This window comes from Coptis chinensis, chromosome 2 (genome assembly GCF_015680905.1).
Source record: "Coptis chinensis isolate HL-2020 chromosome 2, ASM1568090v1, whole genome shotgun sequence".
Classification (NCBI taxonomy): Eukaryota; Viridiplantae; Streptophyta; class Magnoliopsida; order Ranunculales; family Ranunculaceae; genus Coptis; species Coptis chinensis.
In genome coordinates this window covers 5529277-5600547 of record NC_141457.1, presented here as the reverse complement: position 1 = coordinate 5600547, position 71271 = coordinate 5529277, and the positions used below count along the sequence as shown (strand labels likewise).

Here is a 71271-nt window from a genome sequence, read left to right as displayed (position 1 = left end):
ACTTAAATGAATAAAAAACTTAAAGTAATAACTTACATGAAAATATTTTCTTCCAGTTGGAGGTAATATGTGTACTCCATCACCCATTGACACAGTTACTCTTGGTGCAAGTGGAACAGCTAATCTTGAAGCAGTCTACACAGTCATGCACAATGAATAAGCCAATGCACTCAAACTAATTTATTGAAAAAACTAAACTAAAACACTCACATTGATGTCAGCTTCTCTTTCAATAGTATTAGTGTTTACACCAAGTGGAACAATAATTGGCTCATTGCTTCCTCTTCCTTTTCCTCTTTCACCCCTAGCCCTTGTACCTTTACCCCTTGTACCTCTACCCCTTGTACTTGGTTGCTGATTAGTTGCACTCTCATCTGTTAAAGTACTTGGCCCTTCATTACTTGGAGATGGTTCATTTGAATTCAAGGGTGTCAATCTTGAAGCAGTCTACATATAATACACTATGAATAAGATAATGCACAAAATATAATAAATGAAAAATACATTAAATATATTAGAAGACTCACATTAATGTAAGTTTCTCCTTCAGGACTAGTGTATACTCCAAAGCCTATAGGGATTGGTTCCCTTCTTCCTCTCCCTCTTTGACCTCTACCCCTTGTACCTCTGCCTTTTGTACACCTACCTTCACTACTGGCATTCTCAGCTATTACATTAGTTGGCCCTTCATTAGTTGCATCCTCAGCTGGGACATTATTCACTTCTCCTTTCTTCTTCCTCACCTAATATTATATTAACATATTTAAATACAATCAAAACCACTTGTAAAAATAACTTATAAAAGTAAAAGACAAATGCATACTCACTTGTTTCTTTCTAAGTGGTGGGTCTGTAGACTTGCATGACCTTATGTTGCGTTCCTCACTATTGCATCTAGAACAATGCATTTTCCTACCCTTCCTGCATAGTTGGTGAGAAGCCTTGTCTTCTGTCACTCTTCCAGTTCCCACTTGTGTCACTCTTCCAGTTCCCACTGCTACTCCTTCCTTCCTTCTATTCTTCTTGGGTCTGCCAGGCATCCTCCTTGCTATGGGAGGCAAAATAGCAGGCATTTTTGTCCTATGCCACATGTTTTGACCATTCAAAGGCTGTAACACATGACTATATATCTTCTTGTACTCTGCCACACTATACCAACTAGATACATGCTGCAATGGATCAATGTTGAGATAATACATAACTGAAATGGCATGTGGACATGGGATGCCATTCATTTCCCACATTCTACAGCTGCATCTCATAGCAGTTGCATCCACAGTAAAGGCCTCATATTTGTTCTTCCTGGCCTCAAATGAGTTGCTTCCATTGTAATGTGCAGCCCAAAACCTATGATCTTCTTTATTTTTTTCTAACTTTTGCATTATAATAGACAAAAGCGTCTTCCGATTAGCCATTCTTTGCAATCTTCTTTTGCATTCTAGCCATTACTTGCAATCTGATATCCTCAAGCATTTCTATGATGTTCTTTTCCCTTGCTTCCACTATTGTTGAGTTAAATGTCTTGCATATGTTGTTGTCAACAGAATCCGAACAAGGAAACATGCTAAAAAAAGCTCTTGACCAATTGTCTTGGGTTTTGCTTCACCATGCGGTGGTGATATGCATCCTCGAATACTTTTTCATTTCATCCATGTTTTGTTCAAACTCTTGAGGAGTCCCACATTTGCTAGCCTTCCAAAACATAAACTTATACTGTAAACCAGGAAATGTCTTCTTGAAATTGGCATATACATGTCTGGCACAATTTCTGTGCTCAGCAAAAGGCAAATAGTCTTTTATCACTTGTACAAGACCCTTTTGCTGGTCACTAATAATAGTCAACCCAAGACCCTGACCCTCATTATAACCCAAGTCTTGCATCAGCAAATCCAAAAACCACATCCAACTATCTGAGTTTTCCACTTCTACAACTGCCCATGCTATTGGGAACATTTGATTGTTTGCATCTCTACCAATGGTCGCGGTGGCTCCCCTTGCGCATACCCGCTTCAAGAAACATCCATCAACTCCAATAATTGGTCTGCAACCACTCTTCCATGCATTTATAAGTGCAGCAACCCTATATACATGCGGCGACACCTGCAGGGTTCATTAGGTGTAGGATGAAATAATTCTATCTCAATAGTACTCCGGGGATTACTCCTTCTTAGTTCAAATTGGTAGTCCCACAACTTTGCATATACACCAGCCAACCTATTTCCACTTGCATCTAGAACTTTGCGCTTAGCTCTGCTACACTGACACAATGTCACATCAAGCTTAAACTTGTGCATAATATGCTCTTTCAAATCCTTCAATTTCATTTTAGGATACTTCAGTATCTTCTCTCCATATATCCTAGCAATCCATTTACAGTTAGTAATCTGGACATCAAATATCCTTGAACACTTATGTTCTTCTATATAAGACTTTATCTGGAAGCTTCTCTTGCTTGTCATCCAACTAGCATATAGTCTAAATGGGCAATCCTCATCACATAATGCAAGGATTCTTTTCTGGTTGTTTAACTTCAACCAAAGTTGGTACCCATGAGCAACTGCAAAATCCTTCAAACAATCCTTGAGCTGATTAGGGGATGCAAACACCATCCCTAGTCTTGGTTGCACATGAAATACATCAGTCTTGGGATCAAAACTAGGGTACCTAAACTTCTTGGTTTTTCTAATACCATCATCCACATCAGTATCTGGACTTTCATAATCACTTGAATCTATATAGTCACTATCAACATCCCCATGGTCAACTTCATCATCACTAATAAACACATTGTTGCCTTCATCAACATAAAGCCCATCCATCCAGCACCAATACTAGCGTTCATTGCTTCAACATCATCATCACCTTCAGCATTCATTGCTTGCTCAGCTCCAGTACCATTCACTTCAGGTTCATGATCACCATCATCCCAAATTGATTTCATTCTTTCAAGTCTTTTTCATTTTTTCCTTTCTTCTATCATTTTCCTAACTTCAATAAGCTCCTCATCATTATCAGACAATTCAGGCAAATCCTCAAACCTAAAATCTTCCTCATCTGACTCATTATCATCTGAAATACAAACCTTATCACTCTGTAACTGAGTTTGTATCTCAATGTCTTCTCCATTCTCCTAACTCAACTACTTCAATATCATGCACAACATTTTGTTCACTTGAATCCACCTCAACATCATGTTCAATGTATACCTCAATTCTATTCCCAACCCTAGCTTCTTGCAGCATTTTCATAATACTAGTATCATCAAAAATTAACATATAACCCTTACTGCTGGCTTGACCATAGTGCATTTTACTCACATTATAATACCCCAACTCCTCCACCATTGATTTTAAATCAAAATATCCAAACCTATCTGGATCAATATTGTCCAAGCACTCTATCCTACCACCAAGGTAATGAAGGTCTGGACTAGTAACAAATGAACCCCCATGATGGAGATTAATTACAACTGTTTCCACTGCAGTAATTTAGCAACAATATATCAATAATATAACAACAATCATAGTATAATATTCATGTATAATAGCCGACAACAATATGACAAAAAACAATATAAAAAATATTAACTTAAGAATAAAAAAGCATTAACTTACTTTAATCTGGACTAGATTCCTGTGGATTAGTGTTTTATATAGGTTAGGGTTTGTGTGAATTAGGCAATTTAATCTTAAAGACAACAAATTTTGGTCAATTAGGGTTTCTGATGAAATCTCCAATTTTTGGGCGCTAATCAAAAGAAAGGGAAAAATTGGAGAGGGAAAATGCGGGAAATGACATTCAACTTGTTGGCTATTCAAACTTTTGTGGCAAATGTCAACACACGTTTTTTATAATAAATAAAATGACATGTCTCCACGTAAGATTATAAAACCTCCAAATTTGGCCACGTCAACAGATTTTGGCCAGAATATTTGCCCAGGTCGCAACCTGAATTTTTTTTTATAGTACAATGTAGTTTAGTGCCTAGAAAATTGTATAGTATCCAAAGTGCAAAAACATGTATAGTACGTTGTATACTATGCCAATTAAGTGAAAAAATTGTCTATATTGTCCAACTTTGAACTTCAGGGCTTTGACTATTTCCTCTCAATTTTCATTTTCATTGGTAATATTTTATTTTATAGAAAAAAAACTTACTGTTTTTGCTGTTTCATTATATATATTTTCTGATGCAAACAATATTTCAATGGTTGAAATTTTAATAACCATCATTTTTTTTTATATCATCATTGGTTCTGCATTATTATTATTATTATTATTATCATTGTCATTGTTATTGTTAGAGTTCTTAGGGGCATCTCCCGAATTTCTTAGGAAGTTTCTATTATGTACACCCTGCTATTTCCTTATATACATTAGAGTGATATGAGGAGGAAACTAACCGAGGCAGTATCATCTTTTTGTCTCTTTTCTCTCCAATCTTTCTTCTCCATTAACATTAATATAAATTTACTATTATTATTATCGTGAAACTAATTGTCACTGTTATTGTTATTATTATTATTATTATTATTATTATTTTGTTTCTGTTATATTATATGCAATTGCTAGCTAACTGAGCTTGCCACCTACATTGCAACTTGAGTGCAGTTAAAGAGACTGCTAAACACAATGGAAGAAAGTTATTTAGGACTGAAACACAGTGAAGGTGATGCTAATTTCAAGAAGCAGCGAGAGTTGGAGGATCTGACGAAAGAACTAAAAGAGAAAGCAAATGAAGTGGACTATAGGGAAGACCTGTATCGGGATCTTATGGTTGTAGAGCGTAAGAAAAACGATGAGCTGCAGGAAGCACACAAAGCATTGATTGATGTAAGAATTTATTTGGTATTTGCAAAGCAGTCTTGGACTTTTTTGTGGGGTTGTGGGTGTGGGGTTTCAAATTTAATTTCTTGCGAAATAAAGATGAACGAAAGTAACTTTTTAATGTGAAGGGTTTTGAACACTTCATGAGTCATAACCGCGCAACAATTGGGATTAAGCGAATGGGAGAGCTAGATGAGAAACCATTTCGAGATGTTTGTTTGCAGAAGCTGCCAAAGGCAGAATTGGATGTCAATTCTGTTCAGTTATGCTCCTTGTGGCAGGAGCAGATAAAAAACTCAGAGTGGCATCCGTTCAAAATTAGAAGTGCTGATGGAAATCTTCATGTATGTTTTTTCTCCTCAAGTATTTTCTTTTTCACTTTTCTTGCCCATCTCTGTTACACCTTGCTTTTATGTTCTCCTATTTGATAAAAACTGATAGAATAAACATTTTGTTGAGATTATTCTACCTTATTTCTAGGTGCGTCCCACCTACATTCTGCCCCCGCACCTCCTCTTGATATACATAAAAGTCTGCCCTCTCTACAAATTCGAGCTTTTAGAGTAATGGTGATCTGACACTGTCCTTCTATGTAACAATCCTGGATATTTGTTTATTGAGAATATAATACTGACAGGTGCAGGAAATCAATGAAAATGATGAAAAACTAATAAATCTGAAGCATGAATGGGGCGAGAAAGTCTATGATGCTGTAACTAGGGCATTGTTGGAGGTGAATGAGTACAACGCAAGTGGGAGATATGCAGTTTCTGAGCTTTGGAACTTCAAGGAAGAAAGGAAAGCCAGCTTGAGGGAGGCTATTGAATACATCCTCAAGCAATTGAAAACTCACAAGCGCCGGAGATCATAACCTGAGGTAAGCAATCATTTCTCGCACTGCAAGCCTTTTACTATCTGATGATAGCATGAGTTAGAGCAGTTCACCACTATAAAATATCTTTAAGGTTTGGTTTAGTTTGTACATCTAAAAGACAAAGATTTCAGGTTTCTCATCAGTCCTGAATAATATTTCTATTTTAAATAAACCTTCAAGTCAGCGAGAGCACCTTTGTTCTTGTTTGGTACTTTATGGAAATTTGTTGTGAATATATGATCAGCGGAAACAACGTTACCATTGATAAAACGGATCAATCCAACACAATGATCGATCCTTCTCGATAGACAAGACTTCAACACCCTCCAAGCAATATCCCAACACTTCTCGATATCAAATAACAAACATATAAAGTAAAACAATTAATGTAAAAGAAAACAAAACCACAAGACGAGATATATATCGTGGTTCGAATTTTACTTTCACGTCCACATTTACGCGAGTTCCAAGCTTTTACTAGATGTCCCGAGTAACAGATTACAAGTCTCTTCAATTCACTCACAAAGAATGAATACTCAACTCACAAAGAATTGCTCTCTTATAATCTCTTTCTTTCTTGGTTTTGGAAAAGTTAGGTTTCTACGAAAAACCTATTTTTATACTATTTCGAAAAAGCTTCAAAACGATGAATTTGGGTGAAATTGGTTGGGCGTGGGTCGCCCATCGTGAAGCGTAGTGCGCCCAAAACACTAGAGGGTCGCGCCCATCGGAGGCGCAGGTGCGTTCTTGACATGAAAGAGAAAAAACACCCTTTTTCTCTACATTCTCCACCTCGGTGAGGTTTTAACACATAAAACCAAGCCGAACACGTCCAGCAATAACACATCCTGTAGGAACACATCCAAAGCCAAGGAAGACTTCGCGATCAGCGCCAAGGACTATGCCCACCCGCGGGCTCTTTTTCAAACATGTAGGATTTGGAGCAAGTCCAAACGGTGTTGGAACTTAACTCCGGTGACAACTTTAAATCGATATCGGCCAGAGATTGTTATGGGTATCCACTTTCTCAAGTGCTACATCACCATCCTCAACGACATCCCATATAAAGTGATAACGGACATCAATATGCTTGGTCCGAAGAGCATGATGAACTTGGTTCTTCGCCAAATGAATAGCACTTTGACTATCCGCAATACAAAGCAACACCGTTACGCTTTCCATACCCGTATCATCTAGAAGACCTCGAAGTCATAGTGCCTCTTTCATTGCCTCGCCCGCCATATATACTACGCTTCGGTAGAGATAGAGCAAGCAGAGCACAGCATAGACCTCCAACTAACCGGTGCATCATGCATCATAAACACATAACCGATGAGTCGATCGTCGTCTATCTAGATCACTGCATAATCGGAATCCACAAACCCACTAACATAACAAGTGCCTCCACCATAAGCTAATCCACACATCCAAGGTACCGCTTCAAGTACCTTAGTACCCATTTCATTGCCTCCCAATCTTTGCTTCCGAGTTTGCCATATACCGCTTAACAACACTAATCGCACGTGAAATGTCCGGGCGCAGTGTACACCATAGTATACATCAAACTACCCACTCGCGCACTTGCATAAGGAACATTAGCCATATGTTTTTGTTCCTCCACCGAACTAGGAGAGAACTTAGCTGAAAGCCTAAAATGCCCAGCTAAAGGTGTAGAAACCGACTTTGCATTCTCCATACCAAATCGTGAAATTACTTTCTGAATGTATTTATTCTGAGATACAACTATCCGTCGCTTCTTCCTATCTCTGTCAATCTCCATGCCCAGTATCTTCTTGGCTCCACCTAAGTCTTTCATCTCAAACTCAGAGCTAAGTTAAGATTTCAACTTGTCTATCTCCACCATGCTTTTGGAAGCAATAAGCATGGGGAGATAGATGGAGTCATTACCACGAAGCCTTCTAAAGTAGACACAGCAGTCATACTTACTTCGGGTGTACTCATGTTGCATCATGAATGTGTCAAAGCGCTTGTACCATTGCACAGGCGATTGCTTTAACCCATACGGTGGACGATTCAATTTGCATACATAATCTTCTTTCACCGACAGCGACAAGCCGCCCGGGTTGTCTTATATATATCTCTTCTTCCAAGTCCCCATGCAAGAAAGCGGTTTTCACATCAAGTTGCTCTAACTCCAGTTGAAGTGAGCAACTAAACTTCAATAACACACGAATGGATTATGTTTGACCACCGGGGAAAATACCTCATTGTAGTCGACTCCTTTCCTTACGTGAAAAACCGCTTTGCTACCACTCTTTGCCTTGTACCCGATCTTTGTCGGTTCGGGAAGGAGCTCTTTCTTTCCGAACACCCATTTCTTGTCGATAGTCCTTTTGCCGCTTTGGCAATAAAACTAGGTCCCATGTTTGATTTTTATCAAGAGATTCCATCTCTGCTTGCATAAATTACCAACCAATCTCGTAATGAATGAGCACCTCTAACGGCTTCCTTGAAGCTATCGGCTCATCATCTTCGATATTCGGTCATATGCCACTAAATCCACGACCATAGTGTTTCACCGGCTTCCGTGCCCATACTTGTGCACTTCTTTAACTTGTCTCGTGGCTGGGGTCGGCCACTACAAGTTCGCGGATGCTCTTGCTCTTCTTTACATTCTTTGTGTGGTTCCATGATTTGGTACCTTATCATGATATAACCGGTCATCTGGCGCGTCGAATAACTCAAGCTCGATGGCTTGAACTTCTATGGGCTTCGCCCATTACGCCCGGCTACTTCGAACTGCGAAGATAACCGCGGAAGTCTCATCAAATGTAACATCTCTGGCGACCCGGGGAACTTGTGGTCTTCTAGACACCACAATCTATATCCCTTTACCCCATTTGCGAAACTAAGAATATGACCTTCTTAGCTCTAGGATCTAGCTTGCCGTCGCTTCACATGGTAGTAAGTCGTCGATCGAACACTTTCGCAAAATATACTATAATCGGTGGGTTACTGACCACACCTCATAAGGTGTCCTGCAATCTATAAATTTGTGATGCGGTGACCTATTATGCGGGTAACAACGCCATGGACAACGTGATCGCCCAATACTCTTTTTTTCTGGGCGGCATTAGACAATAAACATCTTGCTCTTTCAAACAAAGTTCTATTCATCCTCTTTGCCATTCCATTCTGGCGTGGTGCCCCCTAGCGTCGATTAATGCGGCAATCCACTCCATTCAAGCGCCGCGGAACTCTTGGAAGGTCCATAGGTATACTCGATTACCATTGTCGGGCCCGTAATGTCTTTACCTTTCTATCTATCGCGATTCTCGACCCTTGCGCTTTCCACTTCTTAAATGTCTCAAACACTTCATCTTTCGATTTCATCATATACACCCACACATACGAGTATGATCATCAATGAATGAGACATAATAGCGATTACCTCCTTGGAAGCCACCACGGAGGGTCCCCAAACATCCGTATGCACATAGTCAAGGATGCCTGTTGTCGTATGCTTGCTTGACTTGAACTTGACTCTGCTTTGCTTCTTCCAGGCCTTGATGCTCCGCGGAACCCCATACTTGGCTTCTTCAAGTTCTTCAATACTTGGCTTCTTCAAGTTCTTCAAGAACCCTCGCTTGCCTGAACTTCGGACAAACCGCTTTTCACTCGTATGCCCTAAACGTATGCCATATCTTAGTGCACTCGGAATCATTACTACATGCACCCACTGCTACATCGCTATCACCGTACTACCTATCATAGTATACAAGGTTCCATATTTTTTACCCTTCATAACAACTAAAGAGCCATTAACAATATTTAGGACTCCACCTTCACCCACAAACTTGTGGCCTTTGGAGTCCAAGGTACTAAGAGAAATAAGACTTTTCTTTAGCTCAGGAACGTGTCTCACATCGGTTAAAGTCCTCACTACACCATCATACATCTTGACCCGTATAGTTCAAATTCCTACCGTCTTACAAGCAACGTCATTACCCATTAAAATAGAACCACCATCAATGCTCTCATAAGAAATAAACCACTTTCTATTCGAGCACATATGATAGGAACATCCAGAATCAAGAATCCACCTTTCGGTCATATAGTCTTGTGTGGACACACGAGACCTGAACTCAATCTCTTGAGCACGAAGCATAATTTGCTTCAATTTTTGCCTTACCTTTCTTCGACTATCTCTCTTGTTCTCTTTCTTGGGGTGAGGGACAATTACTTGCGTAATGTCCCTTTTCATTTACAATTGTAGCCTTTGTACATGTTTTAAAGGCTTCTTTGACTTGGACCTAGAATTCTCATTACTTGAATAATTACGTTCATCACGAATTTCCTCTTGCCACTAGCTCGACTGCGTCAATGCTATTCTCTACACGTGTCTTCTTCATCAACTCATAAGAAAGAAGTGCACTCTGAACTTCGTCAAGATTGGCGACTTCTCGTTCATGAATGTAGTCATTAGATGCTCATAGCTTTACGGCAAGGAGAATATTAAACATGCCGCTTGATCCTCATCATTCATCTTCATACCAACATTCAAATAATCCGCTAGACATCGACGGAACTTCACTAACGTGCTCTTTGCATCGTTGAACCATCGACCATCATGTACCGATAAAGGCGTTTCTTAAAGGTACATCTTGTTCGTCATGCTCTTGGTTATATACATAGACTCTAGTTTGAGCCAAATACCGGCGATATTTTCTCCCATCACACTATACATGACCTCATTAGCAAGACATAACCGGATTGATGAACAAGCTCAAGATCGAACTCTTCCCAATCATCATTACTTTCATACTTTAGCCTTTAGATTTAATCCCTTTTTAAAGCGCGTGCAAACCTTTTGGATGAGGATGTCCTTTACTTGGACTTGGCAAATCCCAAAGTTATTCTCCCCATTGAACTTCTACTTCAAACCTTGCGTTTGACATCTTGGGAGCCATCTTTCAAGTTACACACAATAACCCAAAAAATTTCACCTCGAATTTAATCGAACACCTTGTCTACACAAATTTCGAAAGCACTAAACTCAAAATCCTAGGTCGTTATACCTACGCCTCGATACCAATTGTTGTGAATATATGATGCGGAAACAACGTTACCCCATTGACAAAGCGGATCAATCCAACCACAAGGATCGATCCTTCCGATAGACAAGACTTCAACACCTCCAAGCAATATCCCAACACTTCCGATATCAAATAACAAGCATATAAAGTAAAACAATTAATGTAAAAGAAGAAAAAACCACAAGATGAGATATATCGTGGTTCGGCAATTTGCCTACGTCCACACTGCGAGTTTCAAGCTTTACTAGATGTCCGGAGTAACAGATTACAAGTCTCTCAATTCACTCACAAAGAATGAATACTCAACTCATAAAGAATTGCTCTCTTATAATCTCTTTCTTTCTTGGTTTTGGAAAAGTTAGGTTTCTACAGAAAAAACCTATTTTTATACTATTTCAGAAAAGCTTCCGAAACAGTGAATTTCGGGCTGAAATTGGTTGGAGCGCGGGTCGCACACATCGTAGGCGCGGGTGCGCCCAAAACACTGGAGGGTCGCGCCCATCGGAGGCGCAGGTGCGCTCTTGACATGAAAGAGAAAAAACGCCCTTTTTCTCTACAGAAGCCGTACCCAAGAAACACAGGCCAGCACCAAAGAGGTCCTTGCGGAGACGATTTTTTGTTTTTTTCGCCTTACGGAAGTCTAGATTTAGGACAAAACTAAATCACAAGTCTTCTCTCTTTTGATGCTACCACGTCGTCTTGTTTACTACTGATAAGTGATAACACATCAATTCCAGGGCCATCCGGTTCTGGATGTGTTATTTGTGATGGATTATACAAGCATCTAAACTTTCTTAGGACGAACTACAACTACCCATGCTAAACTATGGGCCTTATTACTTTGAGGGCACCTAAATTGTTCATCAATCATGATTGAAAAAATTTCAGCTGATTTTGAAATCTTACTCTTCTGGCTATTTACTCATTTATGACTCCATGGTAGTTTTTATCTCTGGTACAGTACAGCAATGCGAAACACAAAACTGAATGCCTTCCATCCTTGCTTTTGTGACTATAAGGAAGAACCTGGAGAATGTAATGCCGCTGATGATGGACTAGCTAATCTTGGCAGATCTGAAGTTACATCGTTTGATCTCTTGTACTCTCTTTTGTTGAAGTTCTGATTATTCGTATTCTGAACTCTGATGGGACGGGTTGTTATTATACGAAAGTCAGTACTCAGTAGTCCTTACGCTTGTAATGAAGGGTGTTGTAGTAATCAAGAAAAAGCAGAATGATTAATTTTACGAGATAGATAATAGCAAAGTGATGAAATCCATAGAGGATAATTTAGTTGATCAAAGTTAACTACCACAATAATAAGCCCTTCTTTTATCAACTACGGTTGCTTGACAAACAAGAAATTATAAACTTAGTAATACTTCAATGATCAATGCATTTGTTCAATGACATTGTCCAAGATATCCTTAAGAATGTTATATTGGATCCCCAATCCCAGTTCGTGTAAAACAACCAAAAACAAGAAGCCCATCATTTGACTTGTCTGGATTCAACAGTTTACATCAATCCAGCAATGCAATGCTGCCACATAGATGATATTCCCTTCTGAGTTCTGCCCAAAAAACAGCAAGTGGTGCAATGCGTGTGGGAGTAGTAAACTACTACTATGTTTAGTGTGTTTCTGCTTCTGCTCAATTTTATTGCAGTGCAACCGTTCTTCTATTTAGTCTAAAAGCTGCATTTGAACACCTTTGATAATTGACAAGAGCTGCGTTAGCTCAATTTTGAAAGTTATTGTTAATTGTCCTTACTTGATTTGTGATTAGAACATGTGTTTATCTTATCTTGATATGTCAGTGTTCGACATACGCTATATGCTGAAACAAAGCATGATTTTGGGTAGAAAAGTTGCTTATAGACTGATGTTTACCAATTTTTGACATAAAAAGTAGAAAAATGATCGCTACATGTTTGATCCCGGAAAATGATTTCCATACACACATTGTTTTCAAGAATATAGACCCCTTGTAGTCAGTTTGATTAATAGGACAAATTTTTTTCTGTGAAAGAACTTGAACCTTTTTAAAAAGTAAAATTCAGGTAAATGATTCTAATAATCAGTCGAACACACTCTTAATTTTTTTTTAATGATGCAAAGCGCGCCATTGGTCTTGCGTTTGCAGTGATTTGTGAAATTATAATAAATCACAAATGTATCTACTTCTTCAGATCTGATCAACATTCATAATCTCTGACTATTTGTATGTATTATCTTTGTCCAGATTTCATATTACATCTGACAACATGGAGGAGGGATTACAGAGCACGAGAACTTTTATGAGTATTGTAAGGAAATCAGGTGTGATGAGCTGTTTAGTGCATTTAGTAGAGCAGTGGACAAAAACAATGAGCTGCACCAAATGGATGTCAAACACCAGATGTTTGAAGGCAGGGAAAACAAATGTAATGACTTTGTTAAAGCTCTTCATAGCGAAATGGACGACAATGACAAGCTACATCACCAAATGGGTGTCAAAAATCAGTTGCTTGCAGAAGCGGAAAACAAATGTAGTGAGCTTACTACAGCTCTGAAGAAAGCTATGGACGAGAATGATAAGCTGCATCGGCAAGCTGATGTCAAAAATCAGATGTTGGGAGAAAAGGAAACCAAGTGCAAATAGGTTTCTACGGATCTTACTAAAGCAATGAAGGAGATTGATAAGCTAAATCAACATGTCTAAGGTATGCCCTGTTATTATCCAGAGGAAGGTATGTATTCTTTATGAAGTAGTTCGAAGACCATCTCCATTTGGTATTGGTTTACTATTATGAGGTTGTAGACATTTCAATTAAGTGTAAATTAAGTTTTGCAGTGAAGCTGTTTAGTACTCAGCCATGCTTCTATATTCATTGCGGATGAACTGGTATTCCATATTTGTCAGAAGATTATAGTGTTGCAAGGTTGACTTCATTGATAATATTGGGGTTTTACTTTTCAGGAACTCAACTGCGAAAAAAAAAGTTTATCGCCCCCTCGTTCTTCTTGTTTTTTTTGGACATTACATTAGTTGTTAATAACTTCTTTGTTAAACTGAGAGCTAAATGGCACAATTTGCTTCTATTTTAAGGAATTCAACTCAACAAGCTACTACATCTCCATGCCTATGGACAGAGATGGCATATTTGTTATGGTCTTTCACTTCTTGGCTCGATTCCTTGGTGCTGGACACTCAAATGCTACTACCATTACTGCTTCAACCAGATAATTTAGTCCTATAAAGGGTTTTAGATTTCACTGGTCCTGTCATGTAGATCACCTGCCAAGACATTGGAGGTTGTTCCAGGAGGCCTGGAGATCGATCGAGTTCATACATGAGCAGTTGTGGGAAGCGATTTAACAGAAATAAGGCAACTAAGTGTATATGATAAAGAAAAATGTAAATCCAAACCCCTGGCGCGTGAAGAGGAGTTCCACTGTAACGTTTCTGCAATAGTTCTACCGATTCACTAAGATGATCCTATTTACCTTCTACACTCAAACTTGTCTTAAAAGCAACTACAAAAATTATAAGGGTAATTATAATGGAGGAAGTTAAGAAACCTTCCAAATTTTTATATAGTCTGTTAGTTTAAAAACTGTAATACCCAAAAGAAAACAACAATAGCAACACAACTGTGAAGGAAGGGTGTTTAAGCTACAAAGCACTTCGTAGTTCAGTTGCTACGTTTTTCTCCTGGGCTATAACAGATGACCTCCTTGGCACAGAAGTACATAACTTATGTCACATTTCTTTTGTTGTTAAACTATTGTCAATGTAATACACACATGGCCACATTGACTCAAAGTATGAGAAAAGAGAGGGAAAAAGTGCTCTTACAAGATATTGGTCTAGCATATATAGACCTGGGATGAAAGATCCTGCAGAATTTACATCTCGTCTTCTTCTACGTGCGCAAACTCTGGGAGTACCTACAGAGCCTAGGCATCCTTGGTGGACCGTGGGGGAGACGGATTCTTGAAAGTTGGTGAAGTAAAAACCATTCTGGATTCAAGGTTTGAACAACACAATTCAGACAAACAGTGACTTGTGAGCATATTAGCAAACACCATTGCACCACGTTTATGAACCTCTCCTTTTTCGCAGCTGATTTTCACAAATGTGGAAACAAAATGAAAAACTTTTGGACATATCAAAGAGACATTGAGAGGAAACAGGGAATTTAGAAATCCAACTGATTTGATTGGGTCAGGACACTAAAATTTTGCACTTAACACATTATTCTGTTGTGTGATCAGTCAATCATATGACGACCTAAATCCCTAATAATTTAGACTAAGATTATATGCCAATGCAAATTAAGATCTTTAATGTGCATCCGCCTAGAGAGAATTCCTACTATGCCAAATTATACAGTTATATACTACTTAAACATTCTCTGGTTAGAAAAAATTCATAGTATGCCAAGGCGTAAAATTCAATGGATACATATGCATGATTCTGTCATTACATGGCGTTACACTAAGTGGCTTTTTAAAGTTGTGCAAAAGAGTGGCTTATTCAGCCAGTGTCGTTACTACCCAAGTGATCATAGAAACGAGTTTCTGTACAATTTGTTAACAACTAATCTGATAAGAAGAAGCTAGGAACCATGTCTAATTAGTTCACAATGCAAGTAAACTGAAATGATAACAAGAAGTGAATATAGACTATTGAAAGAACGACACGTAAATTGATAATAAGAAGCCAATAGAATCATATACTAATAGGGTCACCATGTCTCATTAGTTCAGAGGACAACTGAGATGTCTTACCAGTCAAAACGAACACAACATCAACCAGAGACGGAGTCTAATCTAGAGGGTGCGAGATTATGTGTAAACCCCACCTCACCAAAAAAATAATAATACAGTTTATTTTTATTATTTTTATTTTATTTTTTGTTAGAAAGTCTAAACAATAAAGATTAACAAAATTATGCATTTATTTCAATTCACAAAACTAGACTGCGTTGACTAATAAGAATTTAATATGGACTGATGAAGTTACTACTTAAGTACTTAAGTCATTAATTGATACTACTACGTCTATATATATCTATATAATCTAGTCTACAAGTCCAACAATTCAACAAATTGTAGCATCGAAAAAAAAAAAAACAAACAAACAAACAATTCAACAAATTGTTAACTTCCTATAATGCTATAAGTCTATCTATATAACTCTACTATCATATAGAGAAAACTATAAAAGATTAACATTGAAAGTAAAAAATTACCTTGTTTTTTGTTTTTTTAAAGTGGAAATTTTATTGATAATAATAACAAATTTTACAAATAAAAGTTAACGAGTATTATTACATTTGTTGTGAGGAAATAAAAACTGGAAATCCATACCAACACCAACTGATGTTTGATTAAAGAGTGGAGATTTTATACAAACTACAATTCCTAAAATCACTTTCCATAGCAAAAAACAAATGGAGAACAAAATACGCTGGAAAATATGAATTTTAAAGAGCCCTGAGTGGTAGAATCCATTGTGTTAGCATATGGAGTTTTTGGGATAAGAGAAATCGCACCAAATAAGTATGTGTCAGATTTGCCGATTTCATAGCAACTTTGAAAGAAGCATGTTCAAGCTTCAACTCTCCTGTGACTTCAGCTGCTCCTGTTTTTACTTTCGGCGAAATAGAAGCCTTAGCACCATAGTGTCTTCCATCGATGCACACAACACTCTTTTCCCTTGTTAGCAATTCGCCGAATTATTCTCGAATAATTCGCGAATCGAATTTTTGAAGGGCAAAACGTATAATACTTCCGAATGTTTAAAAGATTCACAATAATTTGCAATTTTTTGCCTTGAAACGAATAATACGGATTTTGCCGAATTTTTTAGTTTTCAAAAATTCGGCTAAAAAAAGAAAAAGAAATGAATGAAAATTCGGTTGCGTTTTTGTTATTTTTTATGTACTTTATTTCCTCACTCTTACTTTAAGTCCCTCACTCGTACATTTTTAGTGATAAATTAATCCAAAAACTTTGCCTTTATACTTTTTGGGCAATATTTAAATTGTCATGTCATGGTGTGTATGTGTATTTTGAAATTTGGACGTTAATTTCAATCCAAAAATAAATAAATGAAAGTACCTATGTGGACCATTCAATTGGTTTCAATATTTTTGTAGCTAAATTGTTTAGATATATTTGTTATGTTGTAAAGAATGACAACTATTATTAATATTTACTAACATAATATCATGAATTTTTTACTTCCGAATTTTTGCAACCAAACGTTTAAAACGTGTATTAATTAAACACCGCATAATTGCCGTATTGCGATTTTTTGAGCGAATATTTGACCATACCGTTTTTTTGAATCACCAAATAATTCTCGAATTATTCCTGTACCGAATTTTTGCCATATCCCGAATTGCTAACAAGGCTCTCTTCTAGTAGTTCGGATGATTGATGTCCACCATCAATTTTCTGTTAGAACTTTTCTCTTTAAGGTGTACCTACATATTTCATACACATTACACAATTGTTAATTGTCAAACTACGTCCGAGTGACATTGGGAAGAATCACTAAACTGTGATCTTAAAGTAACATGACCGAGTCATTTATATGTCTCAAATCACAAGTGTCAGGTCATGACACGTGTATAAAGTGAGTATGGGCTTAACTATATGTGCAGATACTTTTTGGGCTTAAGCGTATTTCTATTATCATGATAGGCTATAATAGAAATACACCCATAATATATAAGTTGAGGTCCTCACCCCAAACATTAACGTTATTCTCATAGTTTTTCATCTGAGAGAACACAAGAAGGGTTTTGGAGTAGAAGACAACAACGTTCCGCTGCTTATAGGACTTACTTGATCAATGCTATGGCTTCAGGTATGTCCTATTACAATTTGGTTTTCTTTATTGATTGACATGCGATTCTGGGCTTTGGAAAAATCCTTACAATTGGTATCAGTCCTAGAGACATATTAGTCATTAAGAAAATGCAATGTTTAATTTATTTTCTTGTTTTGTTAAAATTGAGTGAAAATCGATTTTTTATAAAGTAACGCGGGTTTCAAAGTTTTTTCGTTTTTATCGAATCATCAAATCTAGCTGTTCCAGTAAAAAGGTTTCATACGGTCGCAAGTTCATTATCCAAGAATCATATTCATAAGGTGGATGATGGATTTCGATCAATATGCTTTGATTCATTGCCGATAACCCATTAAAAATTCGATTTTTTCTCGACTTTAAATCCATGTAAATTTGTTATCTATCTTTTGGATTGTGCTGAAATTTGGTGGGTAGGGTCGTACTACACTCTAAATTATATCTCTACGGTTGGATTTGTGTTTGCATCATCATCTGGTTGTAAGCGTTCAGGGGTGGCAGTAAGGTTGCCGAAGGAAAAAGGGTTTGTTTTCTATAACAGACTCGAGTTGTTCTTGAGTCAACTCGCCATCCAAAAAAACTGAGTTTTAATTACGATTCAATAGTTTAGAGAGAAAACAGATCTAAAGGCCTGCACCTAAAAGCCCAACACTAAACAAAAGCCCAAAATCCAACTCGACCCATAAACTAGATTGGGCTTCGTTTTGGCCCATGTATGCCAAGTCTGACTTTGCAAACAAAGTTTGACTTTAGTCTTGACCGGTCCGACTCATCTTGACCGGGACCTAGTTTGACCCGGTTTTGGGCCTATTTGGTATTTTTATTGGCCCAATTAACTAGATATATAACTCGATTTAAGTCCGTTTTGGGCAGTTAAATAGTCAAATCGAAGATTTTTTCGGGCCCAATAAAGTAGATTAAAGTAGATAGACTTAAATTTCAGTTTGATCATGTTTGGATTTATAAACTTTGCTATTGGAATTTTCTTTTCTACTATTAATTATCATGTTATTTAATAGAATTGAATAATAGCATGTTCCAAACATTTGAAAATTAGCAATCTAAACCATAAAACTTGGGTAAGTTCAACGTGATATGCTGCCTAAGTGGCCTCTTTCATGGAAAATTTATTTGGGTTTAATTGTAAAGTTTATTGGATTGTATATAGTTGCGTCTTAATCCATGCAAGTAATAATCGGCCCAATTTTGGCCAGATTAGTGACGGCATAAGATAATTAATATATGTAAAATAATTTTAGGAGTTACTTATGCATTCAATAGTCGACCCCTAAGAAAGACTTATTGTTTGGCCAAGCCTAACTTTGTTTTACATATGTCGATTAGCCTTATGTGTTAAGAGAGAACCACTTACACGTTAAACGCTTGTCCAAAGACTTAAATTATAATGGTGTGTTAGGTTTCTCATTAAGGCCCACTACTAAAGATTTATAATTATTTTCTATCTTGTCATTTGTTTATTTGATTATTATTTTTCATTTAGACTAATGAATGCATAATAATATTACAGTTTATTATTTTCTATGCATTAAAGTATATGGCATATGTGTATTAATGTGAGTTATCTTTTGTGTCATGTTCAGTGAATACATCTTCTATATCTGCCAATTTAACTAGTATTCTAGTTCTTACTGGTTCCAACTTTACAAAATGGAAAGAGCGTGTTCTAATCGTTATTTCTTGGATGTATGGATTTGGATAATGCATTACATGTTGAATTGATGAGCCTGCTAAACTTAAGGCTGATAGTGGAGTTGAGGAAAAGGCTAACTACGAAAAGTGGGAGCCCTCCATTCGCCTTAGTCTTAGTATAATGAAGCACTCTATTTCTGAAATTTTTCGTGGTGCAATGCCTAAGGAAGAAAATGCCAAGAAATTCCTAAGCCAAGTTGCCGACCGATTTGTTGCATCGGAAAAGGTGGAGGCAAGTATGCTCCTTAGCAAACTTGTCACCATGCGGTATACTGGCAAAGGAAATGTTAGGGAGTACATTATGGAAATATCTAATCTTGTTGGCAAAATGAGGGCACTAAAGCTGGAGTTCTCTGATGATCTCCTTGTGCACCTCATTCTTATTTCTCTTCCTGCACAATTTGGTCCCTTGAAGATCAATTATAATACTCAAAGGGAGAAATAGACTCTTAATGAGCTCATTGCTTAGTGTGTGCAAGAAGAGGAAAGGTTGAAACAAGAGAAGACTAAAAGTGCTCACTTGGCAATTTCCTCTAATGGCAAATCAAGCACTAAGAAAAGGAAATGGAATAATAAGAGTAAAGGAACTGTAGATAATGCGACACCACAGGTGAATGCACAAGATAAACAGGTTCAGGCTACTTTCTACTATTTTTGCAAGAAACCTGCAGGTCACATTAAGAAAGAATGTCCAAAGTATACAAAGTGGAAAGCAAAGTAAGCATGTAATGAATTTAGTTTTGTTTGTTCTGAATTAAATCTTGCCGAAGTACCATCTAATTCATGGTAGATAGATACGGGAGTAACTATTCACATTAGTGTTTCCATGCAGGGTTGTGTAAGGAGCCGAAAGCCAATTGATACCGAAAGGTTCATTTACATGGGTGATGGCAATAAGGCATGTGTTGAGGCCATTGGAGTCTTTAGATTAAACTTAGAGTTTGGTTTTTATTTGGATTTAGATGAGACTATTTATGTATCGTCTTTTAGACGAAATTTAATTTATATTTCCTGTTTGGACAAATCCGGTTATACTTGTTCAAATGGAAAAAAGGAATATTTAGTCTCTTCCAAATCTTATCGGTACAGGCTCTTTGATTGATAATCTATACAAGTTAGACTTGGATGCTTCTCACTTAAGGTTAAATAAAACTTTGCATGTTAATAACTATGGTACTAAGTGTAGATTAATTAATGAGAGCTCATCTACATTGTGGCACAAGCGTTTGGGTCATATCTCTAAACAGAGAATTGAAAGGCTTGTGTCAAATGGAGTTCTTAGTGCCCTTGTTTTTTCAGACTTTAAAGTTTGTATTGAATGTATAAAGGGTAAACAAATAAATATAAGGAAGTTTGGTGCCTACAGGAGTTCAAGTATTGTTTCGACCCCCACCTACGTGGTAAACGTCCATTAGTAGGGGTCTCTATTTTATTCATTTAATCAACAGGGCTAAAGCCCAATTCGCAATATCATGGATCAATGTACAAGCCCATTAACTCATATGTCTAAAGCTGAACCTTAGCCACATGGCTTGCCACTAATGTAGATCGATTTATGTCCAGATTCATTTCTTATCAAAGAGATAATTATCAGTTGAGAGTTATATTCTATCACAATTACTCAAGCAACAAGATTACTTTAGCTACAAGGACTCTCTACTCTACCTATATAAATACCACATTATTTTTCATAAGGAACTACGTGGAAACTTGATCCCTAGAGAATAGATCTTGGATACGTAGGCAGCCATTATTTGGTTCAGTTTCATCTCCCCCAACATCAAATTCTTCTGTTTCTTAGTGCGTTCTTTACCATTGCTCTCGTTGTGTTGAAGCGGTTTTTGCCAAACATAATTGGCGCCGTCTGTGGGGACTTTAGAATTCATTATCACGTGAAACAATCAAGATGGTAAGCACAAGAAGCAGACCAAATAGTCGACATATTCCTCCTGCTAATAATACTCGCAACCCGCGAAATTCAAATCGGCCAATGCAAGAACCGTTGAACAATCAAGTTGATCCTAGTGGTAGGATCAATTCTCAACATCCGACTGTAGAAGTGCAACCGCCACCGCCTCCGCCATCGCAAAAGGCCGTACAACCGCCAGCACCAACCCTAACAGCCTTGCAACAAGAAAACCGACAAGTCAGTAATCCTCCATGCGGTCCGCCGTCTGTCCATGTCGATCCTTCAATTGACATGGATATGGACGTGGACATTACTCTCACGCCAACTAACGGAAAGGGTGATAGTAACAGCCAATTCACCCCTAATACGGTTGAGCGGGAGTTACGACGAGTCAAAAATTTAAATAGGAACTTGAGAAGGAAGCTGGCAAAGAGGCAAAGGCCGGTGGACGATGCTGCAAATTCAACAACATCAAGGTGACCACGAAGGGACGCAGCCATTCCAAAGTATGGGACCGTCTTGAAGAACCACTTCATCGTCCTCGAAGAACGTGTTATTTCTCAAACACAATCAACCAAATTACACGCTCAAGAGTAATGACCCTATTACCCGTACTTATGGGGAGAATCGGATTGGCGGGGATAACTACTACCCTAGACATGTCCGATCTCAAAGGGAAGATTTACCTCGAGAAGCAATTTCGGGGAAGACCGCCATCCGAGATATGTTCGACACACGACCGGGGAAGGCGGGCATCCCGCATAAGAGGAACAAAACATGGAGAAGTGGTATAATTATTCCGACCACCCGGCCAAGGGTGACTACCGCCTAGACAGGGCTGGTTCTGAGGATAGACAAAGACAATCACCGGTCGAGTCGATCGTGGGTACCGCCAAAGATCTCTAACTCCAATAAGAGATAATGGAAGGTATCCTTCTCCACATGGGCACGACCGGGGGCATCCAGTTGTTCGAGCCAATACTATAACTCTAACAGAACAACAGTTGAAAGAGTTGATTGCAAAAGAACTTAACGATAGAGAGTCAAGGGATGTAAGGATGAAAAACTTGACAGTCAATGATGGCGTACTTGATAAGTTTTCGATTGACATTCAAGAAGCTTACCACCATCCCGACTTCAAACAACCCGATTTTGAACTTTATGATGAGTCGGAAGGAGATCCTGGCTTGCATGTTCTATCGTTCAAAAATAAGTTGGTGTTATGGGGTTGAGATGACCCGCTCATATGTAAGCTCTTTCCATCAACTTTAAAGGGAGATGCATTACGCTGGTTTAGTGAGTTGCCTTCAAGATCAATTCACCAATTCAATGAACTAGAAAATCAGTTTGTTAATCGTTTCCGCCACAATTGCAAGACGCCAAAGGATGTCGACTCACTTTTGAACATCAAGCAACAACGTGACGAAAAGTTACGTACTTTTGTTACTAGGTTTCGAAAGGTAGCAGCAGATGTTCCAGAAGTTTCTGATGGGATGCTTCTTTTCGCCTTTAAAGAAGCATTATATTATGAAAGAGACAGAAGTTCGAACTTTATTGTAAGGGATCTTTACCACTCTCTAATTAAAGATGTCCCTAAAACTTCGATCACGATCGTATGTTAGGGTTGAACAACACATCCGTGATCGAGGAGAACCTATCGGCGAAAAGCGCAAAGGGACAAAGATATTCGAGTAAAGATTTTTCCGACAAAGAAGAATTTTAAGCGAAAACAAGGACGGTCGGATCAACAACATAACGATGGAAAGAATGACAATCAGAAGCAAGTCAATTTCAATCGTGATGGAAAAACTCTACCTGAGCTAAAACTGACCCCGCTCAATGCCAAGTACTCTATTATATATGAGAAGTTGAAAAGTGGGAATCTTCTTTCCCCGCCTTATCCACTTTCAAAATATACCAAAGCGACAAGGGACAAAGCCTTGCGGTGTAAATTCCATAATGACTATGGCCATGAGACAGAACTTTGTCGCTCTCTCCGGGGTCGGATTCAGAAATTAGTGGAGAAAGGACTTTTAAATGAATATCTTATTAAAAACTCAACAACAGGTTTCTTTGCAACTTATGAGCATGTCATTAATGTTTCCCATTCTCATGTTGAGTCTCTTTCCAAAAGTCAGAGTAAGAATCAAAAGCGTTTGAAAGTTAGTTATGTTGGTGAATTTAACCGTATCAACAAAGTCGATTTTGTCAAAGGAATCCAGACCGAGACTTCTGAAGAAGAGCCCCTCCGATTCACTGATGATGATCTCCTTGGTGTATATCACCCTCACTATGACGCAGCTTATAATTTCGTAATATAGGTGCTTCTCGTGTTCAACGGTAATGATCGACCGCGGGGGCCACCTCCAGCGTCATTTTCAGTGGATGTTATTCTCAGATGCAACTTCGCGAGGGTATGATCATCGCCGAAGACAATCCTATCATCGGTTTTGATGGGACAACATCTTCAACGGTTGGAAGAATTACCTTACCAATCAAATTAATGAACAAAGAAGTTGAGCTTGATTTCTTATTGATGGACTGTCGATCCCACTATAACGCAATTTTGGGCGAGATTGGATACATTCCATGGGGTCGTAGTCTCCACATTTCATCGGTGTGTCAAGTTCCCATTCTCGGGCATATTTGCAAGGTTAAGTAGTGACCAGTATCCGCCCATTCCCCGCATGACAAAGCAATGGATGACTATAAAAAAATCTGAAGTTCGAGGTAATACGATCCTTGCAAGTGCCCTGCCCAAGTTATTTTATTTCCTTAAGCGACCATCGACGCGGTTCCAGGTAGTCGCTGTATCTGTCACCTTCTTTCCACCTCACCAAGTCTGCGATCGTCATCGAGTTTTCTTCTCGAGTATTTTTCGCCCGTATAGTACGGTAGTTTCTACCTGAAAAAATAGAAAAGAAAAAACAACGGGTCAGATAGGTCAAAATTCGGGTCAGCTAGCTCACAAATCTGCCATGTTAACAAAGGGCAGGTATGGTGCCCCTCCTTTACTGGCGCTGGCGCTGCACCATATCATGTTTGTAGTATCAGTTTTTCAAATACATGCGCCATCAGTATCGCCTTCACCACTTTTCTTCTCATCAGCTCATGTCCGAATTCGATCCATACACCAACAGTGTTATGTCATATCCACATGATCCGTACAATGATTCCTGAGGAAGAAGTTCCACAGTTCAACGCCCATGCATAAAAATAAAAAAAAAACAGCATAACGCACAAAGAATGCTTACCGCGATATCCTCGGAATCCAAGCTGCGCTGACGGGTGACTATTCTGCGGGCGCCTTACAAAGCCCAGCATAGGTTTTCCATGGGCAGAGACGACATGGTCTTCCACCGAAAAAGTGATGGACGATGACCGTGTTAAGTTTGTTGGATCACTACATGCCGTAAGAAAGATTACGGTTTTATGATTGTTTGGCTATGGCGAAATCGTTTTACCGGTTTCTGAGGGGTACTTGTATAGGACGAAGCGGATTCAGCTGAAGAGCGATAAGGTAAACGATGGTTTGAGTTCAAGTTCCTTAAGAAATATGAAGACATGGTGCTGGGTTCTTGCTTGCCACACGTACTCAAGACAGCAGACATCATGAAAGAAGAAGATACAGCATATATTCCGGAAAGATAAGCACCTGACTTTTTTTACTAGCGAGCTTGCAGCCCTCTCAAGACTTCGTAACCCACACCTTGTTTCTCTGCTGGTTTACTCTTGTGAAAACAGCAACCCTTGTTTCGTCTGCTAGTACTGTTTTACTCCTAGATCTAGTTTGGTCTACGGATACGGTTTTATACTATTTCGTCGATAAGTTTTACGGGGTGGATTCTTATCTAACCTGGATTCTTATCTAGTTCGGGGTGAAATACAGTTTTAGTCGCCCCAGTATTCACTTTCGACTCCAACTCGTATTTTTATTCTTTTTTCTTCATATTCTTACTAAACTGCCCCTACGTTTAATTTTCAACGGTATAATCCAAGTATCGCTATTCCGTTGGCACGCTTCATCAAATTCAAATTTCGTGTTATCACGTGACGCGTTCGGTACATTTTCGCCACTCAATTTCTTTTGCAATTTTATTTATGTGCATATTTTATTTTTTCTGTACATTTTCGGCCATCTTTTTCTTTAACTTCGCCATTGCGTCCGCCTACATTTATTTGACATTATTATTTCGCTTCGCTAATTCACGAATTTTTCGATTGTCCATTTTCTTATCGTTTACGTTCACACGACACTTTGTTATACACTCCGCTTACTCTTTTATTATTTCAGTTTTCCTTGGTTTTTCTTCTCTTCTTTGCCATGTGAACTTTGTTCGCATGACAAAGAGGGGGCGGTGTTTCGACCCCCACCTACGTGGCAAACGTCCATTAGTAGGGGTCTCTATTTTATTCCTTTAATCAACAGGGCTAAAGCCCAATTCGCAATATCATGGATCAATGTACAAGCCCATTAACTCATATGTCTAAGGCTGAACCTTAGCCACATGGCTTGCCACTAATGTACATCGATTTATGTCCAGATTCATTTCTTATCAAAGAGATAATTATCATGGATATTCTATCACAATTACTCAAGCAACAAGATTACTTTAGCTACAAGGACTCTCTACTCTACCTATATAAATACCACATTATTTTTCATAAGGAACTACGTGGAAACTTGATCCCTAGATAATAGATCTTGGGTACATAGGCAGCCATTATTTGGTTCAGTTTCATCTCCCCCAACATCAAATTCCTCTGTTTCTTAGTGCGTTCTTTACCATTGCTCTCGTTGTGTTGAAGCAATTTACTGCCGAAACAAGTATCTTAGACTTGATATATACCAATATTTGTGGTCCATTTCCTACAGTTTCTTGGAATGGTCAACGGCATTTTATCATGTTTACAGACAACTATTATCGTTATGGGTATCTATACTTAATTCATGAAAAATCAGTCACCGGATGTATTTAAGGCCTATAAAGTCGGGTTGAATATCAACGTTCTAAGAAAATTAAATTTATAAGATCCGACCGTGGTGGTGAATAATACTATGGTAGGTAATGATGGAAAAGTCCAACATCCAGGACCATTTGCAAGATACTTGGAGGAATGTGGCAGCGTTCCTCAGTACACCATGTCAGGGACTCCACGTCAAAATGGTGTATCTGAGAGACGAAATCGGACTCTGAAAGACATGGTTAGGAGTATGATTTGTCATTCTACCTTACCAGAGTCTCTTTGGGGTGAAACCTTAAAGACTGCAGTATATATCCTTAACCGAGTACCTAGTAAAGCAGTAACTAAAACCCTGCTTCTTGCCTTGAGATGTAGAAGTGCTCCCTTTGCAGAACGTTATTGAGGTGCTGATGCATTGCAACTACCTTTGACAAAAGCAGAAACAAATTGAATGCAAGATACACTTTTAAATAAAAGGGTTAACCAATATTACCCCCCACTAGATGAGCCAATCAGTCACTGGATGTATTTAAGGCCTATAAAGCTGAAGTTGAATATCAATGTTCTAAGAAAATTAAATCTATAAGATCTGACTGTGGTGGTGAATACTATGGTAGGTACGATGGAAAAGTCCAACATCCAAGACCATTTGCAAGATACTTGGAGGAATGTGGCAGCGTTCCTCAGTACACCATGTCAGGGACTCCACGTCAAAATGGTGTATCTGAGAGACGAAATCGGACTCTGAAAGACATGGTTAGGAGTATGATTTGTCATTCTACCTTACCAGAGTCTCTTTGGGGTGAAACCTTAAAGACTGCAGTATATATCCTTAACCGAGTACCTAGTAAAGCAGTAACTAAAACCCTGCTTCTTGCCTTGAGATGTAGAAGTGCTCCCTTTGCAGAACGTTAATGAGGTGCTGATGCATTGCAACTACCTTTGACAAAAGCAGAAACAAATTGAATGCAAGATACACTTTTAAATAAAAGGGTTAACCAATATTACCCCCCACTAGATGAGCCAATTAGGATCTCCTAATAAATACACACAAAAAAAAAAATCAAATTGGGTTGACTGATTTTTTTTTTTTTTGTGTATTTAGGAGGGAGACCCTAATTTCCCATCTAGTGGGGGGAAATCCTAATTGGCTCATCTAAGGGGTAACACTAGTTCACCCTAAATAAAATAGGAAGTTTGGGAAATCCAAGCTTTATAAAGTTACATAACTCTCTTACCCTCTCATCATCCAACTCACAGGATTTGGACATTGATTGTGATTTGTATCTTTTATAGATCAACCACCTAAAAATAACTATAACCTTGGACTTAATCACATTTTTCTGTTGTGTGATAGTAAATCAGTAGAGCAAAGTCCCACTTGAAATATTTTGTGTGCAATTTTAGTCTTTTTTCCTCCAGGATATCTACCAACCACAATGGTGGCAAACGGGCAATGTGGCATATAGAGATCATACTTCATTTGAAGAATCTCGTAATCCATCTGTGGATTTTATGTACATTGGGGGACCTGCTATTGTAGTATTTGTCACTATTGTGATAGATATCACCTCTCTCAATCCAAATATTCCAATGAAGTTGTACACATAATTTGTTCCACATTTCGGTTTTATTGGCAAATTTCGAGGTGGTTTGCACTTTGCACAATCAATTTGTACCTGCAAAGTGAACAGTATGTATACATTCAAATTATGGCTAAGTACACAATTATGGCTAAGTACACAATTCTCTCAATATGATACGTCAGGCCAAGTGGCCTTTCAAAGTTGTGTATCAAAATGTGCTAGGTTGACTTAAACAGTCCTATGAGCAATTCAGCCACTGTGCGGCTGTGCCTACCTGGATGATTGTACAAATGATACGATTTTATGACAATATTGTAACAACTAAACAGATAACAAGAGGCCAATAAAATCAAATATCAGCTGGGGAACAGTGTCTCCTACATTCAAAGGACAAGTAAAATGTCGTAGAAATTAAATACTTCAACAAGTGCCATAATTAACATACAGAAAAGTTGCACTGTGCCATCATCAGTCTTCAAGTTCATGACAAACATAAACTCTGAACACACCAGCATTCTTCTTAATCAGCTCAAACACACAAAGATCTCCTTCTTTCATATTAGTTTCTCTCATGACTTCAGACCAACCCTGGCTGAACCTACACCTGCCTTCGCCAAAAATGCACTTAATTTCCCATTCCCGTTCATCTGAAAGTTTCAATGTAACATAATTGAACATCCCCCTCAGATATTTCCTGGTAAAGTGTTTAGGGAGTGGCTGCAAAAACAGAAGCCAACATACAATTTTGGTTGTCAAGATGATGGAACTTTTCAGAGCAAATACAAATAAAAAATGGCAGCATAAGTCCCTTACATCTAGATTACTTACTGATAATTAGGAGTTATCCTAAAGACAATGCCAATGTAAACTTTACAAACTAGTCATTAAAAACGATGTACCGCTAATAATATATACAATAATTGTTCGGGCCCTGTCTCCAGTAGAATGGACTGCTTACAGGTTACTTCTATTTGGTGAGGGAAAACCTATTGATTGGCAAAAAGGAGTAACTGGTATTTTTGGATGATTATATGATGAGAAGTGAGAAAGTTTGTAAATGATTAGAGATTTCATTTCCACACTTACATACTGCTTTGTATACTATTTAGTGGTAATGACAATGTTGAAAACTGTCCTGAAGAACAAAAGGAAATTCATGCCATCCAGACATCCAGTGATGCTTCACAAAAAATGCAGAGTTTATCCAAAACACATTTCCTAAAGTCATTTTCCGCACCAAAAACCAAACAGAGAACACAACATGATGGAACACATAAATTTCTAACAATCGTTCCTAGTGGAGTACTTTGTATTACTATAGAGTTTTTGTGATAAGAGAACGCTCACCAAAAAACCATGCTTCACATATTGCGATTTCATAGCAACTTCGAAGGAAGGATGTTTAAGCTTCAAGGCTTTTGATGCTTCCATTGCTATATCTTTTCCTTTGGGAGGCACAAAAGCCTCAGCACGTAAATGTCGTTCATGAATGGGCAGAACTTTCATGTTTTTTGTTGTTGGTCACACATCTTCACATTTTGAGACGATGTGAACTTTCAGCAGTGCATCCTCAATCAGTTCAAATTCACAAATATCCCCTTCTTCAAGGTTGTTTCCTTTTACTTAACTTTGGCCAACCTTTACAGATATGAATGATCGTACAGTTAAAACTGATCCATCCAACAACCCACCTACCCCATCTGCCGACTTAAGTGTTAAACTCCTCGAGCCATTTTAGATATCTGCTGAAAAATCTTAATGGCACTGGCTGCAAAACAAAAAACTTAGTATGCAATTTATAATATTACATAAGAGCATGTATAAGACGGAATTCAAGTTTTGAGGGCTCAGCTAATTAGTTTTGGGTTTAACTAGTATTAACCCCCCACTAGATGAGCATTTATAATATCACATAAAGACCTTTTCCTTGCAATATCAGGATGAATTCAAATAGTCCTTAGAACACCCTCCTGGCTCACTTAAGGGTAAGATCTGTCTAATGCTAAAACAAACCTAAAATTCCCAAATTATTTAAAATAGGTGTTGTGATGGAGTCATTTTCAACAAAGAGTTAAATTCCTGGTACATGCAGTTTTGGGGCATCCTACCATCTGCTAGTATCGTATAACAGCAATATAAAGACCAGCACAGTAAAGATTTATGATATATGAAAAGATATGAGGTTTTGAACCCTTTTGTGAACCATATGCTTATAACTCCATAGTTCATACTATTTTTTCCAGTGGTAGGCAATTATTGACTATCAAAAGTAACAAATAAGGGTATAAATGGGACATCTGCCTGTTAAGATGAAGCTTATAAGTCACTTAAATAGTTACGAAAGGTTTAGTGCCGTTACATTGTTGTGTACTTGTGTTGGTGAAGTTATAGAAGGGATTCACGGTTTCACCTTTAACTGAAGCTACTAGCTAGTCATACTATATAGAACGTTACTACCAAGGTTAAATGAACTCTATCAGTTCATTACTTCATTATACAGATGTAATTTAATTTAACACCCCAACCTTCTTCTTGGGTTATCACCATATACTATAAATGATAATGAAGTTGTGTGAATAATGAAGTTGTGTGATTAACTTGAGTGGGAGATGTGTTTTCCAAAATCAGGATTAACCCTGATTTGCTGAACTGCTGATTGACTGTCGTATCTTCTATGTACTTGCACAAAGCTATTGGGATAAGAGCAAGCTCACCAAATAACGACCACTTCCATTCACATAGGATGATCGCATAACAACTCTGAAGGAAGGGTGCTTAGGTTCCAAAGCACTTTGTAGTCCAGTCGCTCTGTTTTTCACTTGGGCTTCACCAGTCAATCTCCTTGCGACAGTTGCTCTAGTATACGAATGTCTTTTCCCTGATGGCTTATCAGCTAGTTCTTCTAATGAGTTATCTCCATCTTTATCTAGTCATTGAATGAAGATTTTGAAGTAATTAAGTACAATGGAAAAACATGAAAAAATAAAGTATCATATCTATGCTGAAAAACTTACTAATAGAGAAACCTAACATTCCAGGTCTTGCCTCTTCAGTTTCTTTGCCACTATTGGGTTCTTCAAGATAATCAATATAACGTGAATAACAAATCTCACAGGCAGTCGTGTCAAATATAGAGACGCGAAAATCAGAATTTTCATTGTATCTGAAAACTAAAAAATGCCCAGTGGCTATAGAGTAATGCTCAACGAATTCCTGCCAACCATTATGGAATACAATGCGGCAACCACTTTGCCTCAACTCCACATGCCACCTTTTACCATCAGGAACCTTAAGCACTGCAACATCATGCAATTCATCACCAAACTTCCGCACGAACTTCATGGGAAGCATCTGCAGTGATGCCAACATAAAACAATAAGTAGAAGAATTGTAGGCATGAGTTCGACATGATGTAAGAACTACAATCTTTATAGTTGTCAGTGCATGAACAGAAAGCATTTTGTTAAAATCATCTCTTTATGAAGGATCAAGTAGTCCTATACTCCTATCTATTGCGCTTGTATAATGTTCGCATTAAAGCATAAAGTAGCATGAACAGTTGAATGCCATGTTGTTGAAAGGCTTTTAGTCTGGGCGGAAGATCCAACTCTGGATTAATTCCTTGTGTGGATTTTACTAAAGTGAGAGACTATTATATACATAAACCAGTGATTCGCAAAACCAGATATAAAGATGGCGACCAGGGTTGCTATATGCAATGTGATTTTGTTGTTTCCAAGTCATTTCAGAAATCTCTAGTTAGTCCATGTCAATTGTCAAGTTACATTTCTTCTGTATAGGAAATTTCCTAACCACACTGAAATACAACGGTCTGAAGGAGGTAAAAGCTTTAGTGTGACACTTGTTAGCCGGAATTATGATTTTAAAGCAAAATTTCCACCATAAATCTGAACTACATAGCCATATTAGGCCATATCTGTAATGGAATTTATACCAAAACACAAACAGTAAACTAAAAACATAGATCTATCTACTGTAACAAAAGATATAAAAATAGTAAAAGCTTCTCTATAGTTATTAGTCGATAGTGATATGAATAGACAAACAGTTCTCAGTAACATGTGCAAAACTGCAAATGAACCGTGTAGTTGAAAATTAAACAGAGAAACATCAAAACATTCCTTCCACTCACAGTGGCTCCAAACACACATTTAAGGACTCAAAATTTTAAACTTTAGCATTAACCAATTTCCAAATAAGATAAAAAGAAAGAGAGGCAAGAAAAGAAAAGCTCTTACAAGGCCTTGTTCAAGCATAAGAGATGTGTGAACGATCCTACAGAATCCAAAACTCTTCATCTTCTTCACTTGCAAACTCGAGCCTTGTTGAGCATTAGCACCTAAGCTTCCCTGTCGACGGTAAGGACCACGCATTGTCGAAAGTTGGTGGAGGGGCAGCTGGTCTGGTTCAAGGTTTTGCACAGCACAAATGGTGAGTGAAGAGAAAATAAACTAGTGAAGTGAAGTTAAAACTTCAAACACATACTCATAATTTGGTCTGTTTTTTTCTTCTTTTTGTAGTTGAAGTTTGAAGTTTTGAACCCATGTACTCATAACTGTGTTTCTTGTACTGTCTTCTTTTTCTTTAAGAATAGTACATGGTGTAGTTGAAGTTTTCAGCAGCTGCATGGCTGAACGTAAATGGATGGAGTTATGAAAGATTGAAAGAGACACATGAGCGAATATAGGAAGTTAGTAAACAAGGCTTGAAAACCAACATCAACTAAGGCTACTCTTGAAGAGGAGGAAACTTAAAACACTAGAGGTGTCGCTCTCTCTCATCTTTATGTTTTATACTTTTACAAGGGATTGGGCAAATACCCATAGGACAAAGAACTTACTCTTAACAGGAATTATTGATATCTTTCTGTAATAAATAACTCGCTAGTTTTTTATCGAGTCCACTGAAAGGAAAATCTGTAAAGAAGAGAACCAGGAGCATCACCTGTTACTTTACAATCCTATAAAGTTGATCTTAGTTAAAAAGAGAAATATGCGAATGTGGTCGTTCACATGGATTAAAACAAATATGATGATAAATTAATTAATAATAATAATACTCATACAGTCATCGATGATAAATTTTCTGTCTCTGTAACCAGGTGAAGTTCTCACTCACTATTTTCTTCTATGTAATGTACTGTATCTTGTGCTTTGCAATTTTCTCTCAATAAAGTCTACTTATCAAAAAAAAAAAAAACTCATACAGTCATCGAAATGTCGAATATCAGTCGGTATACACAACATTGAGGAGTTGAAAAATATTATACAAGACGAATCAAATCGTAATTTAGATTTGCTACAGAAAATCAGTAAAATGTTAGGTTTCTTTATTGATGTGATGTCCGTTTAACTGCAATGAGCTTGTCAAATATGGATCATTCTTGTAGTGCGCATACATAGGAAGATCAAGAGCATTTTCTGCAAACTTCCTGTCTTCATGAATCTTTGCTATCAGACTTTCTAGGGATGAAAAGTTGGTCTGTCCAATTCAAACAAAAACAATCCCAGTAAACAACAGAACAACAAGAACTTTGACATGATTAAGTAAAAATATATGTTAACCTACCTCCGGTCGTATATAGCCAACAATAGCAAGCCGTAATTCCTCCCCATAGAAATCCTCACCGAAATCATGAAGCAACCAGGGCTCCTGAAATCAAACACAAATTCAAGGATGCCGAGGAAGATGGAAAGAATTAGCCAATGAGCACACATGGCAACCAATTAACGGTTAAAGAAGAAAACTCACTATTGTCTTCTCGGTGTTGTTGAAGTACGGATTCCAACCAATGCTCATGACCATCTTGTGCACACCCCTGCTTAGCTAATCCAGCCCAACCAAAGTACACCGGGAGGGATGTTCTGAAAGGATGTTTGAGTAACCCTCCGTAGATAAATTAGCTGAAATAAGTAAGGTTTGTGAGATCTACTTGAAAACCAGATTAATTGGCTAAAACTTAGAATTAGAATATAAGATGCAAGTTCCTCATGTCTCTAACACTAACACTAACAGTAAAGACAAATGGATTAAGTGCTTAAACCCATTATTAGGGTATGTTAAATAATAAATACACTAAATGACACACTACTCGAGGTCCCGTCAGTAAGTTGGTGGATCCCAGGTTTTACGGAATGAAATTTTCTTAGTACTCATTATTTAACAAGTAACATTAGATAACATCAAAATATTGAGTAGAAAATTCTCTTTATTTCTCCGCTCGTTGGAGAGAGCATTCCCTATTTTGTGCTGAAAAGCATAATGCGAGTTACTCCTAATAATCAGGAAATATGATATTCATCTATTAGTGGAACTGACTCCCTCATAACTAAGGACTGTGATTATAATGATGAAAATTACTTCAGCCAATTCCATTAGCAAACAGCTGTAACCAATATCAGTTATGTTGTAACACACCTGTGGGTATTCCAAGTACCTTGGAGCCCGACCAAAACCCTTGATGACAGGGCCTCCAATATGCCATGGTTCAATAGGTAAAGTACCCTCTATCCCTGCAATTACGTGTCAACATCTATAATCAGAACGATTGACCAAATAGTTTTCCAAGGTAAAATTTACAAGGAGTTAAAGAAGGTTTGAGGGTAATACAATCTTGGAATGGTGGTAGTCCCCACTTTTCAGGTTGGAAATCTAACAAGGAGTTGATCACTTCATCAGCAGACTTGTAAAGATTGGATTGCTTCGAAGAGACGGTACAGCAATCACTGTCATCATATGAGCAGCCTTACCAGCTGTAACACCTGGTCTGTTACAAGTTGTACCACAGCTCAGTCCATGGAATAATAGTGTACAAAAAGTGTAATACAACTATATCACAAGCATTGCCCAAAATGTCACCACATACATTTAAAAATTGAGAATAGTACAGCTACAACATAGAGTACTAAACAACATTATATGTACATATGTGCAGCTGACTCCAACAACAACTACAATCACGCTCCACATAATTCAGTAAGCCTCTCCCCTCCCCCCAAACCACGGTATATTAGTTAAATTCATACAACTCGAAGACTATTAAGTGATGCTCTATACAGAACAAGACAGCTCCCAACAATTCAAATAAAAAAAAGACTGGGAACCAATGAATCAGAATTAACAAATTCAGGGATCTTACAAACAATGTTCTGAATTCGAAGAAAAAGCTTGCAAGACCTGAACTACTCTAAGGGCTGGTCAAAATCTGCCACAACAGACACTTAGTTTTTCTAATCCCTCATTTTTCAATGGCGGAGGCCGTCAAGGAAATCAATTGGTATAGAAGTGAAATCAACTTCACTAAAAATCAACACTGGTACCCATGTTAAACCTCCTTACCTCGAAAAAGCACGGGATGTTTGAGTTTCCCGGAACATCAAATGTTTCAAATCTGCAAGGATTTAATGTGAAACCTGAAGTTTACAAGTAATACTTTGATCGATTATTTTAATCTGACTGACACATTTATATTCACTACATTGAATACCTTAGCAGTCACAACATTCTTTGTCTAACCAAAAGTTAGATGGAAGAATTAGATATTCTTCACCATCAATTACTTGTGACTCTACTATTAAGGAACGCGTTTTTTTTATATATTTATTTTACTTTACTGTTTTATTATCTTATTACTATTGTTATAATAATAATAATAAAATAATAATAATTATTATTATTACCATTAATTGTGATATTTAGACACTTCAATCTAGCATATACATACAATTCACTCCCTACCTACAAAGGGGCAGAAGCTCAGTTGTCTGGGGAAGGCAAGGAGCTAGGCTTGACTAGCGCACTGTGGCACCTTTGACAACAAGTAGCAAAAGTTTTCATTAAACTTGGTGCCTTAAGTGCCTTGGCTGGGCTGGCGCCTTTGACAGCATAGGGATGAAGGTTATTAAGAATCCTAAGTGACCTTCAAGTCTCCAACAAAGGACTGCGCTATTTACACCAGATAGTGCAATTGAATGAGCACCTAAGCAGTCATCCTTGTACAGTTGTCTACCAGAGTTAGGCTGCTGATTCTTGGTGTACTCAAGCACTACCAATACTTGGATCTATCACTATGGTCAGGCAGCTGAAATCCTTGCTAACATATTGCATATCTAGTCCTTGCACCAACTCGGTTGTGACTGCTACTGCACTACTCATTGATTGATTTACAGTTTGATAAACCAGTAATATTTTTCTCTAAACTTTTAATGCATAATATATTGGCTATAAGTTACCAAGAGACTATTTTTTTTTTGTTAAGTAAATTTTGAATTTGACTTGATTTCTCTTCTTCTGTAGGATGAAAAGCAATTTTTTCTGTAATTCTATAGACCCTATCTTCCGGAGTAGTTTACTAACAAGTAAATGATATTGCACTGATGAATGAACTGAAGAAGACTCTAAGCCTTCCATTGGACTTTTAATCACAGACAAACTGCTGTGAGGGAAGGTGTTCTATGTTAGTATTTTATAATGATATAGTCTGAGTCTTGAACAGAATAAATGATAAGAGTATTACCGATAGACTTTCAGGTTCTTCTCAAAATTCCATTGATTGGCAACTTTAGAGTCTGAAGGGGACACAAATATCTGGTGGATTTTCAAGTTTAAGAGGTTTAACTCGACTGCAAGTGTTGATACTTAGTGACAGCAATCTATACCAGCCAATTTCTTCAATGGGTTTCTGTTAAACAAATAGTTAAGCTCGAGATCTACGGACAACAAGTTAAAATAATAGAAACTCTACATAGCAAACAGCTATGTTTTCAGCTGAACTTTACTTTAGCCCAGCCTCAAAGGTATAATAACACGTCACAATTCATGACGACCATGGAACAACCAGAAATGTACACTTCAAGGTTAATTCAAAAGGTAGTTTCAATTGCTAAGGAGGCTTTAATAGGTGCAGTGACGGGTCAGTTTTGCTGGAAAAAAACACTGGATCATTAGGAAGAACAATAACCTCATTGGAACTTGAAGGATACTATTTGAACTAGATATAACAAGCATCATAGAGACAACTGTGTTTTAATCATCGAAATTGATTAAAAACAAACTGCAGAGTCTGTAAAAGACTAATATCCAAGCCACCGGGAGGACTACATCTGGCAGATAGCATTCGGGGTATGAACTCCATGTTCAAAAAACTTAATTTTACACTAGTAGTAAGAAAATAAAATAATAGAACAATATTAACAATCGAGAGAATTTCTCCCACTCAAGCAAGCATTCACAATAAAATGCTTCCATTCATACAAACATTTCCATGAAGTAGTAGATATTTCAAATTTGGGCTTGAAGTGAAACTTGACAGTAATGAGAATTAGCACCAGAGGGAAAACGGATAGCCACTTACAGTGAGTCCTCAATGACAAGGCAACTAGACGCTTCCACATTTAACCTTTTAGCTGCTTCAAGGAATCTTAAACAGACAAAAGCACACAAAATTAGATCTTCATAAGAAAACATACCTCCTATATTTAAAAATGAGAACTATTTCGTATTGCATCTCACATTTCAGGAGATGGCTTCCCAATAGTCACTTCATCAGCACCAATGATGACAGAGAAAGATTCTTTCCAACCTAAAAGGGGATACAACACCGCGAAAACTCAAAATATGAAAAACAACAGACTAACTAACTTTCACAAATGCACACGCTTCTCAAAGAATCATACCCAGATGGTAAGATATTTTGGTTTCTACCGACGCCCTTGGAGAATTGGATGCCAAGGCAATTGGCACTCCATGACCATTCAAATGTTTAACTAATCGATTACCACCAGGAAGAGCCTTAATATTGCACCACCTGTACTGCAAATGCATTACACCCTATTAAAACACCAATACAATAAACGCCAACTTAACATTCTAACATCAATAAAAAGTGTATAGAATATTAACTTATCAGAAAACAACGGGGTAAGTCATAATCATGTACAATAGCAGTAGCAGCTTCAAAAGGTGTCTTGCCCACTACTTTATAAGCTACTCTTCCATCCCATTTTTTTCCATACTTTCCTAAAAACACTTTCAAAACTTCATTCACTATACCATCTGTCATCATCATATTACAAGAAATAAATAATTAGACTTATAATAACATTTTTTTTTTCTCAATGAAATGATTATATGAAAAGTTAACTGACCCGTATTAAGCAGTGTACCATCTAAATCAAGGATGACACATGACATAAACTTCTTCAATGACACGGTTGTTGTTGTTGTAGACATTTTATGACAAAATATAAAAATATAGAGAATGAAATTCAATTGAAGAGAATATGATTTGGGCCCAAACATCGGTTGAACATTCGGCCTTTGAAGAAACTTGCTGTTATGGTCCGGAGGCCCGGGACATCACTAGTGGTCCATACTCCATAGTAATACGGAGAATTGGCCCATAGGACAGAATCAAGTTGTAGCTCGTTTACTTTTCAATTTTGCTTTTTGACCACCCCCAGTACACTCACATTTTATGTTAAGACTAACATAAGAAATTTAATTTATTTCATGTTGTACACGTGCACAGTGGTGTTTGTAAGTTTGTTGGACACATGCATACACCTGTGATAGTAGTGTTTGTGGTCATGTGCGATTGTGAGAGCGATCTGGTTTGTTAGGGATAGCCAAGTCTTTTCACTCTAATTTTTACTTCTTTTAGTTAAAATTAGAGATAGGATTGAATCGGTAGAGGGAAAACTTGCCTCCAAAAATGTTTGACCTCGGGTTGACCGAGGGTTTTTCGCTTTTTATTTGCGATATATCTCTCCTCCACGATGGCTAATCTACCTTTTGGTATCGGTGGGGGTCGAAATCAACTAAATTATGGAAGTAATAATAGAGCTTCTTCATCGGCAACGGGGGAGAAGGATGACAACGCTTCGACAAAGACACTAAACCAAGGTGTTACCACTAATGAGGTGCAAGGTAAGAAATCTTATGATGCTGCTGCCAGACCAAAATATGGTCGTAATGTGGACTTAGCTGCGCTACCAATTCCAGGACAACAAGGTGAGTTTCCCACAATTGCATTAATAGATGATGAGCTGGAAAAAGGTTTGGAATTTTGTAAGTTTGCTTTGGTGGGTCGTTTAGATCTCAAAAAGATGAACTTAGAAGAAGTTCGAAGAATAGCATCTACTCTATGGAAGCCAAAAGGTGATTGGTTGATAACACCCTTAGGAAGAGGGTATATTATGGCACATTTTGATCTGGAAGAAGATTATCAATTGATCTGGGACTAAGGAACGTGGATTTTTGATAAACAGGTACTCAGATTAAGTAAATGGTCACCCAATTTCTCTGCGGAGAAACAAACCCAATCACATGATGCTATATGGGTTAGGTTTCCAGGACTTAGTTTGTAATACTGGGAGGTTAAGAACTTGCTTGCCATGGCACTGGGAAGACCTCTACATGTTGATGAAACGACAACAAAACGAACTCTGGGGTTCTATGCGAGTGTTCGAGTTGACGTGGATCTGTCAAAGAAGATACCAGATAAGATATGGGTAGAGCCGAAGAAATTTGGTGTGGCTTTACGGCAAGAGGGTGCGGCTGGCAAGATTCCCCGACTTTACAATCACAAAGAAGGGGGTAGGACACCTTGTCGAAAAGTCAGAATTTTGAAAACTGATTTGGCTCAGTTTAAGAAAACCAGTGACGGGAATGCCGCCAAAGGAAAAGATATTATGGTGGAACAAGCGGCTATGATGGATGGGTTATCCAAGAGTCGAGAAGCGCTTGAAGAGAAAGAATAAGGATAAAATAGTCGCCCGCGGTTGCCTGACACACTCGGTGGTGTTGAAATAGTGATGTTGGAGGTCAAGATACTGAGTTAGTTAACGAGGTGTCGGAGGTGAGTAATCCAAAGATTTACAACCGATCAACATCAACATGTGGTGTTGTTGACCGTGGTGGAGGTCAATGAAGGACATGAGCTAGTCAACGTTGTGTCGGAGGCTAGTATCCCAGTTCTTGCGTCTACTGTGGAAGTTGTAGGGGGAGAGGAAGCTCATGATGTGTTGAAGAATACTGTCACAGAAGTCATAAATAGTGTGTTGGAGCCAGAGAAACAAGGTGAGTCTGCACAGTTAATTGTAGATTTCTCTCAATACTCTGAAAGGCAAGCTGCGATTGATCAGGTGGTGGCACAAATTAGTCCCAATTCGCAGAGTTCACCAGCGAATCCTGAATTGCCAATAAGAAAATAACTTTTATGTACTGGATAATGAAGAGGATGCAAGGATTGAGTCTCAAAAGGAGGGTGCTGCTGGATGTGTTAATGAAAACTGGGCAGAGTTAGATGATAACGAAGCCGACAGTTTTCTAATACAAAGAGGTGTGACTGCGATAACTAAGCAGAAGAATAAGAACAAAGAGAAGAGATGGGACAACTAACTCTGTAGTTGTAACCCTACAAGCACAGAAAGCCACCCCGTCTATTTCTAAATGAGGACATTATTTTGGAATGTGAGGGGGGTTAAGAAAGACATAGCAGTAGAGAGAATAAAGGATTTGGTTTTAGGTCATAATCCAGAGATTCTTTGTTTGGCTGAGCCTAAGATCAAACCCACAGTTAGTAATATTAAAAGACTTGGCTTGAATATGTATAATGATTCTGTCATACATAATGGTTCTCAAGATATTTTGGGAAATCTATGGGTGATGAACAGAGGGATGTGGTGATTAGACACCTTTTCAATTCCAATCAGCATATTACTGTTGAGTGGAATGGAGCTATCATTACTTTTGTACATGCAAAATGTCCTCTTGTTCAAAGGAGAGAGCTTTGGAGGGATCTGGAAAGAATTAAAAGCATGGCACTATGGCTAGTGGTGGGGGATTTTAATGTGGTCATGGCAAATGAGGAGAAAAAGAGTGGTAGGCCGCCTTTAAGAGTAGCAGTTAATGAGTTCCATGGGATGATCAATAATTGTGAACTGATGGAGAGTCCTTTTGTGGGGTTTAAAACAACATGGTGCAATAATCAAAAAGGGCTAAAGAGAACTTACTGCAAGCTGGACAGATGTTTCTTTAATAACACTTGGTGTTTGAAGTTCACAGGATGGAGTTATAAAGTGGGTTCTAGGATAGGATCAGACCATGCTCCCCTCATTAGGTATTGCGTTCATGTTCCTAAGCCTAAGAATACACCCTTCCGTTTCAACAACTGCTGGACACAACACAAGGGTTTTATGGAAGTGGTGAAAAATAATTAGAATCAAGAGTTGCGAGGTAAGCCATTGTTTGTAGTGGCTGCTAAACTGAAGAGATTGAAACAAGAGTTGAAAAAATGGAATTGTGAAGTGTTCGGTCATACGGATACTAACATTAAGAAAGCACAAATAGAATTGTTTCACCGCAACTACAAGCAGGAGATCCTGAGGATGAGAATATGGAGTTCTTAGCTATTCAAGCCGAACACGCATTAGAAGAAGCTCTGAACAACAAAGAATCTCTTGTCAAGCAGAAATCGAGAAATAAATGGTATGATGAGGGAGCAAGGAATTCTGCTTACTTTCATGCTCTGTACAAAATGAGGTTAGGGACATCTATGATTGAGGAGATTCTTAATGATGATGACCAAGTACTGAAGGAACAAGATGAGATCTCGGCATTTATAATCAAATACTTTGAATGTGTCCACAATCTAATAAACTGAAGTACATAGAGACTCATATTTATATTTCAAAATTACAATTAAAATGCACAAGACACATTTTGGAATGAGCTTTCACTGACATAAATCCATTATTTCTTGTACTCAACTCTCACCAAAATTACATTTAACATTGAAGAACACAAAGACAAATAAGAGTATGGAATGAGTTTTTACTAACGTCAACCTATTTTTCATTAGGCTAGTGCCCAGTGCTCATTATTGTTCTTGGCGACTATGTTAGACGGGGAGTTGTGAGGTGTACGTGAGTTGTGAGATAGAAACAATTAGGTTTACAAGTTTTTATGATATAAGACAAGTTATTAGAAGTACCCATACGGTAAGTGATAAATTACAAAGGACAGTGTTATTTTAATTGAAAATATGTAACAAGGAGTTGGATAGTTTTAGTTGTGTATTTTATAGTGAAATTATAACTAGGGCTTGGTTAGGGTCGGGCCTATGTTTCAGAACCTTAGCCCTGACCCTCCCTTAGAAGGCATTAGGGCCGAGTCGGCCCTGCCCTAAACTCTGTGAGGGCTTTAGTTGTGAGGGCTTTATAGGGCTTAGGGTCGGGTCAGTCAGGGCCGGGTTAGGGTCGTTAGGGCCAAATTCCCACCCCTAGGCCACACCGTTTGGGATTTAAACTTTGAAAAAATATAAAGTTCTGTTTTTTGGCCTCTTGACCGGTGTGGCCACACCGTTTGGACTAAGTCTCAAACGCCAAAAAACATAACTTTATATTTTTTTCAAAGTTCAAATCTCAAACGATGTGGCCAAGTCGTTTGGGACTTAGTCCAAACGATGTGGCCACATCGTTTGGACTAAAATTTAATAAAATTTTAATATAAATTTAATATTTAATATTATATTACATTTAAGATAATCAAACTCATACATCATAATATAAAATATATTTTTTACGTGTAAAAATCTATTAAATATATATAGCATAATAGTGAATGTGTGTTGTTAAATTTATATTTTATAATTATACGTTAAACAAATGTATCATAGATTGTTAATAATAATGTCAACGTGTATATTATGAATTAACTAATATATTTTATATTTATTAACTTATGCATGTATATATTTAAATAGGATACATATGCTTGATATATTGTGGTACACACTTATTATAAACCAATATATAGTGTTTATGTTAAAAATTAGTGATGAGATGTAATTGTAAGATGCATGTACTCGCATGTTCGATTTAAAATGTGAGTTAATACACGTGTACAAATATATGTGTATGCACATAAAATTAGGGATGTCCAAACGGGTACCCGACCGGGTCTGAACCCAATTTTTTGGGTTTTGAACGGGTATCGAGTTACCCGGGACTAGCCCTGTTCTTTGCGGGTCGGGTTCGAGTTCAGGTATTTGTTGGATACATGTGATCAAACCCTACCCTAACCCTATATTTCGGGTACCCGTCGGGCTCGGATTCAGGTTTCCGGTATGATAAAACCCGAAATATATGAAATAAAAGAATATTAGATCTCTTCATCAGAAACGTCATTTTCAGCTATTAAATCTCAAGATCTCAAGAAAAACTTCTTTTTCATCTAATTAATCAAAAGCCATCTTCTTTTATTGGATTTGATCTGTTTAACTTTAACATCGTAAAGCCAATTCAATCATCATCAAAAAATCAAAGCACACGGATTGCATTTTTTTGAAAAGCGCGAAAAAAGAAAAAAAAAAATTGCCAAGCGCAAAGCAATTCCAAGACAATAACTCAATAAGATTGATGACTTTTTGGGAGTTTCGGCTTCTTGTGGTGGTGTGAATCCAACCTGTTGATTTGACAATAAGATTGATGGCTTTTTGGGAGTTTCGACTTCTTGTGGTGGTGTGAATCCGACTTGTTGATTTGCTCAGCCTTGGTGACCACATTTAGAAAGAGATATTTGAAAAGGTCTTTTAAATTTTTCGTGAATGCAAACTTAGCAGCACCATCAAACCCACCAATCTCTTCATCAGGAACGTGTGATTAGGTTGTCTTCTTCTTGGAGAGTTGTTGGAGGGAAGAGGGAGAAGAGTAGTAAGGGTATGGCCAAAGGTAATTTGTTTTAAAGACCAAACGTAAATAGTAATGAGCAAAAGATCAAAAGTTTGTTGAAGATAAATAGATAATAAATGAAATAGAGCTGTTAGGAAAGTTGTTGGGAATTATGGTCTGGTTCGGGTTCCAGTTTTAGGTTCAGGTTCGGTTCGGATATGGTTTCGGGCTTTTTAACCCTTTTAACGGGTTTAGGGCCAAATTATCAGGTCGGGTTTGGGTCGATCCGGGTTTAGATAGTGTGACCAAACCCGACCCTATGTATTTCGGTCTGGGTTCAGGTTCGGGTTTTGTCGGGCTCGGGCAGGGTTCGATACGGGGTTTTTTTTCGGGTTTCGGACGGGTTTAGGGTTTCGAGCAGAATGGACATCTCTACATAAAATATATCAATGTAACAAATATATGTGATTGAACGTGTACACGATCGAGTTAATACAAGGAAACAAATATATGTGTATGTACGTTAAAAAAAAAATCAAAATTATAAGATTAGATATTTGATTATTTTAATTTCTATATCAAAGGTTTAAATTATCACATGAATAGTAAATATTTTAACGTGTATGATTGATACATATTCATAAATTGATGTAAATATGATTGTTGATACATCACTAATTATACATAAAATATTATTGTATAGGAAAATAAAAAAATAAAAATAAAAACAATGCAAGTTTTAGTATTTAAATGATTGAAATTGTTTAATAATTATAATAAATAATAAAGATCCGAATTAGAACCGAAATCGATAAAAACCCATGGGTTTTTATGGTTTTGATTGATTCTATAATTCTCATACTAAAACCGTTGAGAACCCGAAACCGATAAAACCGCAAAATAATAAAATCCAAACCAAAACCGCCAAGACCCGACCCAAAACCGACCCGTTGGCACCCCTAACAGCAATAGGGGCCGTCTTACATTACCAGTCAACGGCCATTACATGGGTCATGACCGCTATTATTACATATTTCGGCCTTGAGAGCACGATCCGGTTTGGAAAGGAACTAAAAGTCTAAAACAAAATCAAACTCTATCCAATGCAGATTAAACCATATACTTAGAGCAACAAACCATCATTTTTTTGCAAAACCTTAAAGAACCGGTGCGTAGCACAAGTTGCATACTATCAGTTTCCAACAACATTAGCTAGATTTTCATATAACACCAAAGCAAATTCACCGCACAAACAACATAAACTGGGGAACAAGTCAAAATGAGACAGCTAAATTTTAACACACTGCTTAAACATGATTACCATGTGTCATCGCATGTTCTTAAAGTTGCATAACTTCACCTAAAATAACTAAAACACCAATTAACCCATGTCTTTGGTGTAACACCTCATAGTTGCGGCTTGTTTTTAATCCAAACAAGACGTGAAACAAAGTTCTGATCAACACAAGCATGCTTCAGTAACTCAGTAATACTGACGGGGCTTTGAACCCCAGACACTGTCGAATCTCACTTACAAATTTTTTTGATTGGTTTTGTTTAATTTTTTTTGATCGGTTCTCACTTACAAATTCACCAACAGGTTCCTCCATATGGTCCAGATCTTCATCATCATAGTTATCTCGGTCAACTTGTATATATCTGCGAATGCAGGATCAAGATCAGATTTCCCAGCGAAGTGGAGGTTGAACACAAAGGACTGCATGAAAGATGGTAAAGACAGTTAAAACTTTATTTGTATGCAAAAAACAATAAATTAAGAAATTAAGAAAATGAAGCAAGAATTTGTTCCAAAACTTGTTATTCAAGAAAGGCAAAAGCCACCTTATCCTTGGCAAAATAATGTCACCATAATTTGCTGTTTTGTGAACACGTACCAAATCAGGAAACATGCCAATTAAGCCTAATTGTTATTAGAAAGTATCATGTATGAATGAGGGAATGAATGTGTCTTCCAATCCCTAAATCATGAGTTTCAAGTCGTTTTTTACCATAAGATAATAGTAGCTCACAAAATCGAAGGTTTGTTTGACTCGACAAAGTTTCATATTTTCCCTATTACGATATACATTAGTTGGAATCCGAGCCAAGGTTTCTATAAAAGAGAACACGCAAAAGAGATTACGGATTCGGATGATATTTACACACTGCATGTAAGACAATATTGCATGTACTGAAAGCCAGAATGAAACAAGGACACGTGGATGGGTCAGGGATATCCGCGACATCATCTGGTTAACTAAGAAATAGGAGACTGTATTACTAAGAAAGGAAGATGAAGGTACGAGATTTCGTAACTTGACTTTTTTTAACCAAGCTCTACTAGCTAAGAAAGTGGTTGTGGAAGTTCAGGAGAAGAGACAGAATCTACGAAGATGAGTAATTATTTCTTGTTTTGGCAAAATGCACGTTGGGTGGATGAGTGGTCCGGCAGTAACCACGAATGGTAATGGGGGCACCGTCCGGTTCTTGAGAGGGATTACTCTCATCATTTTCTAAAAATGCTAATTCGAAACTGTATACAAAGTCAGCCGGATATGTCCAACTCCAGTTGTGCACGTTAATAATCATACTAGTGTTCAATTTTCAAATAAAAACAAGCTGAAGATAGCACATCCACATCAAAAATTAAAACCTGAGGAAGATGGAAAAATAAAATAAAATAAAAGACAAGTATTTAATGGTGTTAACAGACTTACCCTTACCACCCGTGTTCTTCTTCTTATTAGCATCAAATGAGTAATCCGGAAGCACTACTAGAACATCCTGCAATGCTGTAGAGGAGCATCTATGTAGTAAGCACATTAATAAGACTCCATACAATCACATATTTACAAGTCATTCCGAAACAAAGAATTTACCAACCTCTAAGTTTATTTGAGGAAAGCTCATCAATTTCAGCACAAAATCCGAACGGAATCTTCCATCAAACAGCGTAAACTTTATTTTTTGCATCTCTTTTGCTGGTAAAAAGGGTCAAGTTGCTATAATTAAAGGATTTATAGGGATCACATAAGCGGCATTAAATGAATAAACAAACTAAACCCAGTGCTTGAATGTTGGGTGGTAAAGGAGTTTTCCAGCATCCCTGACTCCAAACCAAGTAACTGGATCACTCTGACTTTTAATTTTATTTATCGACAATATAGTTTTTATTAAGTAGTGCAAGTGTGTCGTGCTATAGGCCCAAAACACAACTTAGCCATATTGTTCACTAGGACCAAAGGACAAGTGATAATTTCACATGGCCGCAATCAAAAGATCTATATATATATATGCCAAATTAAACTAAAAGAACAACCAAGTAAACAAATCAATGACCCTATTTCACTCTCATTTTACCTTCCAACAGCCTTGGCTAGCAATTGAACACAATAATGAAAGACGTCTAGTGCATTTGCAAATTCACAACCAGGATGCTTTAGATGGACAATCCAACAGATGATAGTAGCTGTAGATATCATTAAGACGGTGTTAAACCTGGTAATCTTAGCGACTGATCCTGCAAGAGAATAAAGAGGCCCAAAGTCCAAAAGATAATAAGTTCAAATCAAGAGTGACAACTTGAGCAAATACATAATATCAATAATTATAAATGAAAAAAAGAGAGCATGTCGTCCCATTTGCATTTGATAATGCTTTAATTGGAATGTTGGTGTCGGAGTAGTAAGCTACTTAGGAGATTGCAGGAAGTATTGGACACCAATGTGAAGACAGTTGGTTTCAATGAATACGTGTTTATGAGGATTGGACACCAATGTGAACCCTTTGTAAAATTTAATGTGAAATACTTTTCCTTTGTCATGTTGGGTATCAGTGTGCTATTATGCTTTAAGGTCTGGGGTTGTGAGCATTCCTTGTGTCCCTAGATTCCTTTCGAAGGAGAAAACTTTAACAGATGAGATAAATAAAATGTATATCTCTATACAATTAGATTGCTCAGGCAAAAACTTTAATTTAATAGATTAGAAATAAAATGAATCTCTATACTATTAGATTGCCAGACTTTTCAGAATCCCCTCTAACTATGCAAACAACGGAAATGTTTCACTCCCCTTTTTCATTTCTTAATAACACCTCCCTATATATAAAATTTTAAGCACCTCATTTATATTTCATTGGTTACTAACACCTCCTCGCACTAACATAAGCCGCCACCACTTTTCTATTTCATTTTTTTTTAACACCTCACCGCACTATTATAAGCCACCTCCCTTCCTATTTATTTTCAACGCTTTTTGCAAGAATAGAAATCCACGATGTGGAAAGAGTTTTGACAATTTGGGATTGTATAAATTCACAGGATTAAAGTTGTTCAAATCTCTCCTGGCTTTCTCAAGTAATTTCGTAAATTAATATCATTTTTGCAAAGATCACATACTATTAGTTTCTAACGACAATAACTAGATTTTCATATAACAAAATCAATTGTCTGTAGCACCAAAGTAAATTCACTACACAAACGACATAAATTGGGCAACAAGTCAAAATGGGACAGCTAAATTTTATGTACACACTCATTACCATGTGTCATCACATGTTCTTGAAGTTGCATAACTTCAGAAAATCACTAAAATACCAATTAACCCATGTCTTTGGTATAACGCATCATAGTTACACCTTGTTTTAATCCAAACAAGACGTGAAACAATGTTCTGATCAACACAAGCATGTTTCACTAACTCAATAATGCTGACTGGGCTTTGAACCCCAGTCCTCTCATATCTCACTTACCAACAAAGCTAGATCATACCTGCATGTTCGACAAATTCAAATTCATCCATACGGTCCAGATCTTCATCATCAGAGAAATCATCTCGGTCATCGTATATATATCCGTAGAGTGAAAAGATTTCCCAGTGCGTGGAGGTTGAACACAAAGGACTGCATGAAAAATGAGTAAAGACAATTAAAACTAGACTGATATTTCACACTCAAGGAGCTTGAGCATAAAACTTTAGCCTCTCTAGTTCCACTTTCAAGGGTATCAAATTATGCATAAAACAATAAAACATTGTCAATAAATTAAGAAAATGTAGCAAGAATTTGTTCCAAAATTTGTTATTCAAGAAAGGAACACTTATCATCAAAAGCCACCTTATACATGGCAAAATAATCCAACAAATGCTTCTAGTGTCACCATAATTTGCTGTTTTTCTACAACTAAGTCCTCAACTTTTTCCTGAACACATACCAAATTAGGAAATGTGCAAATTAAGCCTAGCTGTTATCAGAAAGTACCATTTCTGACTTCCAGTAGGTATGAATGAGGAAATACGTCTTCCAATCCCTAAATCACGAGTTTCAAGTCTTTTTTTACAATAAGATAATAGTAGCTCACAAAATCATAAGTTGTTTGACTCGACAAAGTTTCATATTTTTCCTGTTACGATCTACATTAGTTGGAATCCGAGCCAAAGTGTCTATATAATATAAGAGAACACGCAAAAGAGACAACGGATTTGGATGATATTTACACACGAGTATGTAAGACAATATTACATGTACTGAAAGCCAGAATGCAACAAGGACACGTGGATGAATAAGGGAGATCCACGACATCATCTAGTAAAATGGGAGATTATTATTACGAAAGGAAGATGAAGGTTTGAGTCTTTGTAACTGATGCATAAACATGGAATAAATAATTAATTAGTAGTTTCTATTTTATTTGGTTTTCTAATTCAATTAGGAATAGGAATTAGATGGTTTCCTATTTGGTTTCCAATTAGATTTAGTAGTTGTTTATTATATAAAGGCATCTAGGCCTTTATTGTTAGCTTGGTTGTTTATGAATATTATTTATTTCTTCATGTTTGAAGGTTTAAACCCTAGATTTAGGTGTTTTGTCCATTAATCATAATTGATGTTCATCCATTGTTGAAGCTTCCGCCAACAAGATACATTAAATTGGTATCAGAGCCATTAATTTCTTGGGAGATATTGTGATGGATTATCGAAGAAAAGGTAGAAGAGTCACCACCGCCGCAAAGTCTCCATAGATCAAAGTACCATACCGATCCTCATACTTGGAGAGATTGTGATTTAGATTGCAGCTGCCGCACGGGATTTCCTCCTTCAAGAAGGTATGAACCTCCCTCTAGATTTCATTCCCCAACTCCCAATTGCCGCCACCAAAATTTTGAGCTGCGAAGATCGTATTTTCATAATGAATCATACAATTACGATGAAGAGGAGTCTTTTATTGATTCCGATGAAGATGAGTATTCCGATGAGGGATATTCTCACCAAAATAAGTATCCTGATCCCAAGACATACTACCCATCCCAACATCTCATTGATGAGTTGTTATCCTATTTTGATCCCCAACCACTGGTGAGGAATCTCGACAGACGTCACTTTGATTTTTCTAATAGTCGAAATCCGGACAGTCAATACCATCAACATGGTGTTGATCGGTCAAGTCGTTATAGATCTGTTTTTGATCGACAACCACAACAATGTACTCATGCTTGGGTGGCTGCACCAACACCCCAAACCCATAGGCATCATGAACACCAACAAGGTAGGGGTGATCAAGGAGGTCATCTAAATTTTAATTCCCAACACAGTGATGTGAAGATGAGGAATAAAATTTCTGATAAATTTGTGAAGAAGGTTATCTAGCCGGTTTGTATATCTAATACACATGGGATTTATAAAGCATGTGCTCCTTCTGCTAGTGATTGTTTTACGCAAGCTGCTGCTGCAATGGATTTTGTTTCTAACAGAATAAACCCGCAACCAAGTTATTCATCCCCATAGCTGGATTTTTACACTTCTAATCAGCTAGAAATCACCTCACAAGAATGTCAAAGTGATGAGAAAAAATTGAAAGATTCTGATGTTGAAATCAGCACCTCAATGATTGTCAAGAATGAGAAGAATAAAGAGAGTTTGAAGGAGTTAATGGGGGGAGCTACTGCTTGCACTGAAGAGGATATCAGTTGTTCAGAGGTTCACTATTCACCACCAATTCAAGTTGAAAACACTGATTTCAAGAGGAGAGGAGACAATGCCGAGACCAATCCCACCCCACCACTGTCACCCTTACCTCACCATCACCATGCCAAACATCTTTTAGCACAAGTAGTGCTGTCCCAACTAGCGATTGTTGCACCTGTCGCAGTAGCTCAAGATGAAGAGAAGGAAGACTCACTAGCCGCGGAAGCTTCAACAATGGATGAACATCAGTAACTTGGTTTTTTTTAAACCAAGCTCTACTAGCTAAAAAAGTGGTTGTAGAGGTCAAGGAGAAGAAACGTGATCTTTAAAAATGAGTAATTATTTCTTGATTTGCCAAAATGCGCATGGGGTGGAGGAGTGGCCCAGCAGTAACCACGAATGGTAATTGGGGCACCCCTTACAATCTTCCTTTGGTTCTCAAGAGGGATTACTCTAATCATTTTCTAAAAATGCCAATTCAAAATTGTATACAAGGTCAGGAACATATGTCCAACTCCAGTTGTGCATAGGCTAGTCATTGTACTAGTGTTCAATCATACTAGCTTTAAAATAAAAACAAACTGAAGATAGCACATCCACATCAAAAATAAAAACCCAAGGAAGATGGAAAAAAACAATCAAAATAGAAGCCAAATAATTAATGGTGTTAAGAGACTTACCCTCATGACCCGGACTCTTACTCTTAGCATCAAATGAATAATCCGGAAGCACTACTAGAACATCCTGCAATGCTGTAGAGGAGCATCTATGTAGTAAGTACATAAATAAGACTCCATACTATCACATATTTACAAGTCATTTCGAAACAAAGAATTTACCAACCTTTAAGTTTAACTGAGGAATCCTCATCAATTTCAGCACAAAATCCAAACGGAATCTTCCACCAAATAGCATAAACTTTATTTTTTGCACCTATTTCGCTGGTAAAAAGGGTCAAGTAGATATAATTAAAGGATTTATAGGGATCACATAATCAACCGAATCACTCTAACTTTTATTTTTTATTTATCGGCAATATAGACTTTTTATTCAGTGGGGCAAGTGCGCAGTACTCCAGGCCCAAACACAACTTACCAATATTGTTCGCCATGACAAAGGGACAAGTGATGATTTAACATGGCCACAATCAAAGATCTATATATATGCCAAACTCAACTAAAAGATAAACCAAGTAAACAAAACAATGACCCTATTTCACTCTCATTTTACCTTCCAATAGCCTCGGCTAGCAATTGAACACAATAATCCAAGACATGTAGTGCATTTGCAAATTCACAATCAGGTTTCTTTAGATGAACATCCAACGATCATGATTCCACTCTGAGTTAAAGTTAGACAAATGATGATAGCTGTAGATATCATTAAGACGGTGATTCAGATTAAGCGGGGTAAACTTAGCGACTGATCCTGCAAGAGAATTAAGAGGCCAAAAAACACATAATAAGTTCAAATCAAGAGTGACAGCTTGAGCAAATACATAATAACAATAATTACAAATGGAAAAAGAGTGTCGCCCTATTTGCATTTGATACACTTAATTGGTTTGTTGATGTCGGAAGTAGTGAGCTGATTAGGAGATTGCAGAAAGTATTGGACACCAATGTGAAAACAGCTGGTTTCAATCAATACGTGATTATGAGGATTAGTTTTGCTAATTAGAAGAGGCTTGCGGCATAATTTGTAGCACGCCCTAGACCTCAAAACCCTTTGTATGATTTAGTTTGGATATCAAATAAAATATATTCTTGTTTTTTTTTCATCATCATTATTATTATCATATTATTGTTATTATTAAGTAAAAGATTGGTTTTGCTATTCAAAAAGGAGCCGCAGCGGAACTTGTAGTGCAATTGTCATCTCCCATTGTAAAATGAACCATTATTCACCAATAAAATAATTATTTAGTAAAAAAAAAACAAATATATAAACAGACAGTTAAAAAGGAAGGCCACTAATTTTCTATATCCCAATTGGATGCATTTTAGTTTTGAGAGCAAGGTTTCTATTAAGAAAAGTTGAATATTTCCCAAGCCAAGGTTTAGGAGAACTAGTACAGCAAGTACTTTATCATCCATTAGAATCCCATGCCAGGAACAGATTATGTAGCAAATATGTTTGGTATCCGAATCATTTAAGATTAAGGTATGAACAGTATTTGAGTGCAAGTAATTGTAACCAATCATGAGAGAATTAAGATAGAAAGAAAGAAAAATTCATCAAAGCCAATTTTTCTATGAAATTTACCTACGAATAGGTTCCTGTATTTCAAGTAAAAATTTCTTTCAACAATGAAGTGTCTCCGAGTTAGTATACTTTGGATTACCCGATTTACATGTCTCCACAGGCATGTCTAGTGACATATAATCCAAAGGAAAGACATTGCCTTGGAGGAGGTTTGAAAAGTCACATATACAGACACAGTGCACTAATTATAATAATAATAATACATGTAGTACAGAAGACAAAACAAAGTTACCACTGGGGTCCTTGTTCCGAGCATCGTAGTAGTGGTCTTCCGCCTTAAAAAGAATAGCACTTCCTATAGAAAAAATATGAAATCATCAAATATATTTAGTAACTGGATGTGAAGAATGTAAGAAAGCACCAACCTCCTTTGATGCGATCTGCAGAATTTGCATCGATTTGAGCACCAAAACCAAAGCGTCGCCCACACGACACAAGGTAAATTTTGTTTCTTGCTTCTTCTTTGCTAAAGAAAATATGCATGCAGAAACATAAAAGTTATTATGATGATAACCAATACAAATTTTTTTGGCAGTAACAAAAAAGTTAAAAATAAATAACAGATAGTTAGTTACCTTGGAAAAACATGTGCTAGAAGGCCAACGTAATGATCAAACAATTGCTCCTCTGTAAAGAATTCAAATCCATCGGTAGACACACTAAATATCCAACGATCTAAACGTTTACGGTTCACAGGGTCCGGTGACTCCATGCTTAGTTTAGCTGATAATTCCAATGCCACCAGTTACCAATATTAAAGAATTGAAATTTGTGACCCTTTGCGACGGCGAATGTTTTTGACTTTTGAAACAGAGCCAACCTTGGAAATACATTTGCGTTTCACAATGGTTATTGAAGATGAAGAAGAAGAAGAATGGAGGCGCCTTCTTTAATCAGAAAATTAGTCTAGAGTTAGTTAGAGCATTTGCAATGCAGGTGATAGAGGGGGGGAAGTGATAACTATCACCTACTTTCCTCCAAAAGTGTTGTGCAATGCTGGGTGATAAACTCGGTGATAGTTTTCCCGAGTTCAAAACAAGGTGAAACCTTTCACTGAGGTTATCACTGACTTGTTAACTTCGGACGGGATGTTGGATTCCGTCTGGATTACAAAACTCACCAGACGGAATCCAACATCCCGTCCGAAGTCCTAACGGCTAGTGTACCAACGGTCAAAAAGTCAGAACGGTAAAAAAATGGTCAAAATAAAAAACTTTGGTATATATACAACATTTGTTTCATTTCAACTCACACTTCCAACAATCATATATCATATTTCTTCTTCTTTAAAATCAGTTCTTAAAAAAACCAAATATCAAATGGCATCAACTCAAGCATCTCAAGCAAGTGGTAGCACTCAAGCAAAAGCGAGAGCTCACTTTAGCATGTCCGATGATCAAGCTCTATGTCTTACTTGGATAAAAATTAGTGAAGACTCCATTGTTTGGTGCTTTCCAAAATGCAAAAGGATTTTGGAATCGTGGTAACAAACGAGTTCAATCAAGCACGTGGGTCGGATAGGTCTCCCGATTCAATTAGCGGAAGGTGGAAATATATTTCAAAAATGATGAACAAATTTGTTGCAATTGTGAATGCGGTGGAGGCTCGACATGCAAGTGGTACAACAATACAAAGCCGGGTAATTACAACGTTGTCAATTTGGAATTTATTGATTATCTTAGTCTTAGTCTAATTATTTCCGTCTTCGTCTAATTATCTTAGTGTATTTATTATTTCCATTTTAGTCTTAGTCTAATTATTATCTTAGTCTAATTATTATTGCAGTTTAATTATCTTAGTCCTAGTGATTATTTTAGTCTAATTACCACCATTTTTTTTTTAGTTGTCCGAGGCAAGGATGACGTACCAACTACAAGAAAAATCGGCTTTTTCACTTGATCATTGTTACGCTTATACTCAAGGATAATCCAAAGTGGAGTAACGCTTTTGAGGCAAGGTCAAGCCGCCCACAAAGGAAAAGGTCGCAAAAATGATGGTGAAGATTCAACTTCTAATTCACCAAGTGTTGGTGGAGTTGAATTGGAGGGTTCTCAAGAAATAGAGCGTCCAAAAGAAATGGAGCGTCCCTCTTGGATCGAAGAAAGCCATGTCCAAAAGGAACCAAGAAAAATCAATTGGTATGTTGGTGGGTTACTTTACACGCTTAGAGGATACATTTTCACATGATGCAAATGAAACACAAAAAATGCTTAGAACTTAGGGAAAGGGAACTTGCATATGGTCAAAGAACTGTGATGGCAAGAGAAGAAAAAAAATCGGATTCAAGCAGAAAAAAAAATCAGGTTCAATTGGAAAAAAAATCGGCTTCAAAAGATGCAATATGAAGCTAAGATTTTAGCGACCGATACAAGTGTCCTCCATCCCGATACCGCTTTTATAATCGAAAGCAACAACAAGCTGAAATACGTCTTTGAATGGGGAAGGGCTAGAGGTGGTTCTAGCTCTAACTAAGCTTATGTATTTTAATTATCTAGTATTTTATTTTAATTAAAGCACTATGTATTTTAATTAATGCACTATGTATTTTAATTTCACTGTCTTTTTAATTAATGCACTATGTATTTTAATTTCATTGTATTTTTAATTAATGAACTATGTATTTTTATCTAACTGTTTTTTTTTAATTAATGCACTATGTATGTTCTCATTCAATATAATTATTTTCATAGAAATACAATTACCAATAAAATTAAAATACATTGTAATATAGTTCATTAAAACACAACTCATTAAATACGTTGGAACTACATAGGAAATACATTAGGAAATACATAGGAAATACGTTGGAACTTAATAGTTCACGTTAGGAAATACATTTTCATTTCCATTTTAATTTTCGCCTCCTTCTCCCTCATCTGGATCCGACCAATTTGGATCATAAATTGGTACCGGATCTGCTGTTTCTTCAATGCCAGTCCAATTAAAAACATGTTCAACTAAGTCCTTTTGAAGATTAGTATGTGTAACTTCATTTCTGATCTTATTTCTTGCTTCAATCATCTGATAGACAAAATGAAAACCATCATCTTCCTGAAAGAGCGCAGGTATTGTTTCTTTCCTCTGACCTTTCCAATTCCAAACTCCACTTTCACGTTCATTCTCAACAATCATATTATGCATTATAATGCATGCCTTCATTATATCTCCAAGAATAACAACACTATGACAACACGCATAAGCCTTAACAATATGCCATCGTGCCTGCAAAACTCCAAACGTCCTTTCAACATCCTTTCTTGCAGCTTCTTGACGTTGAGTAAAGATCTTTTCATGTTTATTTCTTGGATAACGAATGGCTTGAACAAATGTGCCCCATTTTGGGTAAATACCATCGACAAGATAATATCCCATATCATAGTCATTACCATTCACATTAAATGCAAATGCCGGGGAGCCTCACCTTGCTCTAATGATTCAAAACATGAGAACGATGAAGCACGTTAATGTCATTATCGCGAACCCTGGTAGGCCGAAGAAGCAATGCCAGATCCAACAATGTTTGTCTGCAACGGCTTTAAGTATCAAAGTTGGTTCCTTCTTGTACCCTACATGTGTTTCAGCCCATTCACTTGGGCAATTCTTCCACACCCAGTGCATACAGTCGATTGATCCAAGCATTCCCGAAAACCCCCTTGCCGCGATTTTCAGCTAATATCCTAGCGATTAATGCGCTTCACTTGGTCGCCTCTCAAGTACTCTTCCTCAAACGCCGTGATAATTGCCTTGCACCAACGCTTCATAGATACATTTGCTGTGGAATCTCCAATTTGTAAATACTCATCCGTTGAATCAGAAGAACAACCAGTTGCTAATTGTGCAACCGCAGCTAGTCCCTTTTGTAACCCGTAAATTGCTTGCCGAATCCAATCCATCCACCTTGTCTTTAAAGTAATCGTCGAATGATGCAACAAAGATGCAACATATACATAAAAAGCTCTCTTGTCATCCCCGTACCTTCGTCTAAACTTATGAGGAGGCCACCTACAAGGTGTTGTGAAGTAATCCCTCATTATCTTTTGTTTATCGAATCACCACCATCTCTAAACGTGTACTCTCTCGCCCTTTCACAGATCCACCGCGTTTATGCAGATCCACATCTTCAATTTCAATGGCTGCTTGAGTCATTAATGCCCCAGCAGTGGATAATAACTGCAACCTCCTCCTCCTCCTTCGCCTCATCATATCATTATGCTCATCTCTTACTCTTTCCATGTAGTCATCTTCAGCAGAAGTACCAGAAGACGACCCGGTGAAACCAGAAGACGAACTATTACTACTAGATCCTCCCCATAACCTTTGGTTATATGCAATTCTTTCTTCTCTAGACATTTTTCCTATTTTTAGCTTGGTTGTGGGGAAGAAGATGGCTATGTTGTTTGTTTGATCTAAAAGAAAGAAGAGTAAAACGAAATATGAAAGGTAAGGTCACATATGATAAGGTCACATGTGATACTTCGATTTTGCTCCACTTACCAATTGACAACACATTTTATTAGATTTTTGTTCACTCTCCAAGTGACAACACATTGTATCCAAATGTCTATCCAAATGTACCCTCAATAATTCCAAATGGGCCACCATCCCCATCCATAATTCCATTGTTTGGAATAGTAAAATGTGCAGTGAGAAGTGCTTAAAAACCAGACGGGATGTTACATTCCGTCTCGGTCTATAAAAACCAGACGGGATGTTACATTCCGTCTCAGTATCCCCATACACTATTCCTGTCAGAACCTGTCAGAATCAAACCACCTGCAAAAATGAGTGATATTCCAAACTAAAAATTTTCTGTTTCAACAAAGACAGGAAATGAGTGAAACAAATGTGAAACGAATGTGAAACGAGCGAAACGAATGTTTCATTTTTGGAAACATACGAACTTATAAATTTTTAATTTTTTTTTGGTCATAACCTCATTTGTTTTATTGACATATTCATATCAAAAACCTGCTAATATACTTTGAAAATAATAAATAAGACAACCAACAATCATGAACAACACCCAAGTCTAACACAGAAACTCGGTAAAAAAACTAACTTATAATTTCTAAAAAAAATTGGACATAACCTCCTTTGTTTAATGACATATTCATATCCAAAACTCATCAAAGAAAAACCTGCTAATCAAAAATTCATTACAAACAACAATCCCAAACGCCATAAGACAAGTAATGGCGCACGCTTATTACAAACTACAAAAATATCTATCGAGACCTCATCCCCTACGAGAGGCTCGGTCGAAGAGCTCTCCCCCTACGTCGTTGTCGCCTCTGGGTTGAGCTTGAGCTTGAGGTACTCCACTTCCAAAGATCTCCAACTCTTGCACACGCCTCTCGAAGCAAAGTTCGATTACGTTCTTCTTGTAAGTACTCAAACTGCGACGAGAGGACTCCATGAAGGACTCACGATGGCATAACCGAGAGATGTAGTTAAGGAGCTCGACCTTACTTCATCCCGTTTAACAAAACAAATGCAAGTTAGGGGTTATAGTGAATACTAATAATAACAAATCATAAATAAATTCAAATCATACTAACCTCGCTAACCGCTTTCGAATCAGACCGACAAATCTGCTACCATCTGCGGCATCTATCGGTGGAATAGGTATTCTCATATCTTGCCCCCGAAGTAATCATGCTCCAATGCCAAAGGTCATCATCATCAAATATCCGTGGAGTTCTTTTCATGCATCCTAATATCATGAAATACCCCTGGCCGTGGATCGTGGGTAACTCCACTCCTCCTGGGAAATGAATGTCGGGCCTCAATGCTCCAGAAGTAACCCCTTCAAAATTGGTGCCCCGGTATAACGCACCTAGCAAGAGACCTCGACCAACCCTCTTCCAATATAAGTCATAGTCAAGCGTGAAAACTGAAAAGCGATCGTCCCGCCACTCATTTGGGTTTGCTCTATAGTGTGAAAGAACAGCAGGAAGAATATCAGAGGCTGTCATATCTATAGGTGGTGGGTAAGGTATAACAATCTCTCCAGATACTTGCCGCCAACATCTGTCCCCAAGGTACCATGCAGTGACTGACCCTATAAGTATCATTCGCCGCTGAGAAAGAAACCTTGCTCTATGACACATATATGATAGTCTACGGTACTCAGTGTTCTCTGGAACATCCGAATATCCGCATAAAGGGGTCCGAAAGATGAAGGACTTCGCCCGTGGTTGCCACTCAATTCGACTAGCTCCTAAAAAGCTCAATCTGGCGACGAAAGTGTTATGAATATTATCGATAGGTCCCCATACCCCCTCGCTTCACGATGAAGCCCCCATGCTTGAATACGTGGAATCAGTCATGAGTCTCATCCTCTTCCAACCTCTTCAACACAGATGCATCACACGAAAATGTTCGTATTCACCAATACCGCCATCAATAGATAAAATACAATATCAATATATATATAAACATGTCAACATTAATAATTAGATAAATAAATGAAATGAAACAATAACTTAATAAATAAGACTTACCGGTATAATCCAAACAAAGCCGCACAAATTGCCTTTAGCGGCTTTCGTCTCAACTACGCGAGGTCTAGCCCGATTGGTAAAGGTATGCCAAGATGGATTGACCCGGTCATAATCCCACATCCTCTCTACGCCTCGAGACAAATGGTCATCCACCGATCGTAAATAACTATCGGATATCCAAATAATACCGCACCAACAAAGTAGAAGAGGAAGGCACGTACATACTCGTGGATCGACTCCTCACCAATATGATAGTCTTTCGGCTTCTCCTTGAGTCTATTCAAATATCTCAAAGTAAACCAACTCATATTTATAGCTCCTCCCTTAAACTGCTCAGCCGATAATCTTAAAAACTCGTCTTGCTCATCATCTTCAACCAAATCAAAACCTTCAAAGAAACTCATCGCCGTAGTAAAAACCTCTAAAGTTTCATCAAAAGAAACGGCATCTCCATAACCAATTGGGATACCCGTGAGCATTGTGAAATCAAGAGGGGTAATCCCAAGCTCACCCCATGGGAAATGGAATGTGTGGGTAGTTTGCCACCACCGCCAACTATCCCAAACAACAACGCCTCGATCATTTTGTCCCAAATTAGAATTCAAAAACTCCCAAATGGTGTGGCGGATATAATATCAAGAATCGTGACAAAATTAGGATCCGTTTTTGATTTCATACAACGCCACCACGACACAACATTTGAAAGTGCACAACGCACTTTCCATAAGTGTACTTCCTACATTCAACAAACACGCAATACGATATAATTACAACTATTTTTTTTTTTAAATAATGCAACAAATTCAAACTAATTACACAACAACAAACTTGATATAAACTAACATAAATAATAATAATTAACATAAAAAAAAATCAAAAACTTACTTGAGACTCCGCCACTCGATTTGCTACGTGTCGGACCGATGTTGACGCTAATGGTGGGTGTTCCTCGATTTCACAACGCGGTGGAAAATTAAACCCAAGTTCAATTTCGTCCTCCTCGCCCACATTACGCATTCTCGACGACAATCCTTTTTGCCCCTTTTTTTTGGAAATTTTAACATTTCCAAACCATCGGGAATGCTCTTCATGTGGTGAGGTTGGTGGGGATGGGTTGGGGGGTGGAGAAGTCATTATGAATGGAAATTTGTATTAAAAGGTTGTTAATGGAGGCTACAAAATCGGAATTTTGGCTGGAAATGAAGTGAAAATGGAGCCTGTTCGCGTCTGTTGATATTGAGCCATCAGACGGGATGTTACATCCGGTCTCGTTATAAAATATCAGACGGGATGTTACATTCCGTCTCGTATCAAAAACCTCCAGACGGAATCCAACGTCCCGTCCGAAATATTTTTTATCACCTCTGCATTGCACAACTTCACCTTGTTTTTCACCGGGTTGGTGAAAAGGGGGGTGAAAAGTGATGAGGTGGCGGTGATAGAGGGGGGGAAAACTATCACCTGCATTGCAAATGCTCTTATAAATATTTAGTAGTCCTAAGACTCCTCTTAAATTTGTTTAGAATTTAATACCCCAATTTGACCAGAATATGGAACTAACCACCTGTTATCCAACTTTACCAGGAATAGACAAAAATATCCTCACTTGGAAACAAACATAACCGACTATCTACCCAGTAACATAGTGGGATACAAAACAAAAAATTGAATTTCACACAAAAAATTCACTTATAACTACCTGCCTTCACATTTAAAAATGCATATAATGAAAAGAGGACATCTAGGGTGCATCAGAGTGTATGAGTGCGCAGGAATGAGAGCCCCCGACAAGACTTTTTGCTTTGCAATACACCAAGATCTTGTGCCTATATGAGTGGCCCAGATGCTATACGCTGAGTACACCCTGGGCACACTAGCTTTTTGGTAATGAAAAAACTAAAAATATTATGCCTCCAATATTTTGTGGAGGCATTTGACATTAGTCGTTAAGTCTAAACTCCAAACCACTAGACACTAAACCCAAAATCATTATAAACTAGACCCTACGCCTAAACCCTAAACCTTAAGACACTAAACCCTAACCCCTATAAACTAGACCCTAAGCCTAAAGCCTAAACCTTAAGACACTAAACCCTAATCCCTATATCCTAAATTTATAAACATTAAACCCTAAACCAACCCGTTTCATTTAATAGTAGTTAATCAAACCCACAAAATAAATAATCAAATGCATTTTGTATCTGCATTTTAAAATGCGTGGTGTGTATGCATTTTAAAATGTATAAGTTTATAACGTGGTGCATCTGCATTTTAAAATATATAAGTTTATAACGTGGTACATCTGTATTTTAAAATATATAAGTTTATAACATGGTGCATCTGCATTTTAAAATGTATAAGTTTATAACGTCCATATTCGGATGAAAACAGGTAGTGTCAAATTTAACTTTTGGAGCAATACACGGTACTTTTTGCTAAATTTTATTCAAACCCAAAATCTATTCTTTTTGTTCTAGTAGTTATCTTATCTAAAAGTAGTTATCTTATTCAATTTTATTATGGTAGTTATCTTATCAACAAGTAGTTATCTTGGAAGGGTGAAAAAGAGAATAATTTATATTAAAAAATAACAGGTGGCACCTGGTCTCGAGTCAAAAGCTTAGATTCTAAAGATTTTCTATAAAAAAACACTTACGGCGGATAAAAACAATGGAGGGGTATTAAAACCCAAAAAAATTATGGATAGGGCTTTTGAGTTGTTTTTTTTTAAAATGGGACTCTCTAGCCCAATTTCTTGCTTCTTTAATTGTTATTAGAGTGCCATAGAGAGTGGGAAAAAAAAACTAATTCTCATATTAAAAAGTGCCACATAGAATATTAAAAAGTGCCACGTAAAAGTAGAAAATCATTATTAAAAAGTGCCACGTAAAAGTAGAAAATTCTTAGTTAGAAATGTTCTGCTTTAATATATAAATAGTAGATTAATTTATTAGTAGGGGCGTCTTACATGGGTTATGACCTAAATCGGCCATTTCCGCTCTTATTACATGGGCCAAAACCTTAAAAAAACACCATAACCATACATAAAAATGTGTTTTGAAACCATTTAGACTTGAAAATAGCCCGTAATTAATGACAAATAGTATTGACTAGGGGCATTTTGCAGATGTTTTCATTCCAATTAATCAAGGGCGGCGTTTGGAAACGGGTTCAAAATTAGAATCGATTGGAAAATAATTCCTTGGAATAGAATCTCATTCTAAGTACCCAAACAGTTAAACAGCGTCATATTGCCCTCTGATGCGTGTCCAATCGACACTTATGTAAGGTAAAAATACAAGCCGGCAAATAAACTAAACCTCACACGCACCATAAGATAAATTGTGATGTGTAGATGTTACCAAGTCAGGATGCATGGATCCTTCGCTTGGGTATATCAAGTTGATGAGGACAAAGCACATTGAAAAGAGTCCACAACTCATATAGACGTTGAACCCATCTTGATTAGTCAACATACGTATGCATAAGCTTGGGGATATATGCATAGTATATATTTGTAAGGGACATTCCATCAGTCACGTGATATACACGCACAACGACTCCTTCAACACAACACGACCCCCAGACATACGAACGCTCATCGCATTCGCTACATCAGAGCACTTGCATAGTTAGAAGATCAGTGACTCGCTACTTGACTTCATCTCGTGACATCATCACCTACTATTGTAATAATTACCTATTTATCCTTAATCCTCCTTCTGCAGTAATACATGCACCATTACAGTCATACACCATTATTACGAATAACATCATCATTACATCCTATGCTAACTCAAATAGACATACAACTGCTATCCACATGCCCCTCACAGACACATCTTATCCATCTCTACCGTACATCTGTACTCATTAGTACACGTGTCACATCCGATGCTCACTCTTAATAACTATAAAAGCCATCATACCATCATCTGGACTGGGGGTTGTTGAGTCGTACCCAGTGGAGGTCATTGGGAAATCTCCAAAAAATTCTGCTAGTGCGTGACCCTTCTCTGAGATTCTTAGGACGTAGATAATATCATACTCTGACTGTCTGACAGTTGCACAGACTATTTAGCTAACCCTCCTGACTTGTTCGGACTTTCCAAAACTAATCGTAACTGGTACTCTGTGATTACTCTGATAGTGTGGGACTGGAAGTATGGTCGTAATTTCTCTGCTACAAAAACAAGGGCTAAAGTGACTCTTTCGAGTTTAGAATACCTTGTTTCTATTGGTAGAAGCGTTCGACTCAAGAAATAAATAGGGTTTTTCAACCTTCTTTTCGTCCACACGTATCAATACAAAACTGATACCGTAGTCAGATGAATAGAGATAAAGACTCAAAACTTCTCCCTCAACTAGTTTGGAAAGGATTGGTGGTGCCCCCAGGTACACTTTGAGTTAATCGAATGCTCTTTGGCATTCTTCCGTCCATGGAAATGAGGTATTCTTTTGCAGTAACTGAAACAGAGGTTTGCACTTATCTGAACTCTTGGAGATGAACATATTCAGAGATGCTAACCTGCTTGTAACTTTTTGAACCTCTTTTATATTTTTAGGTGAATGCATTTCCACGAGCGCCCGAATCTAATCTGGGTTCGCCTCGATTCCTCTCTTAGTAACCAAGTACCCTAAAAACTTCCCTGATGAGACAGTGAAAGCATATTTCATAGGGTTGAGTTTCATACGATACTCTCGAAGAATGTCAAATGCACGTTTCAAGTGGGAGAGATGATATCCCCGTCTCAGGCTTTTGATTAAGAAATCGTCTACGTACACCTCTACAATGTCACCTATCAATCCTTCAAACATTTTGTTTACCAAACGTTGGTACGTGGCTCCTGCATTTTTCAGTCCGAACGGCATGACCTGATAATAGTACAGGCCATCATCGGTTGTGAAACTAGCATGCTTGTGGTCTTCCTCATGCAATGGAATTTGGTTGTAGCCAGATGATCCATCCGTGAAAGATAACAGTTCATGTCCAACCGTTGCATCTACTAATTTGTTAATCCGTGGCAGAGGGTAACTGTCTTTTGGACACCCGCGTTTCAGATTTGTGAAGTCGATACAGATTCTCCATGACCCATTCTTCTTACGTACTGGGACAATATTAGAAATCAAAGTGGGGAAATTGATTTTTCTGACAAAATTAGCTGCCTTTAGCTTTTCAACTTCAGTTTTTACCGCTTTGAATCTGTCAGCACTTATCTTTCTCGGTTTCTGCTTGACTACTACTACATCACTGTGGACATTGAGCCGGTGGCATGCCACATGGGGGTCAATTTCTGGCATTTCTTCGAATGACCAAGCAAACATGTCTTTGTGTTCTCGGAGGAAGTGTATTAGAGGTTGGCGCTTTTCAGAACTTAACAAGGTGCCGATAAAAGTGGTTTTTGGCAAGCTGCCTCCCACAATTTCCACTTCCTCTAACGACTCCAGTGAGGGGGGATCCTCCCTCTCTCTTTGGACCAGGTCCTGGAGAGGGGGATCCAACTGTAATTGCTATTTGGTGGGTTGCTCCACCTCCATTGGTTCAAAAAGGAGTGGGGGCTACATGCTTTGTGGCGAAAGTATAGCATACTTTGGCAGCCACATGATCTCCTCTGATTGTCTCAATTTTCCTGTTATGTGGGAATTTTAGACACTGGTGATAGGTGCTAGGAACAGCGCGGAGTTTGTGCAACCAAGTCCTGCCCAAGATCATGTGATAAGGTGTGTTAGCTTTTCCCACAACAAAATTTATGATGAGAGTTACCGGACCAGTAGCTACAGGTAGTTGGATCTCCCTAACTGTTAGAGCTTTGTCCCCACTGAATCCATACAGGTTGGAGTTGGTGGCAACCATCTCGGAGTCAGAAATCTGCAGCTTTTTGAATGCATCATAGTATAACACATCTACTGAACTTCCTAGATCAACCAATATATGATATAAATCATAATCTACAAAAGGGAGTGTAAGAACAAGTACATCCTCATGTGGACTCTGGATCCTGAAACAGTCAGCCTTAGTGAGGAGGATGAGTAGATCTTGGTGGGGTATCGCATTAACTTGAGCACTTGTAGTCAGTTCGTTGTTCACGATCCTTATTTGCTTGGCAACGCGCATTTGATATCGTGCACCCTTTTCAGTGACCTGCCCATTTCGTTTGCTTGCCTTTCCTGAAATCATATTTATCTGGAGCCGACCATTGAGTGGTCCAGTACCTAGGGTTTCCTAAACTGACGTGCTGATCTTCTCAGGCTGTACTGCGTTTGCCTTCTCGTGTGCTACAAACTGCTTCAAATACCCTATTTTAATCAGATCCTGTAGTTCATTTTTCAGGGTCCTGCAGGCTCTGATACTGTGACCCTTACTCTTATGGAACTTGTAGTAGGTCCTCTGGTCTCTGGTACCTAGGGAGCCTGGCTTGAGTGGAGCTGGCCACTTAAGATGACTCTGGTTCTTGATCGAGTCCAGGACCTCGTCTGGCATTTTTTTTCAGAGGGGCGAAGTTTCTATCCATTGAGGGAAGAGCTTCTTCAGCTTTTTCCATCTGTGGCTTCTTTTGTGGTTTTCCATCTGCATTATTGGCCATATTTTGGTACTGCCCTCTGGACATTTGTCCCTTGGATGGGGATTCAGCCCGTTGGCGACCACGATGACGGTCTCTCTTTGGCTTTTGAGGTGAAGAATTATCATTCCCCTCACATGAGCCCATAGGCTGGGGTTGTTCAATTAGTTTTTTTTTTTGCTTCCTAATGTCTGTTCAGGACATCCTCTTCCCACCCTGCATGAGTTTCAACCCTATCTAGGAGTCCCTCCAAATCACTAGGTGGTTTTAGGGAGAGGGACCCGAATAAAGCGTTGTTTTCATCCAACCCTTGTTTAAAAGTTATTATAGTAGTATGTTCATCACAAGACTCTATCTAGATTGAAATTTCCATGAATCGTTGCATGTAGGACCTCAATGCCTATCCGTATTTTTTCTTGATGTTGAACAGTGCATCGATCCATTTTGGTTGGTGTTTGTTGCACGATTACCTATCTATGAAGGTCCTGGACATTTCTTCTGAGGACCTGATCTGCCGCTCAAGTAACCTGTGGTACCACTGGAGCGTAGATAGAGATAGGGAAGCTTTGAATTCTTGACACATGATGTGGTCATACCTTTCATATTGTCCCATAGTGGCACGATATCTGAATATGTGATCCACCATATCTAACTTGCCACTGAAGACACTGAACTTCGATTGTCTGTAACCGTGGGGATATGGCTTTCTCATTACTCGTGATGCGAAAGGAGATCTACCTGCCCCCATTATGGCGGATTGAACAAGGGAGTCTTGCATTTTTCTCCCCTTGCTTGTCATCTGATGCATCTAACGGATCAGGTCGTTCTTCTTAGTTTCCCATGCACTTTCTTTGGTAGAAAGTTTCTTGTTCTGGGTTCTTTTTCGTGTTATCGGGGTCGACATCACGATCCCGGTCGATTGACTCGGGTCGATGTCAGATCCGAATCCTCATCCGAAGTTCTTCAGATTCCGACTCTGATGGTTCGCGTCGAACTGGTTCCCCACGCCTTGGATTCCTAGCACAACCGCCTTCTGGAAGGCCATAATGATCGAGATCGATGAGTGGCTCCTTCCCCTACAAATGCCTCAGCAGCTGTAACTCTCGCTCAAAATTGCTTCTTTGCTATTCCAGAGCCTGTACCGCCTAACTCGCCTGAACAGACTCTGGGTTAGTGAGAACAACATTCTCACCATTTTGATGTTCCTCTTGAGCGTTATTCCTAGGGCTTGCACCGGGAGCAACTGGTCCGTCGGTGTTGGTCACTAGTTTTTGGAGTGGATTATTCTGCATCATGGTGACCGACATTCTCCCCCTCCCCCCCTCAGGCATCTCGTGCTCTTCTTCTGTGATAGCGACGCTGCATGTGGTAGCACCACCCTTTGTTTTCTTTGCTCCTGCCATCACAATGGTAAGAGTTTTTAAACTAAATCAGTCGTTTGAAACGAATGTTTACCTGCTTTCGTCCCCCACAGACAGCACCACAAGATGTAGGGGATTTTTTGAGCATCCCCTGATCCTCCTCTGTGCCTTATGATTTAGGAGCCCTGTTCTTAAAAAAGAAGGGATGAGATGATATAGAGCTTAGGATTGAACCGCCTGGCGGCTGCCTACGTATCTCCTTGTTTATTTAGGAGAATCAAACCGTATTTTGTGTAGTTCCTAAAAGCTAATTCCTATGGTTTATATAGGAAGAGCTTTGAGAGTCCTAGGGTTAAGGTTGTCCTCACCGCTTGTGAGTTCTCTTTCATCTTTGGACTCTACCTTCTTATTTGGAATCCTCTCCTTATAGAAGTGTGAATCTATACTATATCTTATTAGAGGTAGGTTTCCTTGTTGATCATAATGTCCCATCGTACATGGGAATATTATATCTAAAAGGTAACTTTTAAAGATATGCCATCACGATTCCTTCCTTATCATCAAAGATCGCCCTCTTTAGTTTCCTTCTATTCAGGAACTGTCTATATCAGTTCCTAACGACTTGGAGAACTGTTATGCTTAGAGGCGGTCAGTCACATGCCTGACACATACCTACTAAACACTCATACTAAACACGAGATCACTTATTCACAGAACTGATCTGATAGTCCTCGTCTCATTCTGGACATCTATAGTCCTGGGTTATTTCCTATACACGTGTCATCTATCCAATGACGGGAAATCCCCCTTACAGAGTACACACCCACAATAAATTAACTCAATTGAATATGTTTATTATTGTCAAAAATTGTTTTGAAATTAAAAATAAATCTAGACTGTTGGATAATTTCATAACATTCTAAACGAATTTTGACGAGGTTGTACATGCACTAATTTTTTGTGGGAATGATCTCTATTCTGTGGAGAACTTCTCCACAAAAAAATAAGCTTCTAATTCACAATATTTAGTAGTGGAGTAACTTTGGAGTCACTTTAAGTGGAGTTCATATAAACATCCATATATATATATATATATATATATATATATAATTGATGATCGTTAGAGTGATTGGAAATTCTAGAATTGGCTGATTTTTTGGCAGATGTGGTCTCCTTACTATATCAAATGCCTCCATAAAAAATCAGGTTGGTCCAAATTAAATTTCTAACCATGCCAAACATAGTTCCCAATTAACTATGAAAATTAATGTTATTAACTAGATTTGGTGGGGATGCATAATAAGTTTATACAGGTTAAGAGATGTCGTTCTCAAATAATAAATTTAATTAGTCTAAAATTTTTAAGTGCACTAACAAACATGAGGTGTCAAATCCTCAGATGGCAAGTAAAGTTCATGGTGCAACTCCTTATATTGTTGTTCCTTACCACTTTCTATTGTTAGAGCATCATCAACGGGCTGCTAAATAAAATTGTGACACGTCAGCTTTTTTCATCAGTCACAATTGTTATAAACATGTCATGTACCAATGCATTTTTGCGAAATTGTTGGTTTCTATCTCGGATGGCAAAATTTGTCCCTTCCAAAATTTTTTTTAAACGACAAAACTTGTCCTGTCCATTATTCCCTCTATTTCCTTGGCACCCATCATTTCCCTCCATTTTGTACGCTATATTACAGGAAGCATCTATATGCTTTCTTCATCTCCTCCTCCTCCCATATTTTTCTTCATCTCCTCTCATAAGTTTAAAAGTTTGTAGTTATAATTTTTTTATATTTTGTCATGGGTTCTAGTAGTAATAGTCAAAATTGGTGCGAAAGAGTAAGTGAACTTATTTTCGATGAAAAGAAACTGCCGCAATCATTCAACAAATGCAAAGTGATGCAGTTGTAGTGACGTCAATGATTCCGGCTTTCAACGCTTTATCTGTACCAAAATGGGGTGGATCTGTTGATAGTAGAGAATACACTAACCGCGATCGTGTTGGTGCGCATGAACGGTTGGTGGCTGATTATTTTGCTGCTAGACCAAATTATAAAGCAGGTAAGTTTCGTCGTAGGTTTCGTATGACAAAACCACTTTTTAACTGTATATTGGAAGTTGTAACTAATTTTGATCCATATTTTAAGCCTTTTTGTGATGCTCTTGGTTTGCCTGGGGTTTCGGGTTTGGTGAAGATGACAGCTGCAATACAGATGCTTGTTTATGGTTGTCCAGCTGATTCAATGGATCACTGGATAAAACTTGCTGAGAGTACGGCTTAAGAATTACTTCATCATTTATGCATCATTACTTCATCATTGTTAACTGTTTTGAAGAACAGTACCTGAGAAACCCAACGGAAGAAGATGTAACACACTTGCTTGCAATAGGTGAAGAACGCGATTAGCCAGGTATGTTGGGTAGTTTAGACTGTATGCATTGGGTATGGAAAAATTGTCCAACTGCGTGGTATGGAACTCATTTGGGCCATGCTAGAAAAGCGACTGTGATTTTGGAAACAGTTATAGACCAGGAGCTATGGTTTTGGCACACATACTTTGGAATGGCTAGATCATGTAATGATCTTAATGTGTTAGATAATTCTCATTTATTTGATAATTTAGTCAGAGGAATAGCTCCAGCTTGTGTTTATCAAGTTAATAACAGTCTTTACAACATAGGCTACTACCTTGCTGATGGAATATATCGACCATGGGCTACACTGATTCAAACAATCTCATCTCCTGCTAGTCCCATGAATAATCGCTATTTCAATCTATTGCTATCAATCAATTGTTACCCTTGCTTAGAACCAATTTTATTTTCAAAATTAAATTATCTTGAGCTAGAGAAAAAGGAAATGGGTGGTGGTGGACTGTTGGATTTTGAGGTTGAAGTGAAGGTGGAAGGAGAGGGAAAAATTGAAAGCGATGTACACATGGCGTGCACTAATTAGACCAGAAGTAAACCAAGCATAACAAAAATTGCAGCAAAAATGAATCCCACGTTAGTCCTTGATACCTAACAAAATTCATGTGGAACCACGTTAGTCCTTGACAGAGCCTTTATATGGAGCAATGCGACAGAATACCTTGATATTCTATAAAATGTCACATCTCTCAGTTTTTGAACATCTCAATTTCATTTTTTTAAATGGTATACCTGTATTTTAGGGTCTCTCAATTCTCAGTTTTGAAGATACAACTGTTTTCATTGAAAAGGCATTTTTTGCTGGGATAATGTAGGATTATTTAGGTTTTAGTCCTATTTTTTTATGGGTTATTTAGGCTTTTGTCCTAAAATTATCGATTATTAGGTTTTAGTCCTATTATCTGTTGACCGTTAGTCGTCTCAGTTGACTGTGGTCAAACTGTTTAATCCTCTTCGATTTTCTCAAATGACCAAAATACCCTTAGAGCATGCTTGTCACACGACTTGAAATTGGATAAAACTAGGACCAAAACCTAATTTACCCAATTACAAAAGGGGTAAATCCTAAAAATGAGATTCGGACATGCACTAAATTCTAACATTTTCTTAATTTGCATTAAAAAATATATATATTTTGGGAAAAGTCATTGCATTGTTTTTTTGTGCATTCTCTCTCTCTATAAGTCAGAATTTTAAATTGTTTGACTACGCAACACAATGTTATGTTCATTGAGTCTTTTGAATTGAAGTGCTACATTCATAGGATTGAAATCCCTTCTATCTTGGGAGACAATTGTTCATCAACCTTGAGCACCGATAGGGAGCAAATTTGTCTTAATAATGATATAGTTATTATCACTAGGCTCGAATTTAATCATTGGTAAATTAAGTTAATTTGTTGAACTAAAGGTTTGTTCATGACATATTCGTTGTATCAATTTGATTTTCTTGTTTACTTAATAATAAATATAATTTTAGAATAAGTTTCCTACATAAATTACATCTGTCATTCGATCATCGATAGTTTTCATCTTGATGAATTAGGTGAGATAATGAGGGAAAATCCTTCTCACTCCCCTCATTTCGTTCAGACACGTACACTCAACACTTCATCTTCTTTCCTAACCAAATTTCATCACTGAAACCTTAACCAGCCAAACTTCATCTTCTCCATTAAATACCCCAACTTTATAACAGAACTC

The 71271-nt window shown here is 37.7% G+C and overlaps 6 protein-coding genes, 2 long non-coding RNA genes and 1 pseudogene across 15 annotated transcripts in view; 3 read left to right on the top strand and 6 right to left on the bottom strand.

Annotated features, from left to right (window-relative positions):
- Positions 1-465, bottom strand: part of LOC147514526 (uncharacterized) — an 816-nt gene extending 351 nt beyond the window's left edge. Inside the window, exons 1-2 of the long non-coding RNA XR_015213226.1 lie at positions 211-465; positions 37-135 (exon numbers count right to left, since the gene is read on the bottom strand). This is a non-coding gene — a long non-coding RNA (uncharacterized LOC147514526). The remainder of the gene's footprint in view (positions 1-36; positions 136-210) is intronic.
- Positions 466-1602: 1137 nt separating this feature from the next.
- LOC147514525 (uncharacterized) lies at positions 1603-2941 on the bottom strand. Its single transcript, XM_086592613.1, has 3 exons — positions 2863-2941; positions 2205-2794; positions 1603-2100 (listed from the first exon to the last, which is right to left on the bottom strand). Exons 1-3 carry the CDS (start codon positions 2939-2941, stop codon positions 1603-1605), a joined length of 1167 nt encoding a protein of 388 aa, XP_086448739.1.
- A 1472-nt stretch (positions 2942-4413) lies between these two features.
- Positions 4414-14155, top strand: LOC147514524 (factor of DNA methylation 4-like). 6 transcript variants are annotated; one of them, XR_015208459.1, is made up of 5 exons: positions 4414-4833; positions 4956-5171; positions 5465-5704; positions 13002-13461; positions 13848-14155. XR_015208459.1 is itself a non-coding variant. In XM_086583629.1 (4 exons), exons 1-3 carry the CDS (start codon positions 4633-4635, stop codon positions 5696-5698), a joined length of 651 nt encoding a protein of 216 aa, XP_086439755.1. In that variant the 5' UTR covers positions 4414-4632; the 3' UTR covers positions 5699-5704; positions 13002-13694. The 6 variants fall into 6 exon arrangements, 5 of the variants coding, with proteins under 5 accessions (XP_086439755.1, XP_086439769.1, XP_086439760.1 ...); XM_086583629.1 differs by lacking the exon at positions 13848-14155 and having other exon boundaries at positions 13002-13694; XM_086583643.1 differs by lacking the exons at positions 13002-13461; positions 13848-14155 and adding an exon at positions 11778-12061.
- A 13969-nt stretch (positions 14156-28124) lies between these two features.
- LOC147514523 (uncharacterized) lies at positions 28125-30395 on the bottom strand. Its single transcript, XR_015208451.1, has 2 exons — positions 29139-30395; positions 28125-28508 (listed from the first exon to the last, which is right to left on the bottom strand). It is a non-coding gene; the product is annotated as an uncharacterized LOC147514523 (long non-coding RNA).
- Positions 30396-32600, bottom strand: LOC147514522 (B3 domain-containing transcription factor VRN1-like). The gene is made up of 4 exons (XM_086583600.1): positions 32298-32600; positions 32051-32214; positions 30806-31142; positions 30396-30717 (listed from the first exon to the last, which is right to left on the bottom strand). The coding sequence occupies exons 1-4, from the start codon at positions 32299-32301 to the stop codon at positions 30482-30484; spliced, it is 741 nt and encodes a 246-aa protein (XP_086439726.1). The 5' UTR covers positions 32302-32600; the 3' UTR covers positions 30396-30481.
- A 229-nt stretch (positions 32601-32829) lies between these two features.
- Positions 32830-38057, bottom strand: LOC147514521 (bifunctional riboflavin kinase/FMN phosphatase-like; annotated as a pseudogene). Its single transcript, XR_015208433.1, has 10 exons — positions 37958-38057; positions 37713-37865; positions 37487-37617; positions 37323-37392; positions 37165-37230; positions 34422-34578; positions 34230-34324; positions 33564-33715; positions 33381-33464; positions 32830-33293 (listed from the first exon to the last, which is right to left on the bottom strand). The product of XR_015208433.1 is annotated as a bifunctional riboflavin kinase/FMN phosphatase-like (transcript).
- Positions 38058-40471: 2414 nt separating this feature from the next.
- Positions 40472-41032, top strand: LOC147514520 (uncharacterized). Its single transcript, XM_086592612.1, has one exon. The coding sequence runs from the start codon at positions 40472-40474 to the stop codon at positions 41030-41032; it is 561 nt and encodes a 186-aa protein (XP_086448738.1).
- A 5194-nt stretch (positions 41033-46226) lies between these two features.
- LOC147514519 (multiple organellar RNA editing factor 5, chloroplastic/mitochondrial-like) lies at positions 46227-53719 on the bottom strand. 2 transcript variants are annotated; one of them, XM_086583616.1, is made up of 10 exons: positions 53287-53719; positions 53077-53177; positions 52944-53006; positions 51677-51874; positions 51290-51387; positions 51127-51198; positions 48255-48385; positions 46844-47003; positions 46367-46464; positions 46227-46289 (listed from the first exon to the last, which is right to left on the bottom strand). In XM_086583616.1, exons 1-4 carry the CDS (start codon positions 53421-53423, stop codon positions 51756-51758), a joined length of 420 nt encoding a protein of 139 aa, XP_086439742.1. In that variant the 5' UTR covers positions 53424-53719; the 3' UTR covers positions 46227-46289; positions 46367-46464; positions 46844-47003; positions 48255-48385; positions 51127-51198; positions 51290-51387; positions 51677-51755. The 2 variants fall into 2 exon arrangements, with proteins under 2 accessions (XP_086439742.1, XP_086439738.1); XM_086583612.1 differs by having other exon boundaries at positions 46227-46275.
- A 15308-nt stretch (positions 53720-69027) lies between these two features.
- On the top strand, positions 69028-69420 carry LOC147514518 (uncharacterized). Its single transcript, XM_086592611.1, has one exon. The coding sequence runs from the start codon at positions 69028-69030 to the stop codon at positions 69418-69420; it is 393 nt and encodes a 130-aa protein (XP_086448737.1).
- The last annotated feature ends 1851 nt before the right edge of the window (positions 69421-71271 follow it).

Bases quoted from the DNA above. Each gene is read 5' to 3' on its own strand.
- LOC147514525 (XM_086592613.1), bottom strand. From the start codon at position 2,941: ATGAAATCAATTTGGGATGATGGTGATCATGAACCTGAAGTGAATGGT. The intron at 2,795-2,862 runs GTGATGATGATG...ATGTTGATGAAG, and splicing joins GCAAGCAATGAATGCTGAAG to GCAACAATGTGTTTATTAGT. The intron at 2,101-2,204 runs GTATATGCAAAG...TGAACCCTGCAG, and splicing joins GTGGAAATAGGTTGGCTGGT to GTGTCGCCGCATGTATATAG.
- LOC147514524 (XM_086583629.1), top strand. From the start codon at position 4,633: ATGGAAGAAAGTTATTTAGGACTGAAACACAGTGAAGGTGATGCTAAT. The intron at 4,834-4,955 runs GTAAGAATTTAT...TTTAATGTGAAG, and splicing joins CACACAAAGCATTGATTGAT to GGTTTTGAACACTTCATGAG. The intron at 5,172-5,464 runs GTATGTTTTTTC...TAATACTGACAG, and splicing joins GTGCTGATGGAAATCTTCAT to GTGCAGGAAATCAATGAAAA.
- LOC147514522 (XM_086583600.1), bottom strand. The intron at 31,143-32,050 runs GTAAGAGCTTTT...GCATCACTGCAG, and splicing joins TTATGCTTGAACAAGGCCTT to ATGCTTCCCATGAAGTTCGT. The intron at 30,718-30,805 runs GTAAGTTTTTCA...TTCAATGACTAG, and splicing joins AATGTTAGGTTTCTCTATTA to ATAAAGATGGAGATAACTCA.
- LOC147514520 (XM_086592612.1), top strand. From the start codon at position 40,472: ATGGGTGATGAACAGAGGGATGTGGTGATTAGACACCTTTTCAATTCC.
- LOC147514519 (XM_086583616.1), bottom strand. From the start codon at position 53,423: ATGGAGTCACCGGACCCTGTGAACCGTAAACGTTTAGATCGTTGGATA. The intron at 53,178-53,286 runs GTAACTAACTAT...TATTTTCTTTAG, and splicing joins CTAGCACATGTTTTTCCAAG to CAAAGAAGAAGCAAGAAACA. The intron at 53,007-53,076 runs GTTGGTGCTTTC...TTTTTTCTATAG, and splicing joins TGCAGATCGCATCAAAGGAG to GAAGTGCTATTCTTTTTAAG.
- LOC147514518 (XM_086592611.1), top strand. From the start codon at position 69,028: ATGCAAAGTGATGCAGTTGTAGTGACGTCAATGATTCCGGCTTTCAAC.